At 41.0% G+C, this 60,948-nt stretch overlaps 3 protein-coding genes across 3 annotated transcripts; 1 reads left to right on the top strand and 2 right to left on the bottom strand.

Annotated features, from left to right (window-relative positions):
- Nucleotides 1-2,486: 2,486 nt before the first annotated feature.
- marchf4 (membrane associated ring-CH-type finger 4) lies at nt 2,487-14,377 on the bottom strand. The gene is made up of 4 exons (XM_041951338.1): nt 13,735-14,377; nt 5,692-5,847; nt 4,586-4,778; nt 2,487-2,966 (listed from the first exon to the last, which is right to left on the bottom strand). The coding sequence occupies exons 1-4, from the start codon at nt 14,218-14,220 to the stop codon at nt 2,545-2,547; spliced, it is 1,257 nt and encodes a 418-aa protein (XP_041807272.1). The 5' UTR covers nt 14,221-14,377; the 3' UTR covers nt 2,487-2,544.
- Nucleotides 14,378-17,686: 3,309 nt separating this feature from the next.
- On the top strand, nt 17,687-29,470 carry smarcal1 (SWI/SNF related, matrix associated, actin dependent regulator of chromatin, subfamily a-like 1). Its single transcript, XM_041950951.1, has 17 exons — nt 17,687-18,448; nt 18,551-18,902; nt 19,737-19,787; nt 19,927-20,187; nt 20,289-20,339; nt 20,440-20,623; nt 20,870-21,020; nt 22,393-22,554; nt 22,741-22,806; nt 24,366-24,506; nt 25,363-25,581; nt 26,573-26,643; nt 26,798-26,900; nt 27,267-27,449; nt 28,534-28,634; nt 28,856-28,952; nt 29,090-29,470. Exons 1-17 carry the CDS (start codon nt 18,083-18,085, stop codon nt 29,282-29,284), a joined length of 2,754 nt encoding a protein of 917 aa, XP_041806885.1. The 5' UTR covers nt 17,687-18,082; the 3' UTR covers nt 29,285-29,470.
- A 460-nt stretch (nt 29,471-29,930) lies between these two features.
- nme9 (NME/NM23 family member 9) lies at nt 29,931-38,079 on the bottom strand. The gene is made up of 17 exons (XM_041951282.1): nt 38,047-38,079; nt 37,895-37,952; nt 37,505-37,608; nt 37,311-37,382; nt 36,751-36,867; nt 35,864-35,945; nt 35,630-35,712; nt 35,436-35,528; nt 34,701-34,855; nt 34,175-34,371; nt 33,360-33,504; nt 33,171-33,278; nt 32,555-32,706; nt 32,299-32,443; nt 31,121-31,377; nt 30,850-30,942; nt 29,931-30,037 (listed from the first exon to the last, which is right to left on the bottom strand). The coding sequence occupies exons 1-17, from the start codon at nt 38,077-38,079 to the stop codon at nt 29,973-29,975; spliced, it is 1,959 nt and encodes a 652-aa protein (XP_041807216.1). The 3' UTR covers nt 29,931-29,972.
- Nucleotides 38,080-60,948: the final 22,869 nt, after the last annotated feature.

Genomic DNA, 60,948 nt, shown 5'->3' with positions numbered 1-60,948 from the left:
AAAAGCTTAAAATTTGATAGAAAATCTGATTGTTGAGTTTCATAAAAGACTTAATTTTTGTCATGAGTCCATCAAGCAAAGATGTACAAAACCGCCACTGGAGTTCTGCCCTGATTTCAACTTTGACTTATTTTATGCTAAAAATATAATAATTTCTTTTGGGAGGGCAGTGTTGAGGTCATCCAGTGATTACATGAAACCTGAAAACTATTCATGGAAATGGCACTAAATCCCACTTTGCATTGGTTAGTATATTGTTTAAAAAAACGGTGAGAACAGAGATAACTTTAAATAAAAAATACAGTACCAAAAGTGAGTGCAACTTCATACCCCCTGCATGAAAAAAAATACACAGGAACTGAGTTTCAACGTCTCTTCCTAAGCATGGCATAGATATGATCTCAACAAGTGCTAAAGACGTGCTCCTTATAAATCCTGCAAGACGACATTCAGGTAATAAACTCCCAAGCGTTTGGTTGTCTTGTGAGTCGAGTTCTTATCAAAGGCAGGTGTGTGCGTCTGTGAATTCAAAGAGACAAGGTGTGGAGGGAACTGAGGCAAGCAGATTCATGAACTCTCTGCAACCTCCCAGCTCCTTGCAAGTTGGTTCTATACAGCAGCTCCCACCCATTGATATCAGCACTTCATGGCTTAAATAATTCAGCAGAAAAATCACAGCACTACCCGATTCTCTGCAGATACTATACTCCTGACATTTGATGATGATGAGGAAAAGCAGACTTGCAAAATAGCTCATCACCTGGTAATGTGGAGATCAATTAGCCACAGGCTGAAGCAGGGAACGCACATCATGAATATGCTTTTTTCTCTGCTGAATTTACTACACGTGGAACACTTTGTTGTTCTTCAATACAGCAATGAAATTCTTAAAGTCGTGGTTCAAGTCGTGAGTCAAAGCGTGCTATTGTCAGCACGAGGCTGCACTGTGCTGCTGCATTGCTGAAACCTAGGGGAATAAATACAGACGGCATGACATTAAGCTCCAGCATCACTTAAATTAACGCAGATCATCCATATCAGATGTATTTAAGCTAATGACGTGTTTTAATGTAATGCATGTTGGAAAAGGCTCAAAGGCATCTGAGGCAGAGCTCTGGAAAAATGCTTCACACTATGATCAGCTTTGGCTTTTTGCTTGTAATGGATATTATTAGCATCAAAATGTTTTTTAGGAGACTGCATCCAAACGGGAAACTGTAGAATAATGCAGAGTCCCTTCCACGCACAGTGTCAGCATCAAATATTGGTAACATCATCTGCACCACAGCTATGAGCCATGTTTTTAACAGTGTTTCTTCCCTCCCACAACATGCTTTAGAGAACTGGTGTCCCCCGGGATAAAACAGATCTTTCGTGGACATGAAACAAGAGCAAATATCAAAGAGCACATCTGAATGTGAGAGCCAAGAGACGCGGCGATCACTGGCTTTGTGAGCCAAATGTGAACATGAATATGTCCCTAATGGAGTGCAAGCGACACCGCTGCTCTGGAGCAGAAGCTAGTTTTCATGCGTGGAGATACTGGCAGAAGCAATTAAGAAAACTAGCTGATGACTGTCCTTAATGTAGCTTTTCTAAATTGTTCAGAAGTAGTGATAGAAATACTGTAAAAGAACACATTTTGAGTTGGCACATCGTGCTCCAAAAAGAGCAAATACAATCACCAAAATCACATAATGGTGTCTGAAAAGAAACAACAAAAAGTGCTCATCAAAGGCAAAGAAAAACAACCCTCTCTTTCAGAACATCGCATTAAACATGCATTGATGTAGCGGTGGTAAAACTGGTTATTTTAGGCTGCCTGTTTACTGCTCTATATCTTGTCATTTACAACAGGTAATAGATTTAATTTACATCACAACATGTCTCTGTGATTTACCCTTCTCTGTGAATCTTTGGACTTTTGCTGTTATTTACTGCTGTTACTGTTATTTCAGTGTGATATCTGGGTGAAAAGGAAGGAACTGAGTGAAAAGAGCCAGAAATTATTAAGAGTTAGGTGAATGTGTTTGATCACTGCATTTTGCAGTGCTAGTTCAGGAAGACTATCAAAGTTCTTTCAGCTGTTATTTTTGGATCAGCGTTACATAATACAGACAGATGCCCAGGTACAAATGGTTAAGAGAATAGAAACACAAAAACCCTCTTCTGAATGGTGAGTTTTCAACAGTATCTCAGGGTCTTCATTCATGGAATAGAGCTGGCTGAGGTGTCATCTGAGACATGGTTGAAAGCCAAAGGTCAATAGTAAGGGGACCACTGAGGTTAGATTCTCTTCAGAAGATCAGGAGTGAACATGTATTTTCATCTTTTTACCCCAAATATCCAAAAGAACAATTTTCCAACCAATTTTTGCAAATCAAACAACTTTGACTTTTATTCAATCCATGTAAGGACATCAGAGATGCATTTTGAAACAAACAACAACATGGTATTAATCCAGTGCAGTTAAGACAAGACTTTTTTTTCAACTGTCAGCTGGTTCATAAATCCTCCATGTGAGATAAGGCCTCAACTGACTCCTCAGACTGTAGTGACTCTCATGACCAGCTCTCGTGTGCTATTGCTGGGTTGGCTGCGGGGCTCCGGCTGCCTCAGGTGGCTGAGGAGGTGGAGGATGTTGTAGGGACAGTGTTGGTCTGGCACTGTGCTGCCGCTATTGGGGTCCACATGTGTTCCCAGTCCTCCCGCGGCCGTCACCATGGTTGTAGAAGTGGAGCCAGCGGCTGTGGAGGCAACCACCATCAGCGAGGAGGTGGAGGTGGACACTCCTATCCCAGTCTGATAGCCTGGGCTGGGCTGAGACAGAGTCCTGTCCACAGCGGTGTTCTTCAGGTCATCGCTGTCCATGGACTTATCATAGTTCAGGACCTTCCACTGCTGATTCACGGCCTGCCAGCGGTGGAAGATACGAAACACAGAAGGTCCCTCGTGGACAATTAGTGCTGTGGAAATCAGAGCATCAATTAGACAATGTCACTGTCTGGCAGCAGTCTTAATGACACCACAAAGTGATATATATCTCTGCAGTGGTGGAGTCACTGTGTTCAAGCCTGCAGAAAGTATTAGCTGAGGGAGTAGCAGAACAAAACAACTCATCTTTAAAGTATCGCACCACAACCCCGAGATAAGATCTTTATTTCTTAGAAAAACTGTAGACATGGCACAAGTTGTAACACAGCAACACTCACCACTTTTGGATTTAGCTTAGCAAAAATGATGCATCTGTTCTCTGGGGTTGTTCGATAACATCTTATCACAGCTTAAAATTGCTTATTGATTCGTGCTCATTGAACTCAGTATCTGGAAAATTGAAATCAATCTGCAACAAGACGCTTGGACCCCAAGATTTTCTTCCATACTAAAGTAATGTAGAGGGAAATGCAGTATGAATAGGATGTTCTCTCATCTGCTTAAACTGAGCTGATTACCTTATATCTTCATCACCACTACATACAGAACTGTATATAGAATCTGTGCTCATCATACAGCTAGTTCTAGTATGATATTGTCCCCTGATATAAGAAGTTACATATGGCTCAAATATTGCAACAACTGTAATGATAGCAGTCTGCCAAATATGGATATTTAATAATTCCCAACCTCTTTTATATTTACAAAATGTATTCATAAAATCCTCTTCATCTGTTTCTTTCCCTCTCTAACTTTGTGGATAAGTGAAAGTCAGGTCTTTGCTCTTTAATGTCTGCCAGGTGACAAGTTAATCTCTGTAAAGTACAGAGTTAATGACTCCACACTCAATCCTCGCCACCAAACCGGAGACAATCAATCTCCTCTTCCACTCATCCTGCTGTCTGCTGCAGTGGCAGTTAGACTTTTCTTAATGTGAGATGCCATCACACACTCATCCAAAACAGGCGGGCTCCACAGAGAGGACAGCAGGCTTAAAGCGGATGCTACAAGTTTCAGTTTGAACACCCACCCACACAAATCCAGAAGATGGTTAAAAATGCTTCAGTGCACCTTTTTCCCCCTCTTGTGTTATATCAGCACACACAAGGTCTACAAAGTTTGCCTGAATTTGGTGCTGCAGCTTTTATTATAGAGCGGAACGGATTTCAATAAATGCTATGAAAACCAGTTCAGTTGCTGCAAGAAAGTAATTTTTTTGACTGTTCATGTTTTATTAATCAAATAAGCTTCAAGCAATTCATTGTCTTTAATATAGTAACTGTAATGCAGTGAATATTACAAAAATATGAATGCGTGCAATACGAATTAAGCCAGTGTAACGTGACAAGACTCCACACACTCCCTACTGATGGTATAGATATGTATTTGTATTGATTGTCAATCATTTAAACTGCTCATGGCATTGACAATCCTTTGTACACAGTTGGCCAGTATAATTAATGACCCTACTGAACACATTCAACGTAATGTTTGCTTTATCTGTTGAAGGCATCATGTACTGGAATATTGTGACCAAACTGGATGCACTCTATATCATTCTCATTCCTAAAATGCACACACTCATTTCAAGAGGAATTACAACAGATTAATTAAAAAAAGAAACAAACCAATGTCAATTCTAGCACCTTACCGATGCAGACGACATCCATAAAGCCATACATGCCGTAGCAGATCTGGAAAAGCAGATCTTGTCTCTGCCAGCGGGCTGACGGGCTGAAAGACGACCACACCAGCCAGGAGATACTGGCCATCAGGAACAGGGAGCCCAAGATGGCTGCTGCTATCTGCACTTTCTCTATCACTGTCAGGGAGATGGCCTGCCACTGCAGGACGACACAGACCACAGTACAGCTTAGCTCTCTGTATTTCATTCTCATTTCTCTTTTACCTTTACTGAATAATTGGAAAACACTTTGTGAGACAAGAATGAGAACAAATACGTAAAGGGAAGTACCAACAAGGGAAGCATACAATCAATGGGCACACCCACTGACTAAAAAGCATGAAACAAAACATTCATATTATAAATTAATTGTGTTGATACTCTTTAACTATCCCACCAAAACAAAAGCATCAAACTTGAGGGAATGCTGCCATGGGCAGGGAGGAGACAGGCGGGGAAATGAAAATGTGTTCACACACACACACAGAGACACACACACAGAGAGAGAGAGAGAGAGAGAGAGAGAGAGAGAGAGAGAGACAAAAAAAAAATGGAAAAACATCAAAGAAGTCTGTCCACTGACAAACGACCCTATCATATTACCAAAGTCTAAAACTGAGAGAAAAGTTGCTCCTGCAATCTTTCTGTTCTGGAGATCAGAGGGAAACAGCCTTGTTTAATTCAAAAACTTTCACTTTCAGTTGAATTCCTCGGTTTATGATCAGAGCATAACTGGAGCTGCAGCAAAGACAGAGTGATTCCTGAAAATACTGTTTTAGGTGTTTTGTCCTGAATAAATTTTGATCTGAAAACTTAAAATGCATCTTAACGAGTCCCAGAGGAGAAGGGCCTGGGGCTATCCAGCCCTATCCCCATAAAACCCAACAATTCTCTGAATGAAAAGGAAAAACAGGCATTTTAGCAATCTGTGTTTTGAGTTTTTCATCAGACTATTAACTCGCCAGAGCCTCCTTGTTCTAAGAACCTACAATAATGTCATAATGTCCAACTTGTTAATCTTTTCACACAATATTTCCATTTGGATTTCTACAGTACTTCTCTTTACAGCTCACCTGTAGTGGGTTCTTGGTGCTGATGGCAATGACCTGATATTTGTAGTAGCAGAGCTCACAGGCCCAAGAGCCTCTCTCACTGATCCATTTGATGAGGCAGGGCTGGTGGGTGCAGCGAACTGACCCACTGCACCGGCATGGGCTCAGGAGCTCCCCCTGTGGGACAGAGGGAGAGTCAGTCAATACCAGCAACATAGGACAATAGTTTTACATTATTCAGTTCATTTAAATGCCGGAATTTATGTTTTTTTGTTCGTATGATTACTTCCACTGGACATCCTGTTTGGACTGTACTACTGCTGATGAAACATGAACCTACCTGGGCAGCGCTGCGATGTAAATATAGAAAAAGAAAGTTCTGCACTGATGCTTACCGAATGAATGTATTTTTCAGCATAACCAAACAAAATGCAATGAACAACTCTAGATCACAACAAGAACACATTGCTAAAATTTCCTGCTTCATAATACTGGACTGGAGCTTAGGTGCAGTAGTGACTTGTGATTTAGAAGAAATATCTCCTTATGGCAATCATTGACTGGCTGACAGCCCTTTGTTTTCTCATTTTATTTACCCTGAGCAGATCACCCATGAAATATACTGCAGGTTACACTACACATACATTTATATTTCTTTGCAGTGTTGGCTTATTGATTTTCTGAGAGCTTTGCATGCCCACCAAAGCAAGCATGCACACGCTCGCGCAAACACAAACACTCACACTAAGACACACTCACATAATACACAGCACTGCAGGCATATTAAAACAAAACACCAGTTCAGGTGTGAAATGAAAGCTTTGCCACTCATCTAGTTGACAGGCAAAATGCTTGATTACTAGTACAGTTGAAAAGTGGGGGATTAGTCAATGAAGCTTCTGTCAAAGAACAAACGGCAACAAAGCTCAGCTCAGAAAAGCACTGCACTAAGGATACGCTGTTTCTGCAGCTTTGAATGTCACTGTCATACTGTATATACGTAAATATTCTTTTATAGTTGAAAATATGGTTACTTTAGACCAAACACACATATAGAAGAAATGCTTAATTTTGTCCTTTGCCTTGTCCTTCAGCCTCTGTCTGCTGTCCCTGCATTCCTTCACTGCTTGCACCTGATCATTATTAAAGGAACGGCTAGTTCACTACAAGTTTACTTGTATTATTTATTGTAGCACCTTTCAACAACAAAGTAATTCAGAGTGCTTTACATTTGATATGTAAGGCACTGAGAACACAGAAAGAAGACACTATAATATATAAATATGCAATATATAAAAGAGTATTTAAAAGAGTACAATAAAAAGAGAGGTGATAAAAATAAGATAAAACAGACTAAAATAAGAAAATTAAAATGACAGTACAGCTACAGTGCAGTGCAAAATATGAATAAGTAGTCCCAAGTTTAACCTAATAAAATGGAGTGGCAATAAAGTCTTAAGCCTGATTTCAAAGAACTGATGGTTTGAGCTGATTTCAAGTTTTCCAGGAGTTTTTTTCCGGATCTATGGAGCATAAAAACTGAATGCAGCCTCTCTGTGTTTAGTTTTGACTGTGGGGATAGTAAGCAGACCTGCCGAAGACCCTCTAAGAGGTTTTGGGGGTTCATAACTGAGCAGCAGACCATAGATGTCTTCTGGTCCTAAAGCATTCAGTGCTTTATAAACCAACAGGAGTATTGTAAAATCAATTATTTGACAAACAAAGTGTCTTACACTGGCGTCCCATTTGTCAAATGAGAACTTTGGCAGCATTGTTCTGAATCAGCTGCAGCATACAGCTTTACAGTAGCTGAGCTTACTGACACATGGATGCAAGTGTTCCTAAATCCTGGTGAAAAACTAGCCATCTGAAAAACGGCATCCAGCCGATTTGTTCAACCATAGTTGGGACCCGGTGATATAGTAACATCAATTTGTGTGTCGTCTGCATAATTATTGAATAACATTTAGTTCTTTCTTAATAATCTGAGCTAATAGGAGCATCTAGATGTTGAATTAAAAAGGCCCAAAAATGGAGCCTTGAGGAACACCACAAGTCATTTTGTATGCTCAGATGTGTTTACCAATCAACAAAGTAGTCTCTGTCCTTCAAACAGGATTCAAACCAGTTCAGCACTGTGCCCAAAAGTCCTTCCCAACTCCTTCCAGTTTGTCTAGTAATTTGCTGTGGTTGACTGTGTTGAATGCAGCCCTGATACCCAATAACACTAAGACTATTCCACTGTCTGTGCTTAAGTGGATCTCATTCAAGAAGTGAACAAGAGCAGAGAACAGCGGTCCTGTGGTGTGGTCGAAATCCTGACTGGACATCATCAAAATAATTGTTTAGGGCTAGAAAGGTGTTCAGCTGTTAAAAAATGCCTTTTCAATGATTATACTTAAAAAATGGAGGTTTGATATGAGCCTATAGCTGTTAATTAGCAAGGTGTCTAGATTTTTGTTTTGTATGAGTGTCTCAATAACTTCATTTTTTTAGGGCCTGAGGGAAATGGCTTAAGAGTAGAGAAATGCTAACAATTTACACAAGATCTGATGCCATGCAGTTAAAATTTTCTGAAAAAGCCTGTATGGAGAATATCAAGGCAGAAGAAGGCGAATATTAGATGATGCACAATTTCTTCCAAGGTACATTGGATCAAATTGTGTCATGCTAATTGAATTACTAGTTTACGCAGTACAGTGGTGATGCCTGATATGGAGGGACTGTCAGCTTGTCTAATTTTCTGAATTTTGTCAGTGAAGACCGAGGCAAATTCATTGCATGATTTTGCGAAGTTGGAAGTTCAGGACCTCCTTACACAGAAGGGTTTGTCAGCCTGTCAACAGTTGCAAATAAGATGTGTGCATATAACTGTTTTTGATATTCATATAAGGGAAAAAGTAAAACCTAAAAATGGTAAAAACCAGTTCTGGGTTATAGGCAGTTCTGTCCAGCTTATACCTATTCATGCGTCAATTCTAAACAACATTCATAATTGGTATACAGTAGATATTGTGGAAGATTAAGTTGCCATACTGGTTATCTTGAAATGACATTTCTGAACTCACTGCCTGTCAGTCAGTCAAGATATTAGTATAACTGAGGGCATTTCAAGTCCTCTATGTCAGCCTGTTTACAGCTACATATGATTGATTTAATTGAAAAGCAAAATAACAGTGCTTGTACTGTGTCTTTAACCTCAAAGGTTGTTGCTGTAAAGGTCTATTTTTGAGGGGTATTTGAGCAGGGCAATAATATAAATTTACTCCTGAAGAGGTGGTCAGTGATCAATAGCAGTAGAATTGTGGGCTCTTGAACATTGCACAAATTTACCAAAGCAATACTGAAAAGGAGCATACATATCACTGCTGTCAGGTGAAAGAGCTGAGATTTCTGGTCTTATTTCTAACTTTACCAACATGTGTTTTCATCTTAACCAGTGAGGTTTGACATGTTTTAATAAAAAAGCCTACAGAAGACTCTGAAACTCATCAGCCGAAGTGAGAATATGATAATTGCCAAATTTGGCATCACAAGCTTTTCACTTAACGGCAATATGTGCTCAGCCATATTCTTTACCAGACATTATTCTTAAGATGTATTCAGTCTGAGAAACAAATGAGAGATTTAGAATCTCTCACCCTGGGCCCCAAGATCATTAAAATATATTATTAGTCTTTTCATATTGGATATAGATGACGACCCAAAAAATGGTGGTGTGCCACTCTGTTTAGGTCCTGACCTGCAGTTAAAGAAATGTGGGTCTATAAAATTCTAAGCAGGGCCTTCTTGTATAGCTGTGTTTTAATCTTAATGGGACTGAACAAAAAGCCTGTAGTAAAAGAAAAAATAAATTAGCCAACCCCTTCTGCTGCTAGAAAGCTCTCCGCCTCTCTAAGCTGAGGCATTCATTTTCTAAGACATGGTATTTTTAATTCAACGTTAAATATTCCCTGTCACTGTCTACCATGAACATAGCATAGAGATTGTAGGAAGAAATGAAAAATGTAGTGAGTTTCCAAATTATTTCTCTACGCCATCATTGAGCTGACATCTCTGACAGACGGAGCAGCACCCTGGTCGAGGAGAAGGGAGAGAAACGCAGGGAGTTAGAGGAGAAAAGGCCCATCTACAGATGGCCAGGGTGGGAGTGTATTGGCAGGAGCAGCAGAACACTTCTGCCGTGTCCAGTGGGACTCAGACCACTCACTGTGACTGGTCTGATTGCAGCCAAGAGCTGAAACCTAGATCACTCCAATACAACTGAGGCTGGAGAGAGCGCAAGAGAGACTGATAACAAATGTGGCATTACAGCCCACGCATACAGAAAGTGCTAACTAAATGTCCTTTTGTTGACCAAACAGGAATGATCATTAAAAAAAGCTCACAATAGAACAATGTATTAAAAAGATGTTAGGCTAAAAGCTTTGGCAGTATTATTCAATTTCTCTGTGCTGCATTATCCTAAAAACACCTCAATGCACCTAATTTTCTCGTTATAAAATTGGATCCACTCCCAATGTATATAACGATATGAAACTAAATTAGAGATGGCTATTCCCATTTCTTAAAGGTCTGGAATCAATGCAATAGAACTCCATTAACTCAAAGCGAAGGGAAATTGTGGTATAATAAACTAGCTCCCACAGAAACTGAATGAAAGTGATTTTTACAAAAGCCCATGACATTCAGGCCAAAAGCTTTTTTTAAAGAAGAACCTGCAATACTGCAATCATCTGAAAAACAGCTTCATGTACACATTTTAATCAGATTCAACAAGTTAGAGAGACATTACAATCACTGAAAAATTAAACTGAAGGTCATATAATTTCAAACTTATTTATCTGTTATGACTGCTCATAAAACATACGCTGGGGGACATTTCAGCCATTGCTTATTTTACAGGAACCATTAGGCCTTCAGTGACAGTTAATGGCCTTTTAAAAGTAATTGAATAAAAGAGCACCCAGAGTTTATAATTTAAGTTTATGAATTCACTGCCGCTGTCTGTAGACTTCAGCTAGGCCAAAAAATGTGATGTGCTTATGTAACTGGTTCATATCCCATTTCCAACAAATGGCAGAGGAACCATGCTATGATGGAATACAGAGGATAGTGCCTCTGCACTGTGGGGCCATATAGAAAGAATGATGCTAACTTGACCCCTCAAGGCTTCTCATTGTGCCTCAGACAAACACACTGTGTGAGTGCATTATCTGTGTTATGATTTAGGAGAGAAAGCTGACATTTCTTCTAAGCAGCGGGGACTCACATATTCTCAACATGCAGCTGAAGTGAGGACAGGACAGTAGAAGCATCCACCCCAAAGGGCACTTCAATGTAATGGCGCATGACACGTCAGGAAAGGATCCCACACACATGGAAATATTCCATGACTTTTTTCTGTATATTACTCTCTTAATGTCGTTTTTTATAAGTTTTTACATATAACTTAAATCCCTCTATGATCTGAAGGGACAATTTCTTCAGAAAAAAACAGCTTATTCTTCGAGGGACTAGGTCAAGATCAAGTCTGAAAGCAGAAGCTTGAATTAAAAAAAAAAAAACGCTCCATGCAGAAGCAAGCCAGAGCCTCCTGTAAAGCTTCTGCCTGACCTTTAGCTAAATAGAACCAATAATGGATTGAAATGTACCTCAAGTTAGCTGTATATATATAAAAAAATACACATTTGACATGGGCTCAGCTGTTCATTATACTGTATATTGTGTGTGTCTGGGAATGTAATTTAACTCCAACAGAAGTCTGGCTTCAAGTCTATCTTAATACAAAACTCTCATATCCATATTGAAAGAGTTATAGGTCAGTGTAATCATTCCTCCTGTCCATAATGGCCCTGAAGAGATCCCTTAGTTGTGTGAATCTAATCCAACTGATGGTGGACAAAATCCACAGTCTTTGGTCTGAGCTATCAAGTGGGTATTATCCAAAGTTACCTGAAATTCCCTATTTATGTTTTCTCGTCTGTGTTTCATTGCTGAGCCTGTTGAAAAGGGGTAATAACACAAAGAAGGAAAAAGATATCCACTTGATTTGGCTAGCATACTTCTGAAGGGATGGCTTTTTGCCCAGTATGGAGAAGAGGTATTATTACTGTGACCAATAACTTTAAATGGGCATGTGAGTATCTTATTAAGTATTGTACTGAGACAAATTTGCAATGAAAGACGCAAACGTATGCTAAGAAACAACAGGGTGTTGGTTGTGAATCACTAAGGGCACCTTAAAGAAAAATGGCACCAAAAACATGGACATGAATTCGGTTACACAGACTTATTACATCGTTTGGTGTCATATTAAATCAGAGTACAATCATTTTTCAATGGTTGCCTCTGTCAGACACTCAAGGCCCTTTTCTAGCGGGATGCTTGAGGAAAGCAGTGTCTCTTGCTCCCTTCTTTACTCTGTCTTGAGTATCTCAGCCTTGGGGATGGAAGTGTTTTGGAGGTGGATTGTCAGATCAGATACTGGCTGCCTTGGTCTATGTGACATCCTGGAGGCTAAGGGAGAACAGAGGATAACTAATGTCCCCACTGCCTGTATCACACAGTGACACGCAGACAGTCCACTCATCTCTCCTTTCAAATGGAGCCTCATTCACCTTGTATCCATTTACACCTCAACAGATCCATATCTGGACTTCACCCAAACCAACAGCGGAGATGACAGGAAAAGGAAGACCGGTGGTAGATAAGAACTTGAATAATGATAAGACGGCAAAAAATCAAATGCTATTGACTAGCTGCAATGTCTCAAGGAAGCATTGATGAGATGAGTTGGAGGAGGCCATGGGAAATGCTGCAAACTTTGAAGGCAGCACTTTGTATGCACTGCACAGTGTGCTGACTATCTGTGGAGTTTTTGAAAAAACAAGGATCAGGCCTTGTCTGCCAATCTCATAACTAGACCCCATGTCAGTAATAATTACAAAGTCTGTGCTCAGAGGTGGAATGATGCACAGAATTGCTGTTGGAGTAATTAGTTGATGAAACATAGAGAGATTATAGGCCATACACAGTGCAATGACCATGAAATGATACAGTAAATCTGTTGCTTGGGTAAAGGATACGTAACCATGAGTACAGACTGCCAGATAAAACGATATGTTCTACACCTCAGTTATCTTGTTTCACATTTTTTTATAGCCTCCAAACTTCCATTACTAATTGTTGAGGTGTGACATATTAGTCAATGTGGTCTCATAGGCTCTGTCAAACAGTGTAACTAATGTGTCCGCAAATTGCTAAGTACCAGTTTCTGTGTTACAATTTAATGTTATGTATTGCAGCACACCTTAGCCATCTTCTGTCAGATTTTTCCTCTCCTGATTGATGTAGTGTGACATTATCATCGATATAGCCCTAAAGACGGAGGCATGCAGTGTGATTAACTTGAAGGCTCTTCCCCTCTGTTCTGTACAAATTATTCTTTTTTTCTTCTTTGCTTGTTTCCAGGTGGTGTGTGTGAGCAGCAGAGTGAGAGGTATTATTTGATTTTTTCATGCATGTAATGCTTTGATATGAATTCACAGTGTTTGGCTATAATGAGATGTTACTGCATCTCTGTGTATCCTCCACACTTGTCAACCATGGGGACAAGGTCTTTCATTATCCTCCCACTGCTAGCTATAGCTGTCTTTTCAAGCCACACAAAGGGATGAGCGCAGGATGCAGTGGGATCCCTGCTCAGAAGGCTCTCCAGCTGCATGGATGCCCTAATAAGACACTGGGAGTGGGTTTTTTCACTGGAAAAGAAGCTTTGGCCAGCGAATCCTCATGCAACAGAAAGCCTGCATGTAACAAGCAAGGGGTGATTTCTGTATCAAAATGTACTACATTCCCATTACCTAGCCTGATCTATAGTTTACCTTGGACAGCAAATAGTTGGGAGATTTCATTCCAACTAAATATAACACCAGCCAATTTCACACATTTTTAAACCCTCAGATAGAAGGTGCATATGAGTTATTAATTAATGAATTGGATACAAACTTCCTTCGCGACAGAAACACCTTATTCTAACATTTATGGGAACATTTGACTTACGTGTTCTGGTCCCTGGAAGCAGATCCTGCACACAGGCGTCCTGAAGCCACTTTCCGTGTAGCTGGTTAGGGAGAACCTCTCCTCCAGTTTGCCCTTTGAGCAGTCATCAGAGGAGCTGCTGCAGCCGCGCAGGGCCGCCGACAGCTCTGCAGCATCAACCCAGTCCGGTCGCTCCCCGCCCGGTGGCCCGGTGCCTCCTGCCGCAGGTGGGGCAACCCGGTCCCCTGCGTGCTGGTGGCTCCGCGTTAACGTGTTGTTATTGTCGGGGACGGTGACGCCTGTCTCATGGCTTTGCGTAGTTTGGCCGCTCATGGGGGTCAGCGGAGGCAGCGGTGTCGGCGGTGCCGGTGGCCCGAGCAGGAGCACCCTCAGGTCACCGAGCAGGACGCAACAGCGGCTCTTCAGCATGCCCTGGCTGCGCAGCATCAGACTCTCTCCGGCCAGAAACTCACAGCACCATGCAAAGGCGCTGGAAGAAAACAGCATGTACCGTATGTGTCCCCGTCATGAGCAAACACTTCTTCATATGTCGTGAGATGGGATAGTGGGGGAAGAGGCTGCGTTTCCCAGCGTTTGTTGGGGTTGAAAGCAGCCGTTTAGTTTTCTGTGTTGATATTCGTATATTCTAACTGAAAGTCTTTTACTGCCTTCCCGCGAGAATGTAAATCCAAAAGGCAAATAAATCCCATCGATGCAAACAAGTGTCTGAAGCCATTAAGTTCAATAAACGGAACAGCTAAAAGAGGAAAGTCAAATGTTAGATTGATGGGAATATGCATTCAAGTAATAAGGCTATGGCCCGTTCAGTCAGTGTCCACTGTCATTTCATGGCCTTAATAGTCTCCCTGCTCTGTACAACATAAACTATCTCGACAGGCTTCTCCCTCCAGATTCACGACGAGTGCAGAAACCAAGAATCAAATCTGCCTCAGTGGACTAGCTGATGTAGACTACAAAACAAAATGTCAGCGCTCTCTCTTAAAATTCAAATATTCCAACAACACCAAAAGACACATTTTAAATCAGCAGAGCTCAGATTACTGTCGACGTCTTGTAAGGCTCTCAGAGCAAATCAAGTCAATCGATGGCGTGCCATGTTAGGGAAGCGAAATCTGTCTTACCTGGCGAGCTACCTCGATTTCTATACGACTCACAGTTTCAGGATTTTTTTTTTCTTCATAGATCTCCAGCCAGACTGCAGGTCGCTGACAACTCTGTGTAAAGCTTACATCCCCAATTATCGAATTTCCATGTCCGAGGAACAAGCCGATGGGTTTAAATCCCTCCGTTAAAATCCATTACGATGGTCGGACAGTCCTGCTCTGGGTGACAGCATCCGTATCCTCGGATTCTCCTGTGATCATTGGCTGCTGAATTGGTGCTGCAGCTTCAGCACCATGATTCCTGGGACAGCTCCCAGACGCCACACGTCACCACCGCACGGTGATGCAAGCAGCCAACTCATTACTACAAATGTGGACTGAGACAAATACACAGGAAATGGTTAATTACTTGTTCTAGGCAAGACATCCATCAATACAGAAACACATATTAAGTTAAGGGCGGAATTAATGTTTTTTTTCCCCTCTTATTTTTCATAGGAGGTTATGTTTACTACCTTTTAATCATACAAACAGGGAGCAGAAAATTAAGTTGCATCCGTTAATTATGAATAATTAAACAATTCAATTATCAGGCAACACAAGGCAAGCACAAATTATTCATAACAGCTCTGTTAAGTAGTGCTATTTTGCTTAACACAACTATCAGTTAGGATGACTAAAAATTTGCACATCTAAAAGAGTGAAAGGAGAGATTGCCGGCAAGACTCACATTAGGCAGCCACCAGAAGCGCTTGATTCATGAGTCTACAAAAAGAACATGAAATTAAAACACTGATGGAACCCAATCATGGAAGAACTACTAAAAAACTCTTGACTTGGATAAAAGCAGCAGGGCTGCAACTAATTATTATTTTCATAATTGACAAATCTGCAATATTTGAGGCTGATCGATTTCCTAATTATCTATTTTTCATTTCATCTCTAAATGGAAGAAAATAGTCAATAATGCCCACCACAATTTCCCAAAGCTGAAGACAGTCAATCAAATTGATTAGACAAAATAATTAGTAACTATAGTTGTCAGATAAATAATATGAAATACTCAAGTATAGTACAAGTACCTCAAAACTTTTTTTATATATACAAAAGAGTAAATGAGCTTAGTTAACTTTTACCACTGATGAATGATACTCACTTTGGAGACATCTGATAGATAAGAAAGAAAAAAATGATCAATTTGAGCGAAGCTGGACAGAAAAGAGACACAGGGGTCAGCACTTAACTGGCTGGTCAGGCCAGCTGTTTCTTGATTGAGTAATTGAAATGAATACACCTGTGGCTGGACAGACTCAGCCATATGAAACATGCTGCTTTCATTTTTTCTTTGTCAGAATTTATGTAAGACTGCGGTCAGCTAGTGGCCATGGGGTGAGCATTTAATGGATTGCCAACAGTGAAGTGACACATTAAACTTGTAGCACTCATTCCTGCTGGTTTTCTATTCTGGCAGGTAATTGTCAGTGATTGCTCTTACATCCCATCTTAGGTGGAAAGTAGTGCCTGAATTAATAGCTACTAAAACTAAGCCAGCCAAGGTAGCTGATCATTTTAGGCTTAGCTTACAGAAAGCACATTAGACACAAACTAGAATTATCGGCTAAGAGCTGTGATGGAATGAGTATTCAGATCATTTTGGGGCTGCAGCTAACAATTATTTTAACTGATGATTAAACTGTTGATTATTTTCTCAATTAGTTACTTAGTTAAGTCTATAAAATGTCGGTGAAAAACCTCCACCCGTGTTTCTCAAAGCCATGATGACATCCTCAAATGTCTTGTTTTGTACACAACCCAAGATATTTACTTTGCTCTCATAGAGGAGTAAAGAAACAAGAAAATATTCAACATTTAAAAAGCTGGAAGCAGAGAATTTTGACTACTGAAACCAATTCATCAATTACCAAAATAAATAATTTAGTTACAGTAAGGAAAACTAGCAATACTATAGTCTAAAAATACTGAGTAAAAGTATTCGATTCACAATCCTGCTTAAGTCAGTTAAGTACAGGACTATTGTCAGAAAAATGTACTTAAGGTATCAAAGTGAAAGTACTAGATATGCAGAAAAATCACCCCTTATCATTATATGTGTATACATTATTAAAATGATAATACTGATGCCTCAACCTGTAAGTAGCATTTAGCTAACTACTTTATATACCACTACGTTAGGTAACAACTGGTTTAATCAACAACAATGTATCATATTATATTTTGTGATAATTCTGTTTAGTTAGTGTGCAAATTTGTCATCTGCGAAGTAACTAATATCTATAGCTGTCAGATAAATGTGGCTACACAGTGGAGTAAAAGCTAGTGATGAAAAAGTAGCACAAAATGTAACGCTAGATCACAAAAAAGTAAAGTACCATTAGGTTACATTGAAATTTCACTTGAGTAAAGCAGCTATCTGAATCTATTTTTCTTACATTCCACCACTGCTAACAGCAAAACTTGTCTTTCTGAGTACAATGTAATACTCGGTTTACAGGTTTCCACGTTAACGTTACTTAGCTACTTTAGAGTAGCGTAAACTTTATCAGAAAGACGGTTGGATATGAGGTTAAATCCAGCTAGCAGTCACTTTACCTTCTTTATTATGAAATAGTTGTTTACTTTTCCTTCAATCTAACATATCAAACATATTTGGCCAGGTATCATAGAGGCGGATTTTCTCAACGCAACAAAGCAGGAATTGAGCTGCTAGCTTGCGTCTTATCGTTCATATTGGTTATCTTTTTAACCACGCCTCCCCATCACTAAGCAACCACCACCTCCACGTGCCTGCTTGTTTTTCCACGTCACTTCCTGCGCGCCAGATACTGACAACAAATTGTGAACTAACGTTAGATGTTTCGTCCTGCGTCGTTCGTACTAATCTTACAGTGTTTCCCCTCTTTAGATCAGCCTATTGGTAATCTACTCTTCCACGAATGAATGCTGACATATGTCTAACACCACTGTGGCTGCATTTTGTCGTTTAACTGTTGCCGCCCACGCTAGCAACGTTAGCTGCTACCGTTAGCAGGGGATGCTGAAGCGCAAGTTTCCAAACCTTTAAGATAGCGGTCATAACTGTATTGATAGTCCAGATGGGTTTACTTTGATCACTTGTTTGTAGGTAACTAGATGTTTTGGCTAGCCCGGAGTGTGACCGATTATCATCTGAATTTGTAAATGACCAAAGTAACGAGCTAGCGCTAGTTGCAACAAAGTTCATCGTCATGTCTAATCAGCTGACTGCAGAGCAACAGCGGAAGATTGAGGAAAACAGACGGAGGGCTTTGGAGAGAAGAGCCCAAAGACTTGGACAGACTACCAGCAGCAATAAGCAGACCTCTGTAGGCTTCAGCGGTAGTTCAGTGCAGTTACAGCCCTCGAAACAGAACGGTAACTCAGATCCTGCTACCCTCTCTCATCACAGAGAGACACCCAGCTCATCTTTTGCACCTAAACGGTTTGTTCCACCCATCACAAAAGACTCCCAGAGCTTCTGTGACCAAAACCAAGGCCCAAAGCATCAGCATTTATCTGGCACTGGCAACCAAATCATCCAGGGTAATCCGTGTGCCTCTGCTTCTTCGAGACAGGTCAGATTTGTGCTGTAATGTTAAGTCATTTATGACTATTTGTTTGGAAGAAAAAAATAACTTAAAGTATTTCCTAAGTCCCAGTAACGTCTGTCCTTGTAGATGCAACTCATCGACCCGCTTCCTCAGACAAGGAATCAACACGTGAGCAGCCCCGTCTTGACTAGCGCAGGAAGCTTTGGTGTGAAGCCTGCTCATCCCAAACCTAACCTCACCTCCACCAGCTCAGGTGGTGCAGTTGGCTTTTTCTACAAGCAAACTAATAAACCTGCACAAAGTCCTGTGGCACAGCTTCCCTCAAACTCATCAACTCTGAGTGTTGTACCTGCAAAAAAGCCTGCCATCTCTGTAAGAGGAAAATGTGTACCTCATACAGAGGACCGCTTCAGAGTAGAAGTGGGCTACCATGCAGGGCTTATTGCAGTTTTCAAATCCATCCCTTCAAAGAACTATGGTAAGTATCTGCCAGTGCAACGATGCTGTTTTGCCACTGAGTCTTGATGCTCAATGATTTTGGTTTTGCAGCCCCACATCCTTTGCCACTCTTGCGGTAACCACCACAAATGCATTATCAACCTGTGGGAAACAGTGGATTAAATCACAAGCATATATAAACACAACTCAGCAACATTTTCTTTTGTTTAAATATTGTCTACGTCCTACCAGTGTCAGTACATTTTCAGGAACAACAGGGATGTAAAAATACTTGGGCAGCATCATACATTCAAAACTGCGCTGGAATTTAAACACAATATTTAAGAATAACAGCACACCGGAAACTGGCAGCATACTTTTTTTTTAAGGTATTGAATGATTTCATGTGTACATTTTATTACCAAGAGTAAACAAGAGTAAACAGTCTTCACCATTGTGTGTCAGGTAGGTCTGTTTATCAATCCTCAATAGCTTTTGATAACTGACATACTGTATTGTGTTCAGTAGCAGCAGGCATTGCAATTTTCAAATAATACCAGCATTTGTGAAACAATGCATCTGTGCACATAAACATGATAACCTGCAAGGCCAAACAAGTAATGAATGGCTGACCTCACCGCAACAACAGCACCGGAATCTGCTATCTTCTAGTCAAAGCTCCAGAGCTCTCCTCTGTAGAAGAAGCCAGGCACACAAATCCTTCTTCCTTACCGGTGTCGATTTTCTACACAGAAAATCCAAAAAGACTAATTCCAAAGTGTGGTTATTCTGTGCCATATGTCTGATTTTGTGTGTTGACCTGTGTGTCTGTGCTGTCCTTCCCTGAATAATGAAATATTCTGTTCGTCCTCAGACCCTGCCACAAAGATGTGGAACTTCAGTCTGGAGGACTATCAACATCTAAGTATGAACATTAGGGAAATATAAATAGGAACACCACTCCTTTTTTTTTTTCTTCCAAAGTAGCCTAAATTAAAGGCACAACAGAGTATTCGTCTTTTTCCGGGCTACTGCAGCTCCTCTGTCTTCACTCTGTGTTGCAGTGGAGGAAGCAGCTGCTATCGCCTCCGTGTCTTTGAGGCCTTTGCCGGGAATGGACGCAGTGGATGTTGCGGCGGCCACCAGTCGAGCTCGTGACGGCGCAGCACTGGGAGCGCTACTGAAGCTGTGTAACGACTGGCACAAGCCTGGAGCCATTGTGCAGGGCCAGTGCATCCTGGTCTCTCAGACAAAGTTTGAGGTTGACGTCGGGTATAATGTCGACGTCATTGCGGCGTTCAAGCAAATGCCAACGAAGAACTATGGTAGCAGTCAGATTATGCAATTAAGATTCTTTCTGCCTTTATCGTTTTTTTATTATTTGCATTTTACGGGTTCTGATGTTTGTTTTGTCTGTGTGCGGCAGACATGAAAACAAGAAAGTGGAGCTTTTCACTTGAGGATTACAAGAGACTCAGTGAGTAACGTTTGCTTTATTTAGCCGCTTTATCTGTGTACTCCTGTTTGTCTCTGTTACATTTGACATCTTGTCTGACCGTGCTGTGTTCCACACCCAGTGGATCTCCTCAGTGGGATAGCAGCAGTGGAGGTGGAGCCTCTGCCCAGGGCAATAGTCCAGGCTTTCTCTGCCAGGTTTGACGGGACTGAAGCCAGGTCTTTAGACGTCCCTGAGGCAGACCTCTCCAGCATCGACCCCTCGCTCACCCACAGTCTCATGCCCTTCCAGAGGGAGGGAGTCAAGTAGGTGCCTTTGAACAGCCATTAGTGCTCTCTCTGCATGGAGTAGCCAATAACTCAATACCAGGAGACAGCTATTTATCTATAATTTGCTCAGTCTTCTGCAAATGAAGAGATATCATAGTAAGTCAATATTTGTGTGCCATTACTCTGTGATTTCAACTTTTATAGATTAAAAGGGAACAGCGTGACTTCCACTCACTGCCCTGCTGTAGCTTTTCATTTTCTTGTGTCTTTGTGTCCCTGTAGTTTTGCAGTGTCTAAACAAGGCCGCCTCCTCCTGGCTGATGACATGGGCCTGGGGAAGACTGTGCAGGCCATCTGTATAGCAGCCTACTACAGGACTGAGTGGCCCTTGCTGGTGGTGGCTCCCTCCTCTGTGCGATTCACCTGGGCTGAGGTAAAAGCATCCAGCAGTTCATTAAAGTTTTGTGCCCAGAAGAAAAATGGCTCATTACTTAGTAGGTGTTAGAGTTTATCACTTTGTTTCCATTTAAGGGTGTCATTATCAGTCTGCATTAAGTCAGCAGGCACTCACTTAAGAATATCCTTCTAGTCCCCTTTTGACAAAAGCTCTGTCCTACACTTTATAATGCTGGTTCCTGCTTAAAGCTCTCTGCATTTGAGGAATGTTAATATTGTTCCCCAAGGACTGCTTGCACTCTGTTAGGTACTTTATCTTCACTAGGGTGGCAGTATTAAATGTCATGCTTCCATTTCATCGTCTCATGGGTTTAGATGATAATTTGAATTGTGAAACACTGATTTATGAAGAAGATGCTAATACAGTTTTTGTTTGGCTGCTTTGTTGCATTCTGTTATTTATAAAGGTCTGCTACACCTGACATTAAAGCTTGAACTGTATATTTTTTTTACCCTTTGCATATTGTTTTAGATGATCTGTTGGGTTTTTTCTTTGATTAATACAGTAGAAAGGTAGACTGGACATGTGTGAGAAAGACGGGATGAAATACCGCAAAGGTCTCTCGTTGACGTGAACCTGAGACCTGTAGCTATATGGTACACGTCTGAGGCCACTTGGCCACATTGACATCCCTACACTTGGCAATCATTGAAATGTTTAGTGCCCAGTTGCCTCTGTTTTCCTTCTACAATTTCAAGGCTCTGTAATTTCGAGTTCACCTCGGGTGTCCCTTTTTCTGTCCTGTAGCATCTTATTCTCTGCTTAACTCACAGCAGCATCAACCAGGCTGCAATAGCAGAACATTTTCAGAAGAGCTTTACTCAGCCTTCTGTCTATTGACAAGACAAGACAGTCTGTTCTCTAAATAGATATCTTGGATCAAACGCAGTCCCCCAATCAGTTGGAATCGCAGAGGGGAGTTTAGTCACAGGATGTTGTCCCCATTAAAGGACTCTTACTCTGTCTGGCCTGGCTCTTATCTGCACTGCTAGCCTCGTGCATTTGGCCAGATCTACTGCAAAGCATGGGAGTTATAACTTGGTGAGTGTAAGCCAGGCTGACAGGTAAATAGAGAGTGAATTGTCAGAAACATTTGGGCCACAGCGGGCATTTTTTCAAACCACAATTGGTTGTTTCTAAATTGGAACACTGAATAGAAGTTAGGATTAATTACTAGTGATTAGCAACGTTCGAACCAGCTGTCAGTCACAACATTGTCACTGAAAGTTGTTCATTACAAATTTCAGAGACTTGTCTTATTTGCAGTGGCAGGGGAAAAGCACAGCCTGAAAACAGCACTGTTATTCTGAGGAGGTTTGTTTCACACTGCAAGTATCTATGCCTGCAGGCCCTCAGACGCTGGCTCCCCTCCCTGAATCCTGACAGCATCAACGTAGTGGTGAAGGCCAAAGACAACCTGCGGTCGGGTTTGGTCAGCATCATCAGTTACGACCTCCTGAGCAGGATGGACCGGCAGCAGCCAGGAAGCCCCTTCAGAGTTCTCATCATGGTAAGCTGTGTGGTTGAACTGTACAGTAATTAGAAATGACTATTCAAAATATATGCTCAACTCTTGGTTCCTAAATCCTTATTCATGCCGGTCAATAGAGTCATTAATTATGTGTATATTATTGTGCCCTTAAATGCAGTTTTTGTATGTCATACACAAAATGCATGGTTTTGTCATTCTGTGCAGGACGAGTCTCACTTTCTGAAGAACATGAAGACGGCTCGTTGCAAAGCAGCATTGCCTTTGCTGAAGGTGCTGCTTCTTCTTCTTCTCTCTTCCGTTTAATGTTTTATTTGGATGAATAATTTTTGTAGCATACATCAAAGAGGTTATATTTTCACTTGTTAGTGGCGTTACCTGGCCCTCAGCAGGATATCCCAAAAATATCCAAAGAAGCAGATCAAAGAAATCCTGGAAAGGTTTCCGTTACAGTCCTTTAAGTCACAAATCAGATTTGAGGGTGTTCCAGGTTTTTGCAAGTAAAATTATCCAGAAACTTATTAAAACTCCTGGAACAAGATCCAGATTTACATAAAATTAGCCTTCAGATAGACCTCGGGCCAGATGAACATTTGATTAGATTTTCACAGCAGGCCAGACCTGGGAACTCTTCCATTATTATGTTTTTTAGCTATAACTTAAAAAAGGGTCAGTTTTGTAAAATCTTTTTCAGAGCAGACATTTTGACTTGTCACAACAGAAAAAGCACAGCATCAGGCAAATTTCGTTAACAATGGCTCAGTTCCATCAATTGTTCCGATGAGCCGTGCCAGTGAGCCAGCATGCACCGTACCAGGATTGTGGTGGTGGGAACAGTAAGTTGGAGAATAGATCAGCCTTGGCAGAGGGGTGCCCCCTCGGAGGGCCTTATATTTCAATCCGTGAAATCAGCGCTGCATGACGCGAGTTTCCAAAAATGCTAAATAACCATCTCATGCCCACCGGATCTACAGGGTCCTCTGCATCACAGTATTACAGAGAACATCATTGTTTTGTAGATTTATAGAATAAGAGCAGGGTTTCAGTGTCCCGGACAAATAGGAGAAACTCTTGTCAAATATTATCCGTGTTTATGGACCCTGTTTTCCCCACCTTTTTGTGTCTAAGTGACTAATGGGGACGACATGTTTTTCCAGTATTGAGCGAGAACGCTGCAGCTGGCAGCCACAATCCCACCGGGCGTTTGCGCACTGTCCCTGTACGTCCACTAACAATGTATTAGCCACTCAGGTTGTTATTCTGAGTATTTGACAACATTATGGAAAGGATCCCTACAGATAGATATTTCTGTTAAAGAGTAAGACTCTTTTTGTTTAACCATAAACAGCTGCGATCTCTTGCCAGACTCCATTTACAGAAACTAATTTTATCATCGTAAAACGCGCTTCATTCAAAGTCGACAGAAATGAAATAAGGCTAAAATCATCTTGGTTCATCTCTCTGCTGTTCCAACAATCACCCGTTCTGGTGTGGTTGAATTAAAACCTTATTTCACCAAGATAGACGTGAAAATATTGGGAGAGGAGCGAGAGGGAGGGTGGACATCAGAGAGGCAGCGAGGGAAAGCAGCGTGTAGCGCCAGAATATTTTCACATTTAACATTATGAGCACAGAGATTTAAATATGTTAGACTTCAACAGATTCTCCCAGTAAAAAAAAAACACAGTAATTACCGGATAAGGGGAACCCTGCTGGTAACATAGATTCACAGACCAGCTGAAGCATTTGGCTCATGGCTTGATTTCATTTCTTGCTCTGTCACCTAGACTCCCACAGCAGTGCTCTGATCAGGCTTGTTTTTTCATCCTCAGGCAGCGAAGAGAGTGATTCTTCTGTCTGGGACCCCTGCCATGTCCAGACCCTCTGAGCTCTACACCCAGATCCTGGCAGTCAGACCCACACTCTTCCCTCGCTTCCATGAGTTTGGGATGCGCTACTGCGATGCCAAACAGGTAGCTTAAGTCCTAAGACGCCTCGTCTGTCCAAGTGTGATGCTTAATACTGTCGAGTTGTTATTGGCTGTAATTCCAGCACACCTCAGAGAACTTCAAGGACTTTAGGAGTGGGATTAGCAAAGAGCTATTTTTCTGCCTCGCATTTTCTAGTCTGCAGTTCATTGAAGGGGATGTCCAGTAAATGGAAGGTGGGAATATTTTGCAGGTCTGCTCACAACAATAGGATAATAAAGGTGAAATCAGTGTGCTTTAAAGCCAGCGTACGTCAGTGAACAGTGCGTACATGAACTGAAGAGGTTTTATGGTGTCAAAAGATTCCTTGACTGTCTTTTTTTGTCTCTATTTATTTCATCTGCTTTTGTTGCTCTACTGTTTCCACTTAATCTCTTTGATTAATTTTAGCGGGTTCAAGTAGGGAACACGCTTCATGATTTAAAGGCCAATTACATCCTTAATTTGGTCATGATGACTCATTTTAAAGATTGTGGAGATTTTGCACTGCTCTGTAAAATTTGGCTTTATCACCATGGAATTTGCATAACGTGGCTTTTGCATCCCGATAGAGGCTCAGACCAGCTGGAGCTGTAACAGTTGTGACAGATGTTTCAGTCCTGTGACTGAAAGTGAACTTTTCAGTCTTCTCGTTAGTCTCTGGCTTGACTGGCATTAAAACTAATCCCAGTGTGTGATTAAAAAGAACCTTGACATTTAACAGTCCAAGGCTGCCTGCTCTTGAGGTTTTTCTGTCAAATTTACGTCATGTCTTTGTCTCGCCATGCCTCCTTCCTACCATCCTCTATTGTTTTCCTAATTTCCTCTCCTCTTTATCCTTCTCTATCCCCCTCCTCCCCAGATGACATGGGGGTGGGACTACTCAGGCTCATCTAACCTCGGTGAGTTGAAGCTGTTGCTGGAGGAATGTCTGATGTTGCGCCGCCTCAAGTCCGACGTCCTCTCCCAGCTTCCCGCTAAACAACGCAAGGTCGTCACAGTGACCATAGATGGTATCAACACCCGCACAAAAGCCGCTCTGTCAGCTGCTGCCAAGCAGTTGACCAAGGGGAGTTCCAATGTAAGTCACAAACATTTCCTACAGTCCTGGAAAAACTAGAAATGTTTTTTTTACATAAGAATTCACAAACTTTAAGAAGCCAGTCCCTGCAGGCATTTACAGTCTTGCTGTCTTTGGAATTAATGCAATGAATCAATATTTTCTTATTTCTTTACTAAATATTTCTCAAAAAATGGTCGTGCTAGAAGAAATGAAATAAAAAATTTGGCCAGTTGCGTCACAGTTTTTTTCAGAAGAGCCACTGTGACATTCTGTTGCAATAAATACCGAAAACTGTAAGATCCCGTTGGATTGAGTGGTGCCATGAAAGTTTCTTCATAATTCATCTCTCCACCAGATCATTTTTAAATGCCAAAGTTGGAAAATGGCAAATTATTCCCAAACGTGTACGTATCCAAAATACAGATTTGATGACCAGCAGATTAAATGTGGTCCATAAAAACATAGTACCTGTTCATTGTACATATAGATAACTAGGAACAGAGGTTGGGCTGGGACCCTGTATCAAGTCAAACAGATCTAAATGACTAATCTAAATCTAAAGCTAGATTTAAAGCTTGATGTTTCACTTAAATTATATAGAATATAATATATAATAGAGGTTTATAGATCCCTCTACATTCCTCAAGGTCACCTGTTTCCTAAAAATAAAATGCAACAGAATGTTCAACTTTAAGTGGAGTCTGTGTGATTAAGAAGGCATCATAGTTAAGAAGACATTTATCCCAAGAAAGTGAGCTGTATTGGTTCTGTCCTCTTCACATGAGGGAGTCCTTTCAGGCCTCAAACGCACACAAGTGCTTTTAAACTGACCCAGAATACTCCAGGGAGCTTTATTGTAAGAGTTCTTCTACTCTCTGATGGGAGTGAGTTGCTGAGCTTGATTGTTCATAATCACGCTGCTCCTCAGAGTAATGGCGGTCTTATCAAAGCATCAAACAGAGTCTTGTGTCAGTTCTTATCTTGCCGCTGTTCCTTATCTCTTTTTCAGAAAAAGGAAGAGAAGGAAGCCCTCCTCATCTTTTATAACCACACAGCTGAAGCCAAGCTGCAAGCCATTATGTAAGTACAGACCCTCTAATGGCAGGGGATCAGTAAGTCGAATCAGCTTAAATTTGATGAGCACTGAGATTAAAATGTAAAATGAATCAGAATCTTTTGTCAGACCATTGTGATTGCACTGGATTTGAGATCACTTATTTTCTGTCACTGGCAGGGAGTACATCACAGACTTGCTGGAGGGTGGGAGGGAGAAGTTTCTAGTGTTTGCCCATCATAAGTTAGTCCTGGATCATGTTACCAACGAACTGGGAAAAAAGGTGAGTAAGATGTACAGATACCACGCTGGGCACAAGCCTCACACGCGAAGAAATATAATTTTGACATGAAAGAGAGCATTTTGACTTTTTCAACCAGACCAGCTCTTTCGTGGGAGTTGAAGCCAACCCTTAGGTCAACTCTTATCAGTGTCTGTAGGGAACAAGCGTGGGCAGCGCTGAGCACATTTCAGCTTAGTACTACTTCTCTATGAATGATCAGTATCGTACATTTTAAAAGGAGGGGTTGTTAAATTAGTTTGCTGATTTGTACTGACCCTGACCCTAACCCACGTTTAATGGATAGTTGTCGGGTGATTGTGTTGAAAACGACGCAGCAGATAAGATCTTCTGTAATTTCTCCTGCAGAATGTCGATTACATCCGTATTGACGGGACCACTCCGTCAGCTGAACGGCAGCAGCTGTGTGAGAAGTTTCAGTACTCCACCAACACCTGCGTGGCTGTACTGTCTATCACCGCGGCTAATATGGGACTCACCCTGCACTCTGCTGACCTGGTGGTCTTTGCTGAACTTTTCTGGAACCCCGGGGTAAGCCGTGGAAAGATACCACTGCAAATTACAGTGTACTCAATGCGATTACTTTATTAGGAACAGTGCAGTGGTTGCAGTATTCAGTTTTAGTTTCAGCCCAACCCATTTCTTTTAGCCTCTTTTAGCTCACTTTTAGTTTTCCAATAGACACTCCTTGGTGAAATCTTCTTGGTAGCTGATTCTTGTCAACCCATTTTAAGATACTTGCCAACACTAAACAACACACGGAAGAAAAACATCTAAAAATCCAGTTGGAAGAGGCTCAAAGAGAGCATAACATGAGTGAAGAAGACTTCCATTCTTCAGGTGGCCAGACACATGACTCTGAATTAATACAAATTTTGCCCTGAGTCTTATAATTAACTGGCACAGTTTTGCTAACATGTTAGCCTATTCACTATTAGTACAGTGTATTTTGTATCTGTCAGTGTGTTTTAACGGTTATCTACCCTCTAATGGCCAACATCAGGGCTGCGCACCCGCAGTCTCGCAGTAGTGAAATGTCAAAAAGTTTGTATCCCTGCTTCAAGGTAGGAGGAGAAGGAACAATGGAGGATAGTGCTGTCCTTGTTCATACATTTAAACTGAGAAAGAATTTCACTTTTTTTGGCAGCCATTGCCCAAAAACGCCAATTTTCTGTGGGAAATAAGTCCACCCTATGTATGTCAGAGGAAGCTGTCCAAACTCCCACTCCCTCTTCATGCCGGCAGTCTTAGCTAGGAGAGGTAGCAGTGACAAAGATGTGACACAGATCGCAGCACAGGCAAATGGGTCATTCTAAAATTGAGGAGTGAAGGGAGACGATTCTGCAAAAAAAAAGCGAAATTCATTATGAACTGATTCCTGTACTCAAGCCGACCTCTGTGCCAGTAACTACAGCTTCAGTTCCAGGAGGAATCTTAATAGTGCTTTAATCTCAGCGGTTGGCAGCTGAATTATAAGGCTGAATAACGACTTAAAATTTTAATGATATTTTTCTCAAGCAGTTGTCGACCTTTAGGGGTCACTGCTGCTGAATGAAGGCAAGAGCATTTGGTAATACTAAGAAAATTCAATTTTTGCTGTGCTTTTTTTCTACAGGTTCTCATTCAGGCAGAGGATAGGGTGCACCGTATTGGACAAACCAGCAATGTGAACATTCACTACCTGGTTGCCAAGGGATCTGCTGATGATCACCTGTGGTATGTGACAGTCAGTATGACCCAATTACATTAATAATCACACTGTTTTAAAGTCTCTTACCTCCTGTATTAATCAGTGTTCCACTACTGTCTGCCACTGAGCCAAAACTGAAGCAGCAGGGGGTCAAGTTAATGCGGGTTGTGTGATATACATATTGTGACAAGCAGTAAATTGGACTGGATCTGGTCAATTATTATAATTCATCTGTGCATTGATGCAGGCCAATGATCCAGGAAAAAATGAACATCTTGGAGCAAGTGGGTCTGTCTGAGTCAAACCTCTCAGACAACGCAGTGAACGCCAGCTTTCACTCCAAGGTAAAGTCTGCATCAGTATATAATAAACATAATGTATAATCCTGTCTACAGTTTCTAAATTCAACAGCATTTACATGAGAGCTCAAAAATGCGTCTGCAGAGTCAGTGATGTTACCTGATTATTTGGATTTGTTCAGGACCCTAACCAGAGGAGCATCATGGAGATGTTCCAGAGATCTTTCAATGCGGATGACGACATGGATGAAGCCATCTTGCTGGAGGCTGCAAACGAGTGGGAGGACAGCCCACCTGAAAACAGCTCTGGTAAACACCATGGCATGGTCGAACAAAGCCCCAGCAAAAGGAGCATCAAAGACTATTTCAGCAGATGACTCAGAAACTTTCCATGTTGACATTTCATATTAATGTCACTTTGTTTTGCTCACTGGAACAAGCCCCAGTTTCTAGTTTTTCAGCCTATCATGACTGATATGAACGTATTAATACATGCTGCAGTTTTTTTAATCAATGTAAAAATAACACCTTTTTTTTTGCGAAAAACAGAAAATAAATAAATGTCTGACTCAGGGTTGTTTTAGAATCCCTCTGAAATTTAAACCTGACTGGTTACCATGGTAATGGGATGTAATGTTCAGGTTTCCTAAAACAGTTACTCTGGTTTTACCTGGGAAAAAAAAGTTGAGTTCATACATACCCAGTTGCAGCTGATCCACCAGCACACATCTGATTTAATCCTCAATTGTTAAGACATTCTGTCACCGTCAAGGAAAAGCATCCAAATCTAATTACTCTTATTGATATTGTCACAGCATTATAGCAGTTTAAATTGATTGTATTTATTGTAGGCAATTCAAGATATATCTACTACTAGCGTACTCCCAGTGGTGACTTTGCTATGTACCCACTACCACCACGTACATAGAATGTGTAAATGTTACATATATGTCTTGTTTATTTCATGATTCATAAAGAGTGACAGACAACACTACTAAGCAATATTACAGAAGTCTACATTACAAGAGAAACTACCAAGTGTGGTTATTAATTCAGTTTCTGGAATCAGTGCTCTGGATCATCACTTCCTCCAGTCTGCGGACTGCAAGGACTTAAATTATGTAGGTCACCTGTAAAGTAAGAGAGGAAAATTAGCTCAGGTCTTCTGACAACCGCAGATTAATGAATTCCCTATGTAATGAGATCCTGCAACCACTAATAGAGTATTCGATAGTTATGTTGCATTGTTCAAATTCATCAGCCATAGGATTCAAACATTTTGACATCCAAGTGTATTAATACTTCAGTGAAATAGGATCACAAAATCGTCCGCAGCCACAATGCAGCTGGTCATGATTTACTTCTCCCTCTCGACGAAGAGACTGTGACAGCAGTTTACATCTCCATTCCAGCTGATGTTGGTGACATTACGAAGATCAGTGACATCATTTGTGTCTGAACAGAAGAGATACCTCTCCTTGCTCGTGGAATGAATGAATTGCAGTATTAAGAGACGTATCCACTGGCTAGCTAATCTCAGTTCCCAGGGTGTAGTGCAGTGATTGCTGTGTCCCAATTCAGAGGAAGGATTCAGTGAAAGATGCAGGAAATCTGGCTGAACCTGCATCTCCTCCCCAAAATTCTAGCCTCACAAAGACCAAAAGTAGTTTTAATTTTAACGGTTATAACCATTGTTTAAAAATCAGTGGTAAGGTGGGATATGATCCAAAGGCGTAGATGGAAAAATGACAAATTGTAGACTAGACGAAATACATATATGTAGAGTATCTATATTAGTATATACAGCATATATAGTGTTATATACTGCTTGTATGCCTGTATGAGCCTTTGGGGAAGGGACAGGCCTTTGTCTGTGAAGGTTCAAGCCCTTGAACTGGGCCAGCTAACGTCAGTGAAACCTTTTTTCTTAAACTTTTCTTACCTTCATGTTGATGATGATGACTATCAGAAATTTCTTCTGTTGTAGATCTTGACATTCCTGTGTTTTTATCTGCAGAACTGTCTTTTTCTTTCGCTGAAAGAAATCGACCTTTATTTCAAGTTTACAGTATTTGTCATTTTAACTATAAACAACATAGCTGAAGAAATACTGTTTCTAGCAGAAATAGGGGATAAAAAACAACTAAAACCTAAAAAGCATCAGAACAGAACTGTTATTATTTGAGACAGATGAAAATGACACACACTTTTACCTAAAATGGATGTGTCAGTATCACCGGTGAGCTCTGTGTCTAAGCAGATGTCACCAAAGATAAAACGGATCTTCTCTTCCGCATGCTGCTCATTGGAGGAGCCGTGGACTGAGTTGTGGAGGATGTCAGAGGCAAAGCGGGCCCTCAATGAGTTTGGGGAGGTCATCTTAGCTTGGTCAGGGTCTGTGGGACCCATCATGGCCCTCCACTCCTCCACCGCATCTTCTTTAGTCAGGATGAGCATCAAACAGGGCCCGCTGAAACAAACAATGACAGGATGTTCATATAACAGACAGTAATGGAAATCTCATTTAACTGCAATTAAATTGTCGAGCCACAACGGGACACTGTCTGTTGTTACAATAAGCAGCCTTTGACTGCAGCCTCCCAGTATGCAATAATTTGGTGAAGTGCAGTTGAAAGATGTCTGGACGTTTAGGTTAAAATTGGGCTATAATTAGTTCAAATGTTTTTTAGACGTTGAGGTTAAATCTAGAGGTGAAATTCAGTTCATAACATGTCAATCACTGTATTTCAGTATGTATCTATACCCATTGAAATGTAGTTTTTAAAATTCTGTTGAAACACTATATGTAATCACTTCTTAAAATTACAGTAGCTCAATTCTGACCTAAACATCTTGGTGAGTATTGATCTGCAAATCACCAAAATCAGTGCTTTCTGGGTGATGCAGAAATTTTGCTGCCCTGTCTGGTTGACTTTTCCGCCTGGTCTTAAGTTAGTACTTAAATACATTGTAAGAGATAGCGTGTAACCTTAAATATAAAAACAAACTTGTAAAACATTCAGTGGTTAGAATATAAAACTACAAATTAAGGCTAAACCTGATATTGAGGGATAGTGACAGTAAAGGTAGTTTCTCAGCCTGAAGAGTCCAGCCGCACCCATCTTTCTGCCCATTGTGTCCGAGCAGTTGTGTAACAGCCAAGTAAAGAGGCTAATCGGAGCGGAAGATAACTCTAAAATCTAGATGTGTGGTGGAACAAAGAGTGAAATTGAGATGGACTTTACAGCCACTTGCCTGAGGCTGCCTTGATTCTGAGCTGCTAAGATTAGTGTTAAAAGCGCTGTTAAAACTTGCAGCGGCAACAGGAATTAGGGCAGGTCTGCTGTGGTCATTTGCCCTTTTCCTTTTGCTGTGTCCTGGATAGACTAACCGACACATGAATTCCACCAGCTGGCTGAAGAAAGGTTTCTCTTTGTGCTCTTTGTAAAACTCCTCAGCCATCTGCCTTGATAGCACCATCTCCTTCAGCTGCGTTACAGAGAAACCGCTGCCAAGGATCTCCTCCAAAATCGTTTCTGTCAGAGTGAACAGACAATACGTTGTAAGGATGATATCTTTATCTGTGCACATCTACACAAACTCAAGTTAATCAATTTTTTATATTGTTCTAAAAGACCAGAAAGGACCTCTGTGTTCCTCCATAGCATCAGGTTTAATCACTGCCAGTGTTTGCTTTTTAGGGAAGAAGAAGCTGATCTCTCGCTCTGCCTCTTCATGGCTTGCACTGCCATGTAGCTGGTTGATAGGCTCGTTCTCCACAGCAAACTGGGCCCTTAGACTGAGTGATAAAGGGCGCAGGAGTCAGCATTACAGGTGTGAGTAGACTGTTAGGTACCATCTAAATCTATCCGCTAATATTTGATGGTTTCCAGTAATTCTTTTCGGATGAATTGGTGAAATTTATTGTACTTTTCTTCACTTTGGCTCACCCTGCCTCGTCTGCTTCTACTTCAGCTAGTGTTTTTCTACATTTTTTAAGATTGTCATTCAAGAAACCCCTGAAACTGGAGTGAACGTGGTGCATTGCATGTGGTGAGAGACTTCTGCAGAACTTTGTCTTGTGACTGCACTACTGTCAAAAAAAGTTAATTTCCTGTGTGATGGTAGAATGTCGGCACAAAAGCTGTCCAATAGATTGAACTATGAAAACTCTGACTGTTGCTCTTCTATCAGTAATTATACCACAATGACTTCTGTGGACTCATTTAATTGTATAAATGAATAGAACCACACATCACCCACCATTCAGGATTCTCCTCTCTGGCTTTATTAACGTCAGCAGGACCAAGGATGTTCTTCCAGTGATGAACAGCTCCTGTTCTGGCTAGTGCCAAAGCTAGAACTGGCCCACTGTAAACGTACACAAGTTAAAGAAAACATCCGCAGTAACATACTACTCTTTAGATTATTTAAGAGCATTGTGTAAGTCACCTGGTCATGTTCCGGAGCAGTGCAGGGAAGTAGTCCTCCTCAACATGCTGGAAGTAAAACTGTCTGACTTGCTCCTCTGTCAACATCACCTCCTTTTGGAGAGCCACAGTGAAGTCTGACTTGTGGATTTGAGCCAGGATTTCTTCTGTAGATTCATAGATATAACATCCACACTCAATTGCCTATTTATTAGGTACATGTAACAAATGTAGCCTAATATCATAGGCCTGCAAAATACGATTCTACTGTATGATCATTTTTGGGGGATACAGTTCATAGAGCTGTTGGTCTGTACTGCATTATACAGAGAGGTGGGCTGAATAAAATCATAGAAACAGCTGTTAGTATAATGCAACAAAATTCAGCAGCACCACAAACTGCACCCTCCAGAATGACCACATAGTTCACTCAGCACCTCTCTAACACAGTTTGAACAAAAACTACACATCATCATCATCGTCATGAAGGTATGATTATTGTACTTTATTGCCCTGTATTATACTGCATTCTACTGTATGATCATTTTTGGGGGATACAGTTCATAGAGCTGTTGGTCTGTACTGCATTATACAGAGAGGTGGGCTGAATAAAATCATAGAAACAGCTAATTGACAGGCTTAATATAGATAGTTGCCAATTTCTAGTTTGAAGGCGTGATCAATTTTTCTGCAGTGATCAGTTACAAAAAAAAAAAAAAGACCTTTGCTGAGGGAGTCGAGAAGCAACCCCACTATGTCGATATGAACCACCTTTGTGTGTGTATCTGTGCTCGCACATGTGTGTACTTGTGCTTGTGTATTTGGCACGGGCTCTACCTCTGTTCTCTCTGGCAACGTCAGGCCGGATAAGAGCCAGTGTCCTCTCCACACGCTCTTCCTCCCCATCCTGCTCCGTTACCGAGGCCGTCCTGAAGTTGGGGAAGAAGAAGGCGAGCTCCCTGCTGGCCTGGTCGATGTCCTCACTACCGTGCACTGCGTTGAACAGTGTCTGTGTGCCGTATTGTGCCCGCAAGCTGCAGGAAGCCAGGGGGGAGAAAGGAGAGGAGAGCAGATGGTTGCTCGGCTGGTGCTCAACCAGAGAGAAGCATAATGTTTGGGTGTGTCTGACAGAGCAGGCGAGAATGTGCTGTTCATTCGCTTTCCCAGACTTTAGCCTGAGATTGCTTCACACTGCTGCAATCAACAGTGCACGAATAAGTGCCTATGCTATAAACAAAGTGTTTGCAAAGACACAGGAATGACCATTTCATCATACTGTATCTTGCAGTTGTAATGCCAATGTTGATGTTTTCTCAGCTCATTTCTTTTGAATGTAGCATATGCATCATTTCCAGTAACTAACCTTTCTGGTTTTTCTCTCCTGGCTTCTTCTATGTCTGCTGGGCCAATGAACTCACGCCATGCTGGTACAACATTGGCTGAGCCCTCAACCTGAGAGAGTACCAGAATATGGGACGGACCGCTGGACATGAACTGCACCAAGTCCTCAAAGCAAGCCTACAAACCACCGTTACATACACGCAAGCACATCCAGAGACAAGAGCATACACATATCAGCAATCTGTGATTTACACAGCAAAGTTATCCAGGTAACTGAGAAACCAGCTTCTTAAATCAGGCCTTTACAAAGTAACATTGAAAATTATACTATAATTATACTATACTATAAATGGTAATAGTATGAATTCATTTTGTAAAGGCAGACACAATAAATATACTGTACTATACTATATATGGTATTTTTTAAATCTGTAATCATTTAGTCCCATCACAAACAGCACAATAAGCACATAAAAAAGCCGCTTACACAGCAGATCTATTTTGAGCCCTGTGCAGAAATGCAGATGGAAGTGTGATGTATTGCAAACTAATTGAAATGATTTTTGTGCTGGTCGTGACTGCTCTCCCATTAGGGTGTTGACTCAGAATTTAAATTGCCCTGACTAACCTCACGAACACACACTGAACAGATCAGCAGTTTGACTAGTATGCCAGTCTCTGCATTGAGACAGGAATGTGGTACATGTCTATGTGATATATGCATTTTTGCTGTTATTCTGTTCTCACCATACAGTACCTCTGCTGCTTTGTGTCGGTAAAAATCTTGAGCCTCACTTTCAGTCAGCGTGCATTCCTCGTGGGCCAGGATCTCAAACCCAGCGTCTTGAATCTAGCCAGGGGTGTAATGTCAGGGTAATGAGCTATTGTCAGTAGGAAGGCTTGAGACAATCTTGTCTCCTCAGAAGGTGAACAGTGTTAGTCTCTGTGTACCTTCATAATGATCTCATTTGCCTTGCCGTGAGCAACAGCATCTGGTTTGATGATGGCAACTGTGTAGGACTTACTGGCAGGAACTACAGACGAACAGAGTGATGATCAGCAATGCAGATAAAATGTTAACACAATCATGATGACACTGGTAAACAACAATGGTATTTACAGTATCAGCAATACCAAAGACAATAAGAAATGACCAATAATATGATTATATTGTTTCCACAATACCAATTATGCTTTTTTCATTTTCTGCCTGCTGAGCCATCTCCTCTTCTTTCTTCTCATCATCCACCAGACCATCATCTTTAATCTGGCACAATAAAACCCAATGAAAACAGTGAGTCCCTAAATACAGACTTTCTTGTATGAGTTAACTAATATTGATTAATCTGCCAGTTATTTTCTGAATTAATCTACAATTGTTTGGCCTATAATGTCAGAAAACAGTGAAAAATGGCCATCCTGGACACCCAAGGTTATTTCTACTGTACAAATTGCATGTTTTGTCTGACCAACAGTCCAAAATCCATTGATATTCAATTTACTATCACATAAGACTAAGAAAAACGCTAACTTCTCACATTTGAGAAGCTGGAGCCAACCATCAACCCCTTTTCTCTGTCTGACTGTATATTGGTGGGTGTATCAAGGTGGCAGGTTTGATCTGTGTTGTGTTTTTTTGTATATATTTGTATATATATTTTGTACTGTATATTTAAAAAAAGACTTAACAATTACTCAATTGTGAAAAAATAATAAACTAATTGATGAACAACAAAACAGGCCATTTTCATAAAGAACAATTTGACCTGTCACAGTAGGTAAAAGACAGATGTAAATAATAAAATACATGATGGCTAAATATTGTTTATCTGCTACAGTTTTAGGGTCTGGTGCTGTGCATGCTGGCTCTCACACTGTCATGGCTTTCTGGAACACTTGGATACAACAGAGCCATCGTTAACGTAATTAGTAGCACCTGTGCTTTTCCTACTATGACAAATCAAAATTAATGAAATAGGCCTATTGTTTGAGCTCTAAAATGAACATATGTGTAAATGGACAACTGTACTGTGTAAATGTGTAAGTGAATGTGTGTATGTCTAATGGCTTACCACTTTGCGTTCACCACCTTGCTCCAGGACCAACTTCTCCTTGGCCAGTTCCTCTACAATCATCCTCTGAAGGAGAGGAGCATTGGCCCCTCGCAGCACAGCCAGCAGCTCCCCGCCCTGCTTTCAACACAAAGACCTTTTTCATGTTTTTTTTAAACAATTTTTAATCAAATTTAACCTAACAAGCAGTGACATACAGAGATGCTTTGACTACAGCAGGGCCATGTAAGCAAACCACAGAAGATGCAAAAACCTAGTCAGCAACAGCAAAATATAATTTATAATGTATACAAAATAGGAGCTGAGGAGTACACACAATTCTGAGAGAATTAATAATATAAATGAAATAATGGGCAGCGCATCACCACCAGAAAGGGCATGACTCTGGGCTGCCCATTACAGAGTCAGGATAAAAGGGAGTATAGACCGAAAAGAAATATAGAAAATAAACAAATACACAAATAACTAGAGAATTAAAGTTATATATATATATATTATATATACTGAATCTTGAACACACACTTTTACTGTACACATACAGTATATACACACAGACTCACCCCAAAGAAAAGGAAGGTGGGCTCACATTTCCCTCGATATTTCTCCAGAGTATCAATGCTATCTGCCTCGGCCTGCACCACATGGACATGCACACACACACACACACACAAACACAAACAAGTTTAATGCTGCTCCCTCACAAATCTTGGTTTCAATGTAAATTCTTCACATTTTAAATTAACCCAGGGCTTACTGTGGCGAAATGTAATAGATCATCACCGAGTTCATTCTTTATTTTTCGCAGGAGACTAACCACAGCTCGACAGGGACCACACCACTGTTGGTACACGTCTACAACTAGAAGAAGAGAGACAGTGCATGTGTGTGTGAGAGAGAGAGAGAGACAGAGAGAGACAAAGAGGAAGAGTGGTAGTCCAAGCACTGAATCTGCAGTTTTCCAAATGAACACAGTGGGGCAGCAGCACACAATAAATCACAAAAACAAATAACAGCTCATTCACATACTTTTTTATGTTGTAAGTGTACAACAGCATTGAACAAAAGCTTAGAGATGTGATGCTGACAGCAGATTGCGTACACTACAAAGGACATAACAATTATTTTACCTGTGAAGCTGCCTTACCTGTTAAACCTTTGGTTGCAAGCATCTCCTCCCACTGCTCTTGGTTTGTGACAGACGCCTGGACGACAAGGAAAAACGAATCAATATCAGGGCTTTATCAAGCTAACAGTTAGCTTAAAACACAGGAAGACTCTTGTCAACATTTGTCCAACCTGCAGACTTGCTTCTTTCTTCTTGCCTGCCATTTAGTCGGTTACTCAAAATGTGTGAAGCGCCAAGCGATATTTAAAGATAAATCAAGCTTAAGTTGAGTTTAGTTTGCTTACAGTTAGTAGAGTACTGTTAGTTTAGACCTTAATGCTAATAAGCAGAGGTGCTAATATGTCACGTTCTGCGTCTCGCGCTTGTTTGGCCCCTGGTTGCTAGGCAACGGCGCCTTCCGCCTTCCGGTGCCATCGCAGGGATCCGCCAGGGATCTAACGTCTGATTGAAGTACGCCACAGTAAGAGATTCAGTTCGTTAGCTTGTGTTATCACTAATGTCACGTTAATGCGAAGCCAGCTCGTGTATTCTTGCTGCGCAGGGGAATTAGATTAATTGCACATAGCAGTCATAATTAGCTCAGAGTGGGAGATACAACTCCTCAGATGCTCTATCTTTCAACTGACAGGGATCTCTACTCGACTCAGCTCAATATTCCTATATTTATGGGTTTTTAAAAGTTATTTTAATTAATTTGATTTATACTATACTATACTATACCATGCTATACTATATATAAACCATAAGGACTTCTAAGCAGCATATTATCCAAAGGTTATGTTATCAAGGCTGTGCAGTTACTATAGAGAGCACAAACTGCCCAGTCTGATATCAGTAATATTCTTCATTATATTTCACATTTTACTTTCCCTCAGACTCAAAAACATGATCACAGACATTAAAAAAAATACATAAATGATGGCAATGATAACGTGTAAGTGACACAAAACAATCAGCATAGTAATATCAACAAGCACATTCACACAATCCCAAACCACACACACCACATCTCTGTTACAAGAGGCATCTGCACAGAATTAACACAAAATTAAATTAATTAACACTGCCGGACAAAATAGCACGTCGAAGCACTAGAAACTAAAAATGAAGGTAAATGCAAAAACAAAAGAAGTCTTGAAGTCATGAAAAGAAGCGCCGTTAATTAATCTCAGTGAGTTAGGCAAAGTATTCCAGTCTGATGGTGCTTTAAACTTAAAAGCACATCTCTTTAAAGATTCTGGGCACATTCTTTAAAAAAAAGAGAGAGTGTTGAGTGGGTATGATGATCCAAATGGAACTAAAAGCTGTTTTAAGCATTAAGCGTACTTAAAGTAAATGAATTTGAAAACAAAGAGCAACCAGAGAAACCCAGTGAAGCATTACATTTATTAGGCACAGTGAAGCAGAGCTAGGTAGTAAATAACCACACTTCTACTTTTACTACAAGTACAGTTTTTAAGCAGGCATTACTTACTTTGATTCCTCCATTTTACCGTCCACTCCATGTCAGAGGGATGTATTGTTCTTTTAACTCCAGCACATTTATTTAACAGCTATAGTTACTTTTCAGATTAAGATTTTACATACAAAACATATGATGAGTATACTCAATATGATGCATTTTGATAGATTTGGCCATCGAACAGTAGACATAATGACTTCTTGATACTCTAAGTAAGTAGATTGTGTTGCTAATACCTCTGTCCTTTTAGTGAGTAGATATTTAAATGCAGGACTTTACTTGTCTTGAATATTGAGGTATTGCTACTTTTACTGAAACATCCTGAAAACTTACTTAAACATCAGATATTTAAGTGTAATTAAGGGACAATCAAAGTTAAAGTTCATTAAAAAAAAAACATAAACATCTCTAGTTAGTATTAAACAAGAATTTGGCAGCATGAGCAGACAACCCATGACTGTCACCAGATATAGATTCAAACGTTACAATATCCTGATTACTGCACAGAAATGTGTGGAGTCAACCTTTTCTAAGTGAGCCCGGCCCAGTTCAAACCAGAGGCTGATTGATAAAATACATTTCCAGGGCCTATAAGTGAACTCCCACTGAGCAAAGCTAACCTTCATGAACCATGTGTGTAGTCAACAGCTATTTACTGCAGCATGTGGTGGATTAAGATGCCCTTTACCCCACAAATACAGCCTGTGGTAAACAAAACAAAACAAAACAAAACAAACAAAACATCTTGTGATGCAGAAAGGATCATGGCCCTGGGGCAAAAATAACCTCTAGTTTGTCACATTCTGTGTGTCGTGTGTTTGTACCCTGTCACCTCCATGTACCCACCAAGCACAGTGCGCAACAAAAACTACACATAGCAGTTCATGGAGTGTGGTAATTTCATTAAAGATTCAAGATTCAAGAATCAAGATTTCTTTATTGTCATTGAGCATGACATGTCAATGAAATTTTCATTGCAACCCCCACGTTAGAAACAAGTAATAAGAAAGATAAGAAAGATTAGAAAGGATAAAATTAAGATAACTACAATAAAATAAACCAACATGCCATAAAAATATTCGTAAATGCAATTAATTCAATTAAATTAAAGCCAACTAAATAACACATTAGAGCTGCACTGAAAAATTAACTCGCGACTATTTTGATAATGAAATCACTTTTGTTCAAGCAGGTTGCTGGTTTCAGCTTCTAATATGACGAAGTTCTGCTTCGCTTTATCTTCTGTGACAGTAAACTGCATATCTTTGCGTTTTGCTCTATTGGTTGGACAAAACAAGACATTTGAAGACATCCCCTTGGACTTGGAAATGACGATGAGTATTTTTCCCAGTTTTCTTACATTCTGTAGATTAAACGATTATTCGAGTTGAGATAGTAATCAGCAGTCATTAGTGGCAACCCTCTAATCAGTAAAATAAGATAAGATAAGATAGGATAAGATTCGGGTGTTACAGGCTACAGGTAATAGCAGTAGGAAAATAACAACAGAATAGAGAAATAGAAAATACAAAATAAATGCTGACTATATACAGTATATGTCCATTTTATACAAAGAACTATACAAAAATATGTTTTCCACAAGTAAGTATAAAAAATATTGCCATAAAAATATACTGCCAAATATTGTAGAGGATTGTGTAGGAGCAGTGTGAACTGGCACTAGGGGGGGTGACTCTGGGATGCCGGAGTTCACTGCCTAACCTCCTGGAGGTGTAGTGGAACTAAGTAGGCGAAACACTGTTGAAGGGAGGTTTCCACCTGATGACCCCCAGAGACGTGTTAGGAATCACTGCTCTTTGGCAGGTATAGAGGCAGATTAGAGCTCCAAGGTTCTTCACTGAGAATGAATCCTCTTTTTGAGCACAAGTATCTTGTGTTTAAATTAACTTGTAGAGAATTTCAGACTTAACAGAAATTGCACATGAATTGAAATTGCACATGGTGGGTATGGATAAAATAAGTACAGCATTTACACTATTGCACAGTAATAAATATATATGTGTCACAGTAGAATACCAGTATATATGCATAGGTAGAGTACTTAAGGAGAGTGAAAAAGTAATATTGCACAAGGTAATTTGTGTATGATAAATCACACATCAGTGCAAAAACAGTCTGAATATGGACCAGTGTTACATTAAGCAATGCTGTAGTTGAACACACAGTTGACAGCTGTTGACCTACGGTTGCGTTCCCTATGAAACCTAAAATTTTATTCACCTTCTTCACAGTCTTTGCTCAGACTGAGGCTCCAAGGCCACATCACATTGCCATTACAAACTTGCACTTAACTTGACCTACTAAAGGAAGCACTGTATGTGTGATGTATGCTCATTTGGTTTGCATGGAATCAGGTGTTGACAGCAATATATTTAGGTCATTTCCTGCAAAAACACACTGCAGGAGTAGCCTAAATTTTATGTTTGGCGTTGAAACTCTCATACTTTCTTGCTCAGTGCCTTCCTGAAACCTCAAAGAGGTTTCCCTCCAACTGTAACATTTTATTTAATAGTGAAGTAGGTCCTCTACAGAGATCAGACCACTTTTGCATGCTCTTCCCACATGAATTTCAATGAACTGCCGCACTTCAGCGGTTCAGCTCCACAGCCTCCTCCCTCACAAAGTGGACCCAGAAAAACAAATCAAACAATTAGAGTAATTTTGTAAAAGGACACATCGCAGTGCGCAGTGACAGTGAGTGAGAAAGAGAATGATAAAATGAGACACTCAAAAAGAAACGGCAGGGCTGCACAGTTTGTTTTGCTCCCACATTGCCGTATGACGTACGGTATGACATGTTGCTATTAGTCATCCTGTGTCTCGCTCTGAGCTCATTATGCAGCCAGATGGGAACGACAATCACCTTCCCTCCATCATGGCGGCTGTGACAAGGTCCTGACACTTTCTTGCCCGCAGAAATAAGATTCATACAGTGCCTGATATGCAGGCCTGTGTTTTTGTGCTACTTTTCATCAGAGAGATGCAAGAAAGTGATTGCTTTTGTTCTATCAAGTCAATGAGAAACATTGATTTGATGCTTTTGTCCCATGTGCCCGATTCAGATATTGGCCATTGTGCCATAAAATGTCATCAGTAATGACTGCCGCTGCTTGCTTGCAGTTGACTGTATGCTGAACAGATACGCGCCGGCAAACTGAGATGTGATTGTTGTGTCCCAGGGGGAACGCACTGGGAAAAGGTTGTTTGAGGGTATTTAAGCAAGATGTCAGCATCTCATTGAACCCTGTGAAGCTAAACAGGAAGGACAAGGAATGGGCGTTAACACCTCAAATTAATGTTGTTTTACTGTCTATATCTGAACAAGTGATGACTAATCATGCCCTCAGTGTTCGCCTTTATGTTTCGAATTTTCCTCAAAATCCGAATGCATCAACAAAACTGAGAAGCAAACTGTTTTTAGGCTTTATTATAAAATATCGTCCGACTCATTTAGGATCCTCATGCAGTTACTGACAAACTTCTATGGAGTTGTCTGCTTAAATTATGTCTCAGAGCAAAGGCTTTTAAAAACATATTTCAGCCTCAAAACAATGTGTTCCATAAACATCAAACAAAATACTTCAAATAAAAGATGTGTAAATCCAGCAGTACTTCACCGCTGACCCTCGACTGAATTCAGAGAAACTCATTCTGCAGGATGCCAGAGTCTTTGCCATGGGCCATTTGTTTGACAGGCTCTGAAAGTCTTTGCTTGAAGTTGGTTACCATACTAATGTAAGAGGTTTCCACGGGTCAATGCAAGTCCTTCCCCAGTCTCGCAGTAGGTCTTCGGTCCCCATGTGGACTTTAGGGAACCACTTATCATCTTCCCTGTTGGATTGCTGTTAATCTGTCCTCAGCGATGAGAGACACTGAGGATTTGAGGCTACGACAGCACTGAAGATTAATCTCCATTAGCACATCTTAAGCACAGAAGTCATATTTAAGCCTCATTGAAGAAGAACTCCATTTGTTGTGTTTATCTCAGGAACAGGCTTATTCCTGCCATCCTTGAAGCACAGACCCAAAGGGCTTTAGTCTAATTGTTCAGAAACAAATGTTGTAGAAATCCCAGTTGGTCTGTGGCGCCGTGCCTTTGAGGAATTGCTCAAACCATGCAAAATATCTTAATTTGTTTTTCTCGTCATTTGTCTTTTTTCTTTTCTACTATGAGATGTAGTATTTGACAAACAGTAAACTAAAGGGATTGCTTTGGGGCCTCAACTAACGATTGACTTCATTGTTGTTTAAACTGCAGATTATTTTTTGGATTCATCGATTAGCCTATGAATTGTTGAAAAGTAGAGAAAAAATACCCATCACAACTCAGCAGAGCCACAGGCGACTTCTTCAAATGTCTTATTTTGTTCAACCAAAAGTCCACAAACCAAAGACAAAAAGATGGACAGATTGACTGATTATCAAAATAGTTGCTGTATTTTTTTTCTTATATATTAGTGGACCAAGCACTTCAGCTCTCCATTGCTGCAGTGTAATGCAAAATGCTCAAAAAAGTGTAAATGCAAAGTAGCTAACTTAAGTGATGATGGAAGCATGTAAGTTCCTAAACCGCACAAGATTGTTTTAATGCAGCAACAGCAGCTGAAGAAGAAAGTGTCACATTGTCTGTATATGTGACGGCAAATATATTTCACTTCTCTCATAGCACCAGTGATATTAAATACCGTATTAATGAGAAAATGTGACAAATGTGTAATTGACACTTTTGCAAATGCTGATATTTTTATGCACAAAAAGGTAATCGGGGCATCAAAAAACTGAATTCTGTGAATGCACATAATATCCAACATCCGACAGCAGAGCCTTTTTTATCCAAGAGGGCACTGTTGCCTAAACATTGAACCACCCCTCCTCCCTATCTCACTTCTCTCAACACACTCACACACACACACACACACACACACACATGCTGCTCTAAGAGTTTTTTAACAGCGAGAAAGCCCTGTGCTTTCAGTATGCTGGTTGCATTCTTATCAGCTCTTCCAGGCCTAAAACTTATCCTGTAAGCAATACAGCAATTGAATACAGAATAGCTTAATTTCTTGCTGGCTTATTTGTTAAAAGCCATGGTGTATAATGTTGAGTACTGTCAAACTGAACAAATTAGAAACACTACATCATCTCACTATTTCACCAGGGTGTGTTTAGTAGTGACAGCCACGCTTTTGAGTGATATGGTGCTGGATGTAATGAAACAGACACAGTTTCAGACCTGTTCTCTCAGCCAACTTCCCATCTTTCTTTCATATCATGACAACCATGACCATGTGAGGCACTGTGCCCTCATACACATGGAGCAGTCCAGTGGAGAGATGGTTTGTGCTCCTTTTGCTGCATTAATGGAGAATTTATACTGAGTGAAGGGGAAATAGTGTGAGCCAAGGAGGGTTGAGAGGGAGTGTAGACAGACAGTCAGTCAGCCTCACATACAGACAGACAGTGATAGTGATTGACTGTCAGTCTGTAGAAAAAGGAGGGAGCTTTCTTCTCTTTTCTTCCCTGACAGGCGGCTCTACCAGTGACAGAGGAAGCCTGTATGGAGGAAGTCATCTGCATCTAAATAAAGACCGCCAATGGCTTTGTCAGAGTCCATTAAGCAAATTGCCATATTTGATAAATGCAGCTACCATCTCTCTTTTTTTTCATCCATTCGTACAAATCAGCCTGAAGCAAAAATGGCTTTTGTTTGCTCTCTTGAACAGGGAGAAAATGCAGTGAGACGTGAGAAGAGATTCCACTGAAGTATCATTTTGATGCAAATTATGACTGGTTTGTGCATTGGCTGATACATGCGATCGGTTGCTTCCTATCAGGTGCACAATGAAAGAAAATCATTCAGGGCTATATAGACCTGCTTTGATTAAAATGTTGAAATTCATTACTTTTGCCTGGTTGGCACTATTATTCTTAGCATTTTTTAAACTATTTATCTATCTTTCATTGTTAGTTTGCACAAGCAGCAAAGTTGCAGCTGATTGCTCCACACTATAGTTTGAATGGTTTGGTCTTTATTTAAACCAGGCAGCTAATCTTTGCTGTCTCTCCTGTCAATTAAGGTGCAAGATTGTTGCTGTGACCCAGTGGCATCATTAGGGGCAGGTCTCTGTTATCTGTCGAAGCTGAAACAGCTCCAGGTTAATAGCTGCAGTCACTCACTCTACTTATTCAGCTCTGCTGCTTCCAGGAAGCCTCATTTCCCAGATCTGCAGCTCACTTGCTCTCTTTTTGCAGCACACTGTGTTGGTTTGAATGAAAAGCAGAAATTGCAATCCTTGACATTCAACTGGGCGGTGCAAGGGTCGTTTTTTTCTTTCCATGAAACACATTTCACCAACAGTCTCTCTGTTTACGTCTCTGACATTGTGTAATTAAAAATAGTAAATGTGACAAAGTGCTTTACAGTGAAACAAAGTTAGAGAAGTAACAGAGGAAGTGCTGAAGTGATGAATCAATTAAGTGATTAATCAATTCGAAAATTAATCAGCAGCTATTTTCCTAATCAATTAATTGCTTAAGTAATATTTCAAACAAAAATGCTAAAAATCTGATGGTTCCAGTCGTGTTTGTCCTTGTTTTACTTTGCAGTGAAATTAATATTTTGGGGTTTTTGAATACTGGTCAGCTAACACAAGACGTTTCATAAAATCAGTTTGGGATTTGGAAAATTGTGTTGGACATTTTTTTTACTGTTTTTTTTTTTTTTTTTTTGTATTTTACAGTCCAACCATATTATCAGTAATTAAAGTAATAGTTGCAGCCCTAAACATTCTATTCTATTATCCCTTTAGACTTGTTGTTAAGGTTAAAGCTAATCAACAACGTTATCTATGAAAAACACAAGGAGCACAGAGGTGTGTTTAAGCTGTGATTCTGAGCTGAGTCCACGCTAACTGTGTTAGCATCACAGATGAGACTTTAGCTTCGCTCATCTCACCTCCAACGCTGTCATCAACACCCCCTAATCAGACATGAAAACACTATGAGGACCTCCAGGAGATGCTATCTCAGATGTGCTTTCGGTATTGATAATTCCAAGTGATACCTCGTCCTGGTTGGAGAACAAAAAGCCCCCGGGCAGCAGTGGTGGAAGGGGAGAAGAAAAAAGAAGTCAAATCAGACCTATTAAGTGGATTACGAGTTATCTGCAGCACAGCGTGTAATTGGTTTTGTGTTATCGTTGTAACGTCAGATAGGTGCTAATTGAAAAGCCAGTTTATTAGTGGGTAGACAGTCTTTAGAGGGTTGGGCTGTGGTTGAAAGGTCTTGTTTCAGATAGCCTCCCAAATGATTACAGATAATAGACCACTTCTACTGAAGCTTGCAGTTCTCTCAGATGTTATTCTCCTGCCAGTTTTCATCTGTTTTCATGCTCCTTTGCTTGCAAATCTTATGAGAATACAACTCAATGAGGTGGTAATAATGTTTATCATTCTAGATTTGAGATTTTATTTGTAATGCCATACTCTTCAGCTTTTTATTATTGCTTTTCAGGGCTTTTACAACGGCGGCATTCTTACATGTGTCCTTGACAAAAGCAATCTGAGGCCACTGTGAGTCATGAAGCACAACAAGCAAACACTGCATTCCCTCCAATCTATTTTGTGGGGTTTTTTGTAAAAGCAGAGGCCAATACAAAGCGTTGTCCCAGAGATGCTACTTTTATTACTTTCAGTTGTCTTGTCGGTTGTTTGAAAGGTGTCTTGATGCAGCTGTAGCGTTTGAAAAATAACATTTATACAGAGAGCACGGATTCCAGACACCATAATGTGGCTGCCAAGTTCTTTGATTTTTGGCATGTAGGTTTTACATGGCAGCAGTTGATTTACGACTGCCAGACCTATTTGGCCATGGCCAGTGCAAAAGAACAGCAGATGAAAAATGCTTCTCTCTAAATCTCGAAGCACATAATCCTAAAATCTCAGACAAAGCTGCAACAATTGTGAGTTGTGAAACAAACATCTGTGGGGGCTTCAGGAGGTTCTGCATTTCTCATTGTGATACCACAGAAACCCCTGCTCCCTGATCCTTTTCAAAATGACTGACAGCATACAGCGACGCAAGGCGAGGGGATTTTTCTGAGGTCATATAACCTCATGGTAAAGCTTCTCATATGGGCTGTGTGTCCTCAGAGTGGTGCAGATGACACAAAATGAGCTGTGAAAATGGAGCGTGGAGCTGCGATCTTTGGCATCTGAATGCAGAGAGAGCCGAGGTGCTCATCTACCAGCTCTGCCTCTGTCTTTCATCTCTCACATCTACACATCTATGTTGACTGCTCATGCTGTAACAGTGAGGGAGTGGTGTACAGCAGCGGGAGGAATCTCTATTCTGCCGTGACATCCACCGCTGACAACATCTTCCAAGAACAGAACCGTTTGGAAGGCAGTGTTCACTTTATGCAAGTGGGCTATTCGAGGCTCAACTTTTTTTGGGACGCTGCACTGTGGTGCTACCGCTGCTGCTGGCAGCTTTTTTCAGTGTTGATGGGTGCAGATGGAGTGCCTACAGCCTGGCTGTGAGGAGAAGAAATGCCATAGAGGCTTGTGCATCTGCTGCTGATGCATGCGGCTAGCCAGCATGCATTATTCAAAGATTGGATGCAGTAAAGATGATGTGCCTGACTCAAGCTGGAGGATGGACTGCCACCACGAGCTCTCACAGTTAGCTGTTTCCCTTAACACTGCTCAGATTGCCTAATCAGCTAAGGGAAGGCTTTCATTTAAGGCTTTAGTAATATTGGTCTAACTAAATTCCAGCATAACAATGTATTTCCTGAAAAAGGTTGCCACAAAAACCAAACAAACATGCAGCAAAACAAACTTTGTGATTCGATGATTTCTCACTGTAGATACTGGAATAGTGATGCACCTGGCTCTGTGTTTATCTCACAGCAGAGAGGATCAGTTGACACTCTCTGCAGTAGATATCGGCTACCATTTACGGTATATATACGGAAAATGGAGGTTAATTGAATTAGCCTTGTCTGTAAAGTGATTTGGAATTGATTGTCACATTCACTTTCATTCTGTCGGGTGTGCTTTTATCACCAAACAGTGTTACTGGAGCACCACGCACCTGCAGGCTGAGCTAATCTTCTTTGCTTCTGCGCTGAAAGGTATCCTCCACTCCATAGTATTACACTCACAATGCAGGATCGCTTCAATGATGACATCCCAAAATGGTGGAATGGCTTGGTGTATAAAGCGCTGTATAAAATACGACTTAATTCATTTAAGATGCTTCATTTCTGCCTGATCCACCCTCACAGAAACTGGCAACAAACAGCTTTTAATAGAGGCCGTCTCTAACTGCAGATTCTGTCTGGATTGATTCGTAAAGCTGGATATTGCTCTGGAGCCATTTGTGGTTTAGGTAAACAAGCCGCCTGGCAGCTGATGCTAATCTTACTGTAAGTACAAAATGCACTGAGTGCACGCCAGCCAGCCGCTGTGTGTTGTTTCATTGTGCACCTGTTGACAGAGAGATGAAACACCACAGCCTCAAAGAGGACAAAGCAAATAATGATCATAGATTTTGGGTGACCCCTGCCCTTTTCATTGCATACATGAAGAGACAAAACAACATATGATTATACAGTATCATACAACACAATGATAGCCATATTTACGACCTTTGTGAAGCTGGCAGTGATGGCATTGACCTAATAACCATTTCCTAAAGCTGATCTGGTGAAACATGTCAGCAAACAGTTGTTCAGTGTATTTGCACATTCAGCAGGCACAGACCAGCGTTTCCATCCACGTGGAGTTGCGTTTGTGTCCACCTGATAACTGTATGTTCACTCTCATTTGAGCTTTTGTTTTCCGTCTGCCTGCTGTGGCAGGAAATGAGGTTTAAAACAGCAGGGATGTGGGCTATAACAGCTGCAGAGTTGGGTGATATTTCTCTGAGGGTTCTTCGCTACGAGTGACCCCTCTCACATTGCATGTCGTCATTTCATCTATTGTTAATATAAAACGACTAGAGAAGCTTTAAGTTTTAAGTACGGGGGTGCTAGCTAGCACAACATTACTACTGAACACTACACAAAATGTCAAGCAAGTTGTATTTGGGCTTTTATCAGCCTGTATATTGTATAATAGACAGGTTAAACCGAACGGACTGCAGAGCTCATTCAGTCTTCAAGCTATTAAACTGTTAAACAACATAATAGGCTCATAGTGAGCAACGGACAGCGTGCTGTTGGACAGGAAATGGAACATAATGATAAATAGATCTGAGGCTGCTTTAATGAGGTGGACGCCAATGGACAGATAGCTGTGCACCAAATGCTGAAATAATAAAATGAAATGATAAAAGTAACTTTATGTGATATTATTGATATTTGGTCCTTTTTTAATATAAAATGTATACACTTTTCTACACAATGTAGACACATTTTTGAGGAATGCATGTGTGGCTCTCCCCTCGATCTTATGTTGTGGGGTTACATTAGAAAAATGCCTGTTCAGGACAGACACATCCACTGTTTGTGGATATGTTAATCTGTGAGCCAAAATGAAACTACGTCAGAAATTAGAGTAATGATAGCAGCTCAGTCCTGCTCTTTTTCTGAAGATGTTGACGCTCAATCAACAGCAGCCAAACTTCACTATAACCGTCATATTTGCCAAACTCATGGCTTATTCCTCTTATTCTTAAATCCAGTGAAGCACACTGTTTGAAAATACAGCACATCCTAAATCTAACACCTGTATTTCTTGCACATGTACATCTTTCTATAATAAAAGTGTGTCATCCACCTATCTCTGGGTTGGTGCTTCAATACCTGGTTCCTCCTGTTCACATGTCCAATAGGCACCAAACTGGATGAAGGCCGAGTGAAAATTGCGAGAGGAAATGGTGATAGACACGCGAGGAGTGGCGAGTTACTGTGCGAGAGAGGCTGAGTTGCCGTTTTGTGTGTGAGAGAGACTGAGCTGCTGCACAAGAGACCCTGACCCTAGCAATTCTGCACAGTACTTGTTGTCCCTCGTGCACCTTCAACCCCACTCAAGTGGTAAGTCATTCGCTCTCCTACAGCTTAACAGTTCTTCAACATCTCTCGCGTAAATTCGTTTCCCCGCGCAATTTTTGCCCGGTCTCTCGGGTCCCAATCTCTCTCATGAGGTAACTCGTTCTCTCGCACACCGTCAACCTCTCTCACAAGGTAACTCATGCACTCTTGTGCACCTTCAAGCTCTCTCATCAAGACACTGAACCTTAAGTTGGCCAGCGCCTTGCATGGCAGCTCCAATTGTAAAGTCATTAAGGGTGCTATCAGTGCTAGGTGCAGTCAATTTACCATAAATGTAATTTCTAGCTATGTAAAATTCTTCTCAAACTATTGCCCCAAGCACAAGAGCAAACCCTATGTGTATTACTTTACATCCTGCTTCAACAGAACATGTCAAATTATGCAAGACGCTCTCAAAGCTCGCTTCACTGTGCTCGTGGAGTGAAAAGCCCTATTATGAAGATTACTGGATTTACTATCATAGAGAACTACAATCAAGCCTTTTCAAAAGGCATCTCAGCTTGATTGTCTGATTATCTATGAATATGGACTGACTAAAGAGCTTGTCATCTTGTGAGCCCACCCTGCTTTCTGCCTGCCCTTCCTCCCCTCCTCCTGCACCCTTACCATCACACCCACCCCGAGCGCTCTGAACTCTACAGCCCTGAAAGTTCAAGGGAAAATCAGCTGCCATCAATCACCAATGCAGATGAGAGGAGCAAGCTCCCTGGAGCAGCTTAGCCTGTTGAACATCACACAGCACAATTAAAACCCCTGAATGCAAATCATCTTCAGTAGACCACTAAATGAAAAGAGCCTTCCTTTCAAGAGTGCTCAATAGTGGCAGGCTTTTCAAAGGCTCTTGCCCATGTGTGCAGTTTAATGATGAAAGTCAGGAAGGAGGCTGTGGCAGAGGGAGGCTGCACCCTGCTTGGCAAGGTTGTTACCATGACATTTAGCAACAATATCAGACTCATGAGGATGCTGTAACAGACTGTTTCAGTGGATTTCAGGTGTTGTGGAGAATTACACAGTGTCATTACTATTTAGATATTCATATTTAAGCCTGCTATGCATCCTTCCTAACTGTTTCAAAGTGGAACACGTTAGGTAAAACTTTGCTAATTAAGAGAATTACCTGTAGGGACTATTTGATTTTGATGTTTTAAGTCTGTTAACTTGTTTAAGTGTTTGACCTTACTGCCTCTGTGCAGAAGTTTCGGAGCAAGGTAAAACTGCTTCTCGCAGGACTCCGGCCATGACTAAGTAATTAAAAAATGCTCCACCAGGCCCTAACCTTATTATTACAGCCTTGGAGAAAGACCTTCAGATGTTCTTAAGCACTCCTCAATGGACTCGGTAAGAAAGCTTATTTTAGACGGAGGGGTCTGAATAACTTCTACCTCAGTGTGCACTGTGACATTTTGAAAACTAAAAGTCATTCGCATTAGGCGTAGCTTTGCTATGCATTCTCTATAGCTGCTTTGTTCTCTTTAGCTCCAGGGTGCAGCATGTTTTCATGCCGACATGCCCTCAGTAAACCTCACATGATGTTGACAAAGTTACTATTCAAAGCATGTTGGCTGTGTTGTCCGCAGACAAGGCTGCTGTTGTCCAGCGACTCTAGTCCTGGTTTTCATCATGAATATAGCAACACATGCCCATGTTTCTCGAGGTGGGAAGTGTAGGTGTTGGGATTCAGGAATCTGAACCAAAGCCTACAGTATTTTAAGCAATTCTCTTAACACTCTGGTCTTAAATGGTTAACTTCTTAGAGAGATTGTTCAACATTTTGGAAAATACACTTATTTGCTTATTTGCAGAGAGTAAGATGAGAAGATCGATACCGATATTTGTCGGTTCAGTATGAAGCGACAGCCAGCAGCCGGTTAGCTTAGCTTAGCATGTAGGCTGAAAAAAGGGAGAAGCAGCTCGCCATGCTCTGTCTTTGCCCCCTACCGGCATGACTAAAGCTCTCTAATTAACACACTCTGTCAAACAAAAACAAATGTTGAAATAACTGTTGGTCCAAAGGGGGTTGTGTACTAGACGATTTCTTTGCTTGGCTCTGGGGCATCCTGGAGTTTTGTCATCGTATGGTTGCCAGGCAACCAGCACAGACTCCAAGAAGTTACTGGAACCCACCAAGAAGGGGTTACAACGCTTCCTTGTTCTATCTCACATGTGACAGAACTAACCAATCAGAAGCCAGAAGGACTTAGACTGAGGTAAATGTTAGGAAACCACCACAGCACATTCAGCAGATTATTGTAACTGTTTTAAAGAAGCAGATACAAAGATTGCATCTGAATATTACTTAATGAGTGCTCAGGATTGGCAGATTCTAGTAAAGTTCTATAATCCAGTCAGATATCAGTCAGATATCTCATAAGGTATTTTCAGCCTTTTTTAAGGAATTCTCTTGAAAAATATGATGATCAACACAAATGCTTTGACTGATTGATTAGAGATCCTCATTTTGGCAGTCACATGCATTTTTGTAATCATGATCCAGAGGAAAGAAAACTCAAGAGTACTGTGGACCTCACGTCTGTTAATTATTCATCAGAATGTGAAGGATAACGGTAGATGCTTTGAGAGGCCAGGCGTAATGAGGCCACACAGCAGAATCAGGGTTTTGATGAGGGTTACAGAAGACAGACTCCCACACACTTTCGGACAGTTGGAAACTGGACACCTGTAGATTCAGTCACTTCAGTGTCATTTATCCAACAGGAAGTACACTGTGACTAATTGGTGGGCGTTTGTATGTGTGTGGGCATGTTTGTGTGTGCATTTGTCATGTAATGCCAACTTTAATTGAACTAGTTACCTGGTTTCCAGGCAATTGATATTGTGTATTTAGCAGTGACTTCATCTTCACACCTTTTCTACATTAAAGGGCAAAAGTAGAAGCTGACAGCCTAGCTTTCATTAACACAGCAAGTGCTGTTAAAGCACCTCTTGACATGTGCAATAAATCTCGATATTATTGTACTAATGTTTGGTAGGACAGCAGTGTGCACCTCCTTGTGTTCTTCCTTCCTGCCACCGAGGCCCAGATGCCTCAGCTTGGCTGTTTAGAGATCAGTGCCACCTGTAATCAATACGTTTACTGCCCGGGAGGCAGCTGTTGATGGGCAGAGACAGGCCACAGATGAGAAGATAGCAGCCAATCTAAAGGCGCTGATCCAACTCACCATCTGCTCACAGAGACAGAGGGAGAGGCTGCACGGTGAATCAGATGCTCTCCTCTCATCACCTTCACAATGTCCTTAGCCTCTTCCAGTCTGGAGGTGAAGAGGTTTGAACCAGTGGTCTGACAACTGTGACACGAAGAGCAGCCACAGAGGTGATTATCGTTGACTTTCATCAGTTTTGGGCAATGCTTATGAAACTGCAGGTGGAAGAGAATTTAGCTCTTTTCCAGTAGAATGAATTTAAAAACATACTTTCTAAGTCAGCCAGAATTAATTTTTTCACCACTAGAGGGTGGTGCAACAAGCTGTAAACACAACATTGGAATATCATGAAGTTAGAAGGTCAGTATGGAGAATGTGTTAGCAAACATTTGCCTATTTACACATCCAGCAACCATCGAAGAACATTATTAGTCATTTGGAGTTGTGATTCAGCCCACTTGGTGAATTTAAGTTCAATGTTTATTCTCCTTTAAGCTCAGTTTTTTTGTTTCCTGGAGGAACTATCTGGCTCTTAAGGTGCTAGATGCTCCACCACGTTTACCAGCTAGTTGCTGACTTAGGCAGTAGGTTGTGGCTGCCTGCTGCTGCTTAAATGATGCTGATGAGAGCGGCGAGACAGAACCAAAACAATAAAGTTGTGTGCAGCAAAACCAAAACAATAAGCTGAGAGACATCAAAACGCTCCAAAGAGCAGATGGTGCAGAGTTGTTTGTATTATCTGTGCATCCGTCAACACAAGCGACCCATATCGTCATTTGACCCATAGCTTGTATAAAAAGTTTGATTAGAGCAGCTTTAACTGTACCTGCACTGCACTGATACATGCTGTATTTCACAGGACACACTGTAAATTAAAATTAAACGTCTGTCTTGTTTCCACGCTCAAGGAAATGTGTTTTCTCAGCTGCTCTCCGTCCTGTTGTTTCAGATTGTCCCTGAGGTGTTCACTCTGTTTCATATGGCCACATTCTCCCACCTGAGGCGGCAACAATGCTTTGTGTGAGGTGCTGATAAATGTGACAGCCGCTCACACTGTCAAGGGACACAGCGTGACTCAAACAAGTACAATAATGTGGCTGTTCACCTTTTTATTACCTCTGGGCGCGGGGACAGGCTCACGTTGAATGCTGCTGCGATGATATTACATTGATTTGCAGTATAATTGAAACCTGTTGAGCATCTCAGCTTGTCATGCACGCACATGAGATGTTCATCCAATTTACAATTAAGGGGAAAATGTAATTTAAAGTGCGTCTTGATTTTATCCAAATCAGCTTCACAAGGTGTTGTACTGAATGCTCTTTTATTTAAAACCCTCACTTGTTTGCACACATAATAAGCTTTCAGTCTCTCTGAATTTACTTTACTAATGCTGCACTGGACAACAAAGACATGAAAATAGCTTTATCCATTTAAAACCATCTGAAAAACATTACTGACATTAAGCAGCATTTTCTAACAAAGGAAACGCCTTTCACCGCAATTTATTCAGACTGAATAATTGCACTGATTAAAAGAGAAACTTGTCAAATTCCCTGGTAATTAGCAAAAATGTTATGAAGAGGTGTTAGGAACTGTCGTGATGTACAATTTTTAGTTTTAGCTTTTTGATGCTCACATCAATGTGCAAATGCAAGTATTACCGAACATAAATTTCACATTTTCTTAAACAAATTCCCTGAAAAAGGACTGCTGAAAAACTTACATTCTGCTGTGCGTTGCATGCAAATGGGGAGAAGCAATTACCGGTACCAGAATTAAAAGACCACATTGTTGAGGGTAGCAGCTTTAATGTTGCTGGTTGCTGCTCTGTCCCTGCCCTCTATGTTTCTGTGCATTTCTTGCTGTGTCTTTGTCTCTTGCATTCATATTCATACAAGGTTCATTAAGTTGCTTGCGAGAAGCTGTCGAATACATGCATTTAGTAACAGCATGACCTCCGTGACTAATCTCAATTTAGAAAGGCATCCTGTGAAAATATCAGGCAGGAGGATATTGTGCAGCCTTTAACAGCCGTTACTCTCGGCAAGGAGGAAAATTCACTCTGGAAAATGACTCTCCCTCCCACCCGAGATCAGATATGTTGATTTTTCTGAGGGAAATAAACGCTCTGGCAGCTCCCTCTCACTCCCACACAGCCAAATTAGCTGTCACAGAGGACATTAAGCCGTCATCTTCTGAGGTTCTGCTCAAACATATTTCCAGCCTATAGATGCTCTGTGAATGTGGTTGCCTGAGATGCCATTTTGGAAATGGATGCACTGTATGAAGGACAGTATGTTGTCTCTCTGCCACAAAACCCGACTGCATAGATGGATAAATACATAAATAAGATGTTATGTGATGCTTACAGCCCTACTATCCCTAGCTGACTGTGCAACCAACTGCAGAAAAACAACATCAACCCTCGTAGTCCACCATTACACAACAGCACTACAGTGCCAGTGCTTGAAGTTAATTTGCTCCCTGCGTGTGAAGATGAAGTACACCTCATTGTGCATACTAATGGCCCACGTAAGGCTTTCAAAATGATAGAATGGCTCTGTTTTGGAAGTGACAATTGAAAGTTAAAATTGGTTTCAGCTTATAGACACCTCTCTTCTATCATAGTGGTGATAATTATGTTGATGTATTAGTGCAAAAACAGTAAACAAAGCTAATTTGCTCTCAGGTCTCTCCCATGTGGGAAAATGATGCTTTTCTGACTGCAGAGCTGGTGGTTGATGTTAACATTTTACTGCAAATGTTTTTTTTTTGCCTCTGAAAAGCCAAAAAAAAAAAAAAATGTTGCTGTTTCATTCCTCATAATCTAAATCACACAGAGAAGTTTACCGTCGTCTCAGGACCAAAGGTACGACAGATGGCTCTCTGCCGTTGCTCAGCTCTCATCTGCTGTAACGTTGTGCTGTCATGCAAATGTTCAGCAGTGCGTGCACAGCAATCACAGCTAGTTTTTACACTTGGTTTGCGCCCCTTGAAGTTCACAGGCTTCTACAGGCAGCAAAGCACTCTTCAGCTTTGTGTGAAGATGGATGTATGACAGTGTGACAGCTAGCTGATGTTTACTCTGCTGCTGCTGCTGCTGCATGGTTTTCCATTCAGCAGCGTGATCGAGCCGTGCATATACAAACACACCAATTAACCATCGCCAAGGAGGCGTATTGAGGGCAGTGCTTAAAGTGCCTAAGACGCTCTGTCGCTGATTGAGAGCATTTTTCTTTAAATAACAGCAGCATTTCCTTAATCATGTCACACTTTGTGTCATATTAACACTTTTAAGGAAAGAGTTCCTAAATGTGCAAATCTGACAAAGCCTTCATCACAGGCTTTGGTCTTGAAACATGTTTGGAAAAAAAGCATCAGCCATGAGATATTTGTGTCCACCTCAGGATGACTTGTAGTAACATTGGCGATCATCTGACTTCTCCTCTAATGGCATCATCACGTCAATATCTTAATTATTTAGTTCTGGGTTTATGAGGCAAAACTAATGACATTCCCATCAGTCTCAGCTTTGTGTTGAGTGCTAATTAGCAAATGCTAGCATGCAGATGATGAATGTGATAAGCATTATACCTGCTGAACATCAATGTGCTGAAGGAATCGTTCAGCATGTTGGGAAATAGGCCTACTCATTGTTATTTGACTAAACAACACATCTGTTTTGGTAAGGTGCTGGTAGGCAGATTTTGTTACCACTGGACTGAGCTAGGTCTGTTCTTACTCATCTCTTCCTGTAAATAAAGCACAATATCCACAGCTTCCTTCCTCCTGTGACCGTGTTGCATGAAGCTCCTGGTCTTTCATTTTGAGAGCAGGTGGAAGAAGGTCAAATCAGTTTTGCTAGCGGCTAAGCTGGTGTCAGGCTGAAGACACTGATCTGATAACGTCCTCATTAGCTGGCCTCGGCCCAAGAGAAACCACAGCTGGAAGCTGGAGGTCTGCTCTGCTGGTGACAGCCCCCCCCCACCCCCCGCCCCTGTGGCCCCTCATCAGCCAGATGAGCCCTGGATGGCACCTCGCACACCTCTGGGCTCCGTCAGTCACGCCATGCCCATGAGATAGAGCGAGAGAGCGACAAAGTTAAGGGGCTGCTGGTGTTTGTGGATGACTTTGATTTTTCTTCCGTGGTAGGTCAATCTGATCACGTGACAGAAAAATATAGCACCCAATATGCTTTAAGGCCAAGACAAGGCCGAGACAAGTGCTGCATGTGTTGATAGCATGTTATAAGATGTGATCTTCTCACATATCACACCCTCCTTCTTTTAATACGAATATCGCAACGCAACACCCTTTTCTTCTCTCTTTCTCCGTGTTATTTGAAACCCGACAGGAAATCACACCAACACATCTGGTGCTGAAACTTCGAGTACAGACAGTGAAATTCCCCAATAGAAAGCTCCACTGTGACAATAATCCCGCTCCTGTATGCTGCAGCTGCATGTGTAGCCGACTGCCTGGTGAGGCTGCTTTGTTCCTCCTGCGACGGGGATCAGTTTATAGCCTCAGTGTGGAGGAAGAAAGATCACTCCTGCCTCTCTGACTGACGGGCCTCTGAATTTATTTCTGCTATCAGCAAAGTCAGCATGAAGAGATGCCCCCTGAGTGTGTACACAAACACGTTTGATGCTCCGGGATAACGCTGCCACTCTTCAGCTGAATAGAGAGAGCAAGAGAAGGATGGTAGAATTTTTTCTTTTTCTTTTTTCAGAAATAAACTGAAGTAGCGAATAAATAATTTATTGAGCTCTTTAACTGACAATTACTCTTCAACAGTTTTCATAATTGATTACATTTCGGTTATTTATCAAGGAAAACATTAGGTTTCCAGCTTTGTTAGGACTAACAGATTGACTGACAGAGAAAATGATAAATAATGCAGGCATTGGAAATTATTCTTTGATTGATGAAATGTGATTATGTCATTTATTAAAAAAAAAATGATATGCTGGCATTAATAAAAAATGATTTAATAGATGTCATTGATGCCGCAAGTCTTTGTTAAATATGTCAGACATGATGTGCTTTGAGTTGAGGAAGCACTGTCACAGGATCAATATTGACGATTTTCTGGAGCTTTTGGTCTCATCAAAATATCTTCATCAGCAGACCTTTGCCTTGTTAAAATCTCCAATTGTTCCCTGAACATTTCAAGAACTTTTTCAATTTCACCACAAGGTTCATTGAGCAGGTGTCCCAGAGCTTTTGGATGCGTTACATGATCTTCATGGAGTTCGTGGAGGTATTGTAGATCCATTTCAGGGAACTTTAAGAAGTTCTTATTAGTTTATTGTTAAGTACATTTAAGTATTGGATTAAATGCTAAGCAAGACAACAAGCTAAGTATGAATCAAGGGCCAAATGACCCTCTGAGTGATTTTCAAAGATGGATTCATCTATTGAGATGAAAACCATTATTTTCAACTGGGAATAAAATAAAAAGGATGTTTTTAGTTGTGGAGCTGCAGGTAAATGCTGTTATTGAGAGAGAAAATTGGCTTTACCGACAGAGAGTGAAATAAGAGGTGAAAAGAGGTTAACTATTGCTGTCTGAGTCACCTGAATGACTGCTATTGAATGTGTGGCACCTCATTTGACCTCTCCCCTTTCATTGCTGCTGCCTGCACTGAGGCCATTTCCTCGTGATGTAATCTGACTATCACTCACTGTCCTGTCGCCGTTGTTGTTCCTCTTTGTGGAGGTTTGAGCATATGGGCAGGATTCGTAGCAGGGACTCTATACATCTGCTCATGCTTGATCCTGATTGTTTTTCCAATCCTCTGCCCCGAAAGATTCCCACGTACAGTAAAGCCATGCGAGAAGAAAGATAGCCAGTTCCTGATTGCCCATCTGTCGTGTCCGGCTGCCATCATCAGCACTAAACACTGGGCTCAGAGTGACCATACAAGCTACTTCGCATGACTTTCAGCGTCAGCGACTGTCATATAATGCTTTTAGGCAAACACTGAGAGGCTAAACAGCTTTTGTGAGATATCATCTTGTCCTTTCTCAAGTGTTTTTCTGGTGAAGAAAGCAGTAAGGCTGAGAGGAAAACCATGTAGTGAGTCACACAATTTGCAATGAAGCTCCCAGCGGACTTGCCCAGCCGGCTGCAAAGGCAGGTGTTTCTAAGACATCTCGAGACGTTTCATGTATGCTTTCTTTCCTTTTTTTTGTTTTCAAGCCAGCAGCAGGGAAACCCGTTGTTAACTTACACGCAACATTTTGGTCTATTTTTGTCCTGGTTGAAGTTTCAGGGAAAGAAATACTGTATGTCAGTTAGTCAGTACTGTATGCCAATCATGTAGCCTAAGCCTGATGAAGCGTTGTTGCACCGCTGTGTGATTGCATCCTCCATCCCTGGAGCTTCTGGCACAAGTAATTTGTCAACTTTTTGAAAGCTTGTATTTGCTGGTAAAGGGCAGCTAAAGTAAATAAGGCAGGGCTGTGTTTTGAAATGTTAATTCAGTGACGCAGCAATGGGCTGCTTTTGATTGATCGGATTTATTACATAAGTCATTTCATCAATTTATTTCATTGACCTCAAAAGCTTACCATATTATCTGGTGTTTTCTGCCCATATGCAGAAGTTAAAAGAGCATCAGCTGCTGTTATAGACTGTAGGATTTATCATTTTAATAGAAAGAGACAGTTTAGACTTGATTAATTTGTTGACATTTGGTAACAATTTACTATTGAAATTCAGCTTTTAAAGGATAATTCTAATGACATTTTTATTTTCTTATTATCAACAAATCCCATGGAGGCACCAAAACCAGCAGTCAATTGATTCGACTGACAGGTATTGTTTGTATACCCAAAGCCTGATAGAGCTCCATTGTTGCTCAGAGACTAAGACACTGATCAATGAGCCACACTGTTTCATGAGGTGACATGTTCCCTATATATGGGCACTGTAGTTTTTGATTAAATCCCATTATACACTAACTACATAGTTCCAAGTGTGTATACATCTGCAGCAAATGCCCTATTTATTTCTGTTTGAGTAACGTTTGCTGAAAAATACAATGCCCAGCTGTTTTGGTAAATTACTTCTTGATTTATCATTATGTTTGTGAGCTCATTTCATCTGGAACAAATGGGCTGAGGGCTGAGGGCTGAGAGCCAAGCGCAGGACAGGTAAGTCGGAAACTGGTCTCAGAAAGACTGACTAATGCATTGCTAGGTTTTGTCTTTTCGTGAGATGTCTTGGCAACAAGAAAAATATAAAATAAAATATAATGAAACAGCCTTTGCTTGAACAATGAAAGAGCCTGCTTTGAGAAAATCTGCTGTCTTGCTGACAGTGGAGGACATCAGCACTATTTTCCACACTGAAAATGAT

This window comes from Chelmon rostratus, chromosome 13 (assembly GCF_017976325.1).
Source record: "Chelmon rostratus isolate fCheRos1 chromosome 13, fCheRos1.pri, whole genome shotgun sequence".
NCBI lineage: Eukaryota > Metazoa > Chordata > Actinopteri > Chaetodontiformes > Chaetodontidae > Chelmon > Chelmon rostratus.
The sequence above is the reverse complement of the archived record's forward strand: the minus strand, read 5'-3'. Positions and strand labels throughout refer to the sequence as shown.

Coding starts and splice junctions, on each gene's coding strand:
- marchf4 (XM_041951338.1), bottom strand. CDS start 14,220: ATGCTGTTTTCTTCCAGCGCCTTTGCATGGTGCTGTGAGTTTCTGGCC. Junction 4,779..5,691: donor GCACCAAGAACCCACTACAG/GTGAGCTGTAAA, acceptor GTCGTCCTGCAG/TGGCAGGCCATCTCCCTGAC. Junction 2,967..4,585: donor TATGGATGTCGTCTGCATCG/GTAAGGTGCTAG, acceptor TGATTTCCACAG/CACTAATTGTCCACGAGGGA.
- smarcal1 (XM_041950951.1), top strand. CDS start 18,083: ATGTCTAATCAGCTGACTGCAGAGCAACAGCGGAAGATTGAGGAAAAC. Junction 18,903..19,736: donor CATCCCTTCAAAGAACTATG/GTAAGTATCTGC, acceptor GTTCGTCCTCAG/ACCCTGCCACAAAGATGTGG. Junction 26,644..26,797: donor GCCAAGCTGCAAGCCATTAT/GTAAGTACAGAC, acceptor TGTCACTGGCAG/GGAGTACATCACAGACTTGC.
- nme9 (XM_041951282.1), bottom strand. CDS start 38,079: ATGGCAGGCAAGAAGAAAGAAGCAAGTCTGCAG. Junction 35,529..35,629: donor CAAATGAGATCATTATGAAG/GTACACAGAGAC, acceptor ACCCCTGGCTAG/ATTCAAGACGCTGGGTTTGA. Junction 34,372..34,700: donor AGGAGAGAAAAACCAGAAAG/GTTAGTTACTGG, acceptor GGCTTCCTGCAG/CTTGCGGGCACAATACGGCA.